At 49.3% G+C, this 56,063-nt stretch overlaps 3 protein-coding genes, 1 long non-coding RNA gene and 5 other non-coding genes across 17 annotated transcripts in view; 5 read left to right on the top strand and 4 right to left on the bottom strand.

Moving 5' to 3' along the window:
* LOC121012209 (lipopolysaccharide-binding protein-like) overlaps positions 1–7,240 on the top strand; it is a 22,333-nt gene extending 15,093 nt beyond the window's left edge. The window contains exons 11-15 of the mRNA XM_040447078.1: positions 2,189–2,256; positions 3,805–3,850; positions 4,750–4,813; positions 5,665–5,741; positions 6,880–7,240. Coding sequence (XP_040303012.1) covers positions 2,189–2,256; positions 3,805–3,850; positions 4,750–4,813; positions 5,665–5,741; positions 6,880–6,924 — 300 coding nt within the window. The 3' untranslated portion in view covers positions 6,925–7,240. The remainder of the gene's footprint in view (positions 1–2,188; positions 2,257–3,804; positions 3,851–4,749; positions 4,814–5,664; positions 5,742–6,879) is intronic.
* A 7,877-nt stretch (positions 7,241–15,117) lies between these two features.
* On the bottom strand, positions 15,118–22,762 carry LOC121012036 (uncharacterized). The gene is made up of 7 exons (XM_040446794.1): positions 22,752–22,762; positions 21,949–22,315; positions 21,450–21,494; positions 21,189–21,343; positions 18,045–18,115; positions 15,582–15,683; positions 15,118–15,463 (listed from the first exon to the last, which is right to left on the bottom strand). Exons 1-6 carry the CDS (start codon positions 22,760–22,762, stop codon positions 15,652–15,654), a joined length of 681 nt encoding a protein of 226 aa, XP_040302728.1. The 3' UTR covers positions 15,118–15,463; positions 15,582–15,651.
* LOC121012611 (small nucleolar RNA SNORA71) lies at positions 17,580–17,710 on the bottom strand. The gene has a single exon (XR_005782190.1). It is a non-coding gene; the product is annotated as a small nucleolar RNA SNORA71 (small nucleolar RNA).
* On the bottom strand, positions 19,323–19,455 carry LOC121012607 (small nucleolar RNA SNORA71). Its single transcript, XR_005782187.1, has one exon. It is a non-coding gene; the product is annotated as a small nucleolar RNA SNORA71 (small nucleolar RNA).
* On the bottom strand, positions 20,522–20,654 carry LOC121012609 (small nucleolar RNA SNORA71). Its single transcript, XR_005782188.1, has one exon. It is a non-coding gene; the product is annotated as a small nucleolar RNA SNORA71 (small nucleolar RNA).
* A 12,958-nt stretch (positions 22,763–35,720) lies between the features above and the next one.
* Positions 35,721–40,555, top strand: LOC121012208 (uncharacterized). 3 transcript variants are annotated; one of them, XR_005782017.1, is made up of 5 exons: positions 35,721–35,867; positions 36,500–36,654; positions 38,124–38,193; positions 39,984–40,091; positions 40,179–40,555. It is a non-coding gene; the product is annotated as an uncharacterized LOC121012208 (long non-coding RNA). The 3 variants fall into 3 exon arrangements; XR_005782018.1 differs by having other exon boundaries at positions 35,721–36,314; XR_005782016.1 differs by having other exon boundaries at positions 35,721–36,393.
* Positions 37,145–37,280, top strand: LOC121012612 (small nucleolar RNA SNORA71). Its single transcript, XR_005782191.1, has one exon. It is a non-coding gene; the product is annotated as a small nucleolar RNA SNORA71 (small nucleolar RNA).
* LOC121012610 (small nucleolar RNA SNORA71) lies at positions 39,112–39,245 on the top strand. The gene has a single exon (XR_005782189.1). It is a non-coding gene; the product is annotated as a small nucleolar RNA SNORA71 (small nucleolar RNA).
* Positions 40,556–52,624: 12,069 nt separating the features above from the next.
* The window catches only part of RALGAPB (Ral GTPase activating protein non-catalytic subunit beta), an 89,977-nt gene continuing 86,538 nt past the window's right edge, over positions 52,625–56,063 (top strand). For 3 of the 7 annotated variants that reach the window (XM_040447077.1, XM_040447076.1, XM_040447075.1), the window contains exon 1: positions 52,627–52,875. The gene's annotated coding sequence lies outside the window, so the exon portion shown is untranslated. Of the gene's footprint in view, positions 52,876–56,063 lie in introns of all 7 variants that reach the window. The other 4 variants (XM_040447073.1, XM_040447071.1, XM_040447074.1 and 1 more) reach the window with 2 other exon arrangements.

Raw genomic sequence — 56,063 nt, 5'->3', positions numbered from 1 at the left:
CTGGCTGAAGTCGGACGCTTAACCGACTGCGCCACCCAGGCGCCCCAGAATAAGATTTTTTTTAAGTTTACTTATTTTGAGAGAGAGAACACGTACTAGTGGGGAAGGGGCAGAGAGAGCAGGAGAGAGAGAGAACCCCAAGCAGTCTCCCCAACACCGGGCTCGATCTCATGAACCATGAGATCACGACCTGAGCCGAAATCAAGAGTTGGACACTTAACCGAATGAGCCACCCTGGTGCCCCAAAAAGAAGTTTTTAAGAAATGGTGCTGGGGCGCCTGGGTGGCGCAGTCGGTTAAGCGTCCGACTTCAGCCAGGTCACGATCTCGCGGTCCGTGAGTTCGAGCCCCGCGTCGGGCTCTGGGCTGATGGCTCAGAGCCTGGAGCCTGTTTCCGATTCTGTGTCTCCCTCTCTCTCTGCCCCTCGCCCGTTCATGCTCTGTCTCTCTCTGTCCCAAAAATAAATAAACATTGAAAAAAAAATTTTTTTTAAAAAGAAATGGTGCTGGGACAACTGGATATCCACGTGCAAAATGAAACCAGACCCCTTCCTTATACCTACACAAAAAATTAACTATAAGTGGACCCCAAACCCAAAGGTGGGAGCTAAAACTACAAAACTCTCAGGAAAAAAACACAGTGTTAAATCTTCTTGACCTTGGGTTAGGCAAAGGCTTCTGAGATGCAAATCAAAAGCATGAACAACAAAATTAAAAAATGGGTAAATTGGACGTCACCAAAATTAAAAACTTCTGTGCTTCAAAGGACATAATTCAAAAAAGTGAGAAAACCCACAGAAAGAGAGAAAGCAAAGCAATATGCAAAGCATATATATGGGAATGGATGTGCTTCCAGAATATATAAAGAACTCTTACAAGTCAGTCATAAAAACGACAAGCCAGGGACGCCTGGTTGAATCAGTCGGTTAAGCGTCCGACTTTGGCTCAGGTCATGATCTCACGGTTCGTGAGTTCGAGCCCCATGTCGAGCTCTGTGCTGACAGCTCAGAGCCTGGAGCCTGCTTCGGATTCTGTGTGTGTCTCTCTCTCTCTCTCTGCCCCTCCCCCGCTCATCCTCCACCCCCTCCCTCTATCTCTCTCTCTCAAAAATGAATAAACATTAAAAAAATTTAAATGACAATCCAATTTCAAAAGGGGCAAAACACTTCTGCTTCTGGGAAGGTGGGCTAGCTAGATGTGCATTTCCCCCACGCCTGCTGAGTACAACCAAAAACCTCACACATTACATATAAAATAAACAAGAAAACTCTGAAAGGCAGAGAGAAAAAGGTGGATGGGCCAGGGGCCTCAGGATCTAAGGAACGGCATGATGATGAGTGCCCTGGGTTTTCTTTTTGCCCTACAGAGTTCAATTTGGGGCAAGGTGGAAACACTCCCAGGCACAAGCAAAAAAGAGCCCCCAACAACATCCTCCTGTCTCTAGCCAAAGGACCAAAAACGGGACAGCCTCGTAAGACAGAAAACTTATAGACAATCCATAACTCGCTCAAGGCTATACCAACATGCCCAACACCCCTGCCGGGGTGTGTCAGTGGAACAGAGAAAAGGAGTGAATTAAAAGATAGGACGATAGAAATGAGCCAGTCCGAACCCGCAGACTGAACAGACGTAAGGAGTCTCAGGGCCCCGTGGGACTCCGACAAAAGATCTCACCTTCATGTCTTCAGAGTCTCAAAGTAAGAATGGCTGAGAATTCCCCAAATTTGGCAAGAGACATAAATCCAGAAGAGCGAACCACCCTAGATGTCGCCTGGTTCATCCCCACCCCTCGACGGACCAGGCCCCGGGGTCGGCTGGTGGTATCTTTAAATGTCCCTAGGGCTCAGGGACTCTCTGAACTTCTCTTAGTAACCTGCTTCAAAGCCCAGTCATACTTGTCGGTGGACGGTCTCCCTATTCGAATGTTCTGTGTCTGTAGCTCCGGCTTATTTCCCCTTTTTGATGCTTCCATTAAGACCTCTAAAACCCCAGCTCACCTTTCTTAAAATCGGCTGGGGAGCCACCAACATTCTGCATCCCCAGCCCACAATCCTCGGGTCACTCCTTTTCACCTACATGTTCCACATCCCGCCGTGGCTTCTATTTCTGAAGAATTCTCTCCTGGCCTGGGAGCCAACCTGACTTCTACATGGGCTGAGAGTCTGAGTTACCCCCCTTTGGTTTTCTAGACAACCAACATCTCCGCCACCATCAATGTGAGCTCCGGCAGGGTCGTTGGTTCGGTCACCACGGGCAGGTAAGAGGCCGTAGGATGAGGGGAGGAAATAGGGCAGGATGGGGAGAACCCGGCAGTGACTAGAGCATCTAGTCTGTTCGCTGATAGGACTGGCATTGACCCTTGGAAACAGAGATCTCCACGGGGGCTGGCCTATCCTGTAATCCGGGTGCCCCTTCGGAAAGGCATGTTGACATGGCATGCATGAAAGTCATGCTTCCCTGTCCCCTCTCAGGCGTCAGTGGAGGAGCCGGACTTCCGCAAAGGGATAACTTAGGAATCGTAATCTACCTGGAAGACGCGGGGCTCTGCAGGGACTTTGTATAAAAGATTGAGAAAAACTATCAGTAACCTGCACAGGAGAAAGGGAGATTCGGGATGCAGGGTTAAAGACGCCCCAGCCACTCCTTGCTGCTCCCCTGCCCAGACACCCAGTCAGTAGGCAAGTCCTTACCTAACCAGGGGGCCAGTGGGGGCGGGGGGGGGGGGAGATGCAGGCTTGCGGCAGGAGGGAGTATATCCCCAGCGAGGGCTGGCGCTTCCCCTGGCGGTGTCCTCCGTCTGGAGCCCTCACCTGTGTCCCGTGTGTCACTGGCTCTGGGTGCTGCTGCCTGCTGGGGAACAGGTGCAGCGGGTGCGTCAGAGGAACTGATTCCAGGCTTCGGGGCTAGATGCGTGTTGGCTGATAAAGTGCACTGACCCCATTAAGATGAACATCTTCTTTAGAGGCCTTTAAACAGAGAAGCCCATGGTGAACATGTGGGCCGTGCAGAGGTCCCAGAATTTGAGTTTATGCATAAACCTGGCTAGGGGTGGGGTCGCAGTATCCGAGCGGACAGCCAAGGGCTTGGGCTGTGGAGAGACGACAAAATGAGGGGGGACTTAAGAGGACCTCACACAGTGGTTTCATCAAGGAACTAGCAGAACGATTCTGCCCTATGAGAAGAAAGCAGAGATCAGCCCAGGGTAGTTAGAATCCCTGAACAAGAGAGCCCGGCCAGCAGCCAGGAGGTTCAATGGGGAAAGCCGGGGGGGGGGGGGGGGGGTGGCTGCTACAGCGACAGCAACCGAGGTCCCTGGAACAATATTGTCTGTTCCCAGACAAGAACAATGATAATTGTTTGCATAATTATCATGCAACGCGTGCTCATGGCAAGAAAAAGTTGGAAATTGCAAAGGTGTAAAAGAAAACCACCCCGAATCCCCCCTAACCCTGCCACGTAGTACTAGTTTCCCGCTTCCTTCCGTTTTTTGTGCCGTTTTACATAATCGGACGAGCAGAGCATTAGTTTTTGTATCCCGCTTGTTCCAGTTAGTGTTTGTATCGTCACAATTTATGTAAGTTGTTGCAGATGCTCTGCCAGCCTTATTTTTAACAACATCGCTTCTTCTTAAATCACCGGGCATGCTTGAAGGCCTTAAAAATGCGCCACACTGCAGAGAAACGCTGGGGTGCCCAGGCCCCGGGGAAACGGCCTTGCCCGTGGGCACTGGGTGCTCCCCTCGGGTAACGGCGAGGAAGTAGCGGTCACGGCTCGCGGTGACCCGTGCCTCTCTTTCTCCACGCAGTAAGCTGAAATTGGAACTGAAACACTCCAACGTCCGTTACTTCAATGTGAGTTGTTTTCCCCAGCACCTCTTCTGCGTGTTCTCCGAGCAGGGATTCGGCCCGGGGGGCGGGGGGGGGCCCCGGCCACAGAAAACGCATGGTGGAAACGGATGCCGTGTCTAAAAGTTAATCCTCCAAGAAGGGCGTTGCCTGAGGGCCAACGGAGGCAACAGGACGTGGACATCAAGAGCGTTGAAGGAAGATAGATCTGGGCGCTTGTACCAGATGTACCGCTGGGTTACTGCGTAACGTGGGGAAAATGACTTAACCTTTCTGGGCCTCAGTTTCCCTGACCGTAAAATGGGAATACTGATACCCACCCCAGCTACTTCGAACGGGAGCTATCACGTGACACGGGGCAATGAATTTAGTAAGACCCTTTGACAAAGTGCCTCACACAGAGTAAGCTCTCGGTATATATTCAGTGCCGTGGTATCATGATAATAGGAGCCCGGGTCCACAACACCTTACCCAAAGCCCTTAGAGCTGATGGGCTTCAGAGTTGAGAACTTTTGACAGGAAATCTGGGGCGTCCAGCATAGGTTAGCTAACTCTTTCAGGGGGATCTGGGGCAGCGCTCTATCACCAAACACATTAAAACTTCTGCAGCAAAATTTTAAAGTGTTTGCACAGAGTGGAGTAAGAACCACGAAATATCCCGATGGCAGTTCAGGTCCGGGGTTGCCATAAGATGAGCCTGTACATCCTGATGGCGAAGGAAGGTCAGAGAGTGGGGTTTAGGAGATCGGGAGTAAGGAGCTGTTTGTTCATCTGCAGCCAACCTGCTTTGGGAGTGGGGTGGCATGTCGGTGTTTCTGGAGGCGAGGGCCAGGCAGATGTCCTTCCCTCGGACTTGTTTTCATTCACATCTTGTTTGTTCCCTTTGCTCTGCGCCCCCCCCCCAGGTGGATCTGATGGAAGCCATCCTCAATTACTACGCGCTGCACACCCTGTACCCCTCTCTCAACGGTAAGCCTAGCTGCTACCGTGCAAACGTTGAATTCTACCCTTTCTGTAGGAGTCAGGGATCAGTCGGCCTGCCGCTTACCAGGCTGAGCCCCTCTTCTTCCAGGACCCCGCGCTCATGGAGCGCACGCTTTGTTGGGAAGGCAGACGTGTAACAGGCAGTGACAACCTGCGTGACAAATGCCTTGACAGAGGAAGCACAGGGTGCTGTGGGAGCTAGGAGGAGGCATTGAACATGACTTAGAGGTCGGTCCAAGCTTCCAGGAGGTGAGGGTCAAGTTGAGTCCCAAAGCACAGGGAGTTGGGTCAAGGGAGGAGGGGCATTCCAGGCAGCACCTGGAGAACATCTGGAGTTGGCACCCCGGGGTTCTGGGCCAGGATGGGTGACTGACTTGCTCGGTGACCTTGACCTTGATGGAAGCAGCGCTTGGCCCAGTAGCTGCCGGAGAACCAGCAGGCCTCCTTCTACGCCATGGCCTTCTCCAGCTGGCCTCACCACCTGCCTTTTACCACCACGAGGTCAGAGCAGGAAGTCATCCTGGAAAAGAGAGAGCGGCAGAGATGATGGTCCTCGGGGCCGAGTCCCTGGTTATAAGTACAGCATGTCCCATCCCGGGCCGCTCTGGCTGGTGGAGGCTGTCCACATCTGTCCCCTCCTGAGGAAGCCGCATTTGCCAGGCATTTTCATCTACATGCCCCGCTCCCCACAGAAAGCCGGCCCCGAATCCAGCAGCCTACCGCATTTCAAAGCAGCCCGCCCTGTCACCGGCCAGCGGCCAATGCAGTGAGCTGTGTCCCCACACGTCCTCAGCCTTCTCCGTCCAACCCGTGTCTCTCTGCTGTTTATCTTCCAGCAAAGCTTGAGGAGGGCTTCCCTCTGCCTCTGCCAAGGGACACCTACCTCAACAGTTTGGAGCTCCACGTCCACAAGGTCAGTGAGACGTGGGGTCTGGATGGGGAGCCCTAGGGCCTCCTGGGAGGGCTGCTTTCGGGGCTGGTAGACATTAGGGGGAGCCCCTGATTCCCGCTTACATCCTGGACCTAATGTTTATAGGAACAAATATATTTGTTTTAAATTTTGGAGGGCAGACGCAGGTTTGGATTATGTGGAATCTTGGCTTCGTGCAGAAAGGCTCAGTTGCCAATAATTCAGTTCAAACACCTTAACTGCACATCAGCAATGTGGAGGGCCCTATACCCACGTGTGACAAGAGGAAAGCGTGCACAGGGGTCAGATTAGACGCACCACTTCCGGGTTGATGAGCCAGAACCTCCTTGGTGGTGTGAGAGTCCCCACTGGGCCACCAGCCAGCCTTCCCTCCCACAGCAGCAAGGGATGTTCCCGGAGAAAAACTGACCAGGCCTTTTAGCGCAAGAAGCACGTCAGGGGCAGGGACAGGGACAGTGACAGTTTATAACTCCAGAGACACCCATGTCTTCAGTGTTCATAGCATGTTCTTACTCCAAGGTAATTCTAGACTACATCCTTATAAATTAATTATGCGAGGGGAGTAAACTGAGGCAGCACCCAGAGGCACGTTGTTCTCTTGGGAGAAAAAACTTCTGGGGGACGGACAGTGACATTCATGCGTGTCTTCCAGAACTCAGCGGATCGGGAAATGCAAATAAATTCCCAGGGGGGCAGGCAGCTGAGAGGGACAGTGTTTCTTTTTTTTTTAATTTTTTTTAATGTTTATTTATTTATGAGACAGAGAGAGACAGAGCGTGAACGGGGGAGGGTCAGAGAGAGGGAGACACAGAATCGGAAACAGGCTCCAGGCTCTGAGCTGTCAGCCCAGAGCCCGACACGGGGCTCGAACTCACGGACCGCGAGATCATGACCTGAGCCGAAGCCGGACGCCTAACCGACTGAGCCACCCAGGCGCCCCGGGACAGTGTTTCTAAAAACCTCCAAGACCTAAAGGCATGGCCTTTGCACTTGACCCGGTGTTTCGGTTCAAGTGAGAACGTGCCTCTAGACCCAGTGGGGGTTCCCCTTTCGGGAAGCCCCTCTCCTACGCTGCTCACAAAGTGAGCTTTCTTGTGGGTCCTGTTTGCCTCCTCTCCAGAACTTCTTGCTCTTGGGGGCCAACCTTGAAGAGGCCGAACACTGAAGAGGAGTAGCCATGGCCGGAGGGGACGACATCACAGCTGGGGCTGCCCCTGCCCCCGTGGGGGTCCGGAGGCTGCAGCCACACTGCCTCCACTCCCGTGAGGGCCCCCTCCACATGGACACTAGTCACCGGGGAGCCTGTGGCACCTGAACACACGCCTGAACAGGTGACCCCTTCCCCCCCCCTTTCTCCTCCTCCTCCTTCCCGTGTCCCTTCGTGGTTTCTTTACGGCTGCCCTTAGCCTTACTCTGGGCGGCTCGCCCCTGGCTACCTACCTGCCGGCCACCAGAATAAACTTCAGTAAAGGGGGAAAGCATGAGCACTGTCTAGTCGCCACACAGCTCAAAGCACCTCGCTCACCACGAAACATGAACTTAGTCCCCTGTGTCCTTTGGTGTCGTGGTTACAGGAGCAAGAGTCAGACAGAGGGGGCTCAGCGCTTCCTTGATGTGTGGTATTTATCGAAATGGGAACGGGGCGCCTGGGTGGCTCAGTCGGTCGAGCGTCCGACTTCGGCTCGGGTCATATCTCGCGGTTCATGGGTTCCAGCCCCACATCAGGCTCTGTGCTGACCGCTTGCTCAGAGCCTGGAGCCTACTTCAGATTCTGTGTCTCCTTCTCTCTCTGCTCCTCCCCAGCTCACGCTTTGTCTCACTCTGTTTCTCAAAAACAAATAAATGTAAAAAAAAAATTTTTTTTTTTAAAGATCCTTTAATACACTAGGAGTAGGATGACAGACTTCCAAATTTTAAATAAATCTGTCTTGAACCATCAACCAACAGCATAGCTCTGATGAAATCATAGAAGTGTTCTGTTTTTTACCTCGGAAGGCCCAGGAAATGAGCCAGCAAGTTCCGATGACCTTACCCAGGAAAATCCAGGGTGCCTAAGAGTGAAGATGGGAGATGGTCAGCAAGGATGGTGAACGATAGCGAACCAAAGTGAAATATTTGCCTTGAATGCTCAGTTAGTTACCAAAGGCTGATGTCCACCCTACTGTGTTCTGTGCTGATAAACTCCCTGTCCAGCTAGCCCCCACTGTCCCCTGAAGGCAGGCATTCCTGCCTCTCCAAGCCAGGCTCGGGCATAAGGTCTTTTGTCCAAGATCATTTCCTCTAGCATCTCCATTAGAAGTCTGGCACCATCTGTCATCTCTCATGGAGAAGGCAGCTTTGTGAGGGGTCATTGTCATGTGAAAAACCTGCAACCTACACCATCCCCTTCCAAGACAATGGGTGACTTTTCTGATCTGACCACTTCTGTGTCCCTAGACTCTGACTTCCAACCCCAGTCCTTCTGGGACAATTCAGCAGGAGTCCTCCCGAAAGCCTGTGGGTCACCCATCTTCCTTCTCCACCTCCATTCTGAGGGACCTTTCTGAAGCCGGAAAAACAGCTGGGCCCGTCCCTGGCGCTCCCTTGTCTGCGCGCACAGGACAGCCCATTCAGGATTTTCCTAACTGGCTGCCATCAGAACGCTTCATTTTCAGCGGAAATCTGTGATCAAAAATTGACCCATTCGTATTTTCAGAGCTCAACATGTCACCCTGATTGCCGGATGCCTCGGTTTGGTGGCATATTTTCTTAAAGAATCCTGTTGAAAGTTCTGCCCCTGGGTGGCGGTGGGGACAGCCTGCATTCAGAGGGGGTTAGGTATTAGGGAGCCCTCCCCAACCCAGCTCTTACGAACAACAAAGCTGACATTTTCGTCTCCTTCTGCCTGATTCCTGCTTCTCACCTGGTGTGACTCAAGAGAATTTAAAGTGACAAGATCAGGGGTGCCTGGGTGGCTCAGGCGGTTGGGCGGCCGACTTCGGCTCAGGTCACGATCTCGCGGTCCGTGAGTTCGAGCCCCGCGTTGGGCTCTGTGCTGACGGCTCAGAGCCTGGAGCCTGTTTCGGATTCTGTGTCTCCCTCTCTCTCTGACCCTCCCCTGTTCATGCTCTGTCTCTCTCTGTCTCAAAAATAAAGAAACATTAAAAAAAAATTTTTTTAATAAAAAAAATATTCAATGTAAGCTCAGGGAGAAAAACAGCTCGATAGTCCTCCCGTCGTCTAGTTTTCTAGAGTCTAGAGAAAACAACAGATGTTTACTTTGCTAATGATGGTAATTAACAGAAATGGCTAAGACAGTATTAGGCATAATTACAGGGAGATGCAAGATAACACAGGTAGTTTGCTTCAGGGAATTATTAATTTCCCAGGATGGTAAATTCACTACGATACATACATTGCTTTTTGTAGTATGTTCATAAGGTTAATTATATTTTGCAAATAAGCCCCCCACTTTTTAAAGTCTCTAAATAATAAAAATAATATAAAAGGTTATACTGTAAACGTCCACATTTTAGTAAGAATTTTTGGACTTGGGTTATAATACCTACCGTGTTTCAAAAACCAAAAACCGGTATTAAAAATTTTTGACAAAGTTGGCTCAATGAATTTATCCGTAAGGAGAAAGGTTTATAAATCTTTTACTGTACGGTTACATGGTTGGCACATTCACAAAACTAAAATTAGAATTTAGGGGGTTTTGGTTAAATTAACTATTCTGTACCCACTTTTTTTAATCCCTGTAAAATTGACCTAGTGTTCTATTAGTTTCAGGTGTACAAAATAATGCTTTGACACTTCTATACATTCCTCGGTGCTCATCATGGCCAGTGCACTTTTTTTTTTTTTTTTTTAATGTTTATTTTTGAGACAGAGAGAGACAGACCATGAACAGGGGAGGGTCAGAGAGAGAGGGAGACACAGAATCCAAAGCAGGCTCCAGGCTCTGAGCTGTCAGCACAGACCCTGACTCGGGGCTTGAACTCACAGACCGTGAGATCATGACCTGAGCCGAAGTCAGAGGCTCAACCGACTGAGCCACCCAGGCGCCCCGATGGCCAGTGCACTCTTAATCCCCTTCCCGGATTACACCATGTACCTCCCCACCCACCTGCCCTCTGGTAACCACTGGTTTGCTTTCTATAGTCAAGTTTGCTTTTCTTCTTTGCTCATTTTGGTTGTTTCTTAAATTCCATGAGTGAAATCATATGGTATCTGTCTGATTGACGTATTTCGCTTAGCATTATAGTCTCTAGCTCTATCCATGTCATTGCAAATGGCAAGACTCCATTCTTTTTTTATGGCTGATTAATATTCCACTTGTGTCCATCCGACATCTTCCTTACTCGTTCATCTGTCGATGGGACACTTGGGTCGCTTTCCTATCTTGGCTACTGTTAAGTAACGCCACAGTAAACACAGGGGTGCATATATTGTTTCAAGTTAGTATTTCCATTTTATTCGGGTAAATATCCAGTAGTGGAATTACCGAAGCAGGTGGCAGTTCTATTTTTAAATTTTGTTTTTAAACTTCCATACCGTTTTCCACAGTGCTTACATCAATTTACATTGCCATGAACAGTGCACAAGAGTTCCTTTTTCTCCACGTCGACAACTTATTTTTTGATACTAACCATTTTAATTCACATGAGGTGGTATCGCATCGTGGTTTTGATTTCCGTTTCCCTGGTTAGTGACGCAGAGCATCTTTTCGTGCATCTGTTGGCCATCTGTATGTTATATCTGGCATAGTCCGGATTCGTTTTAATAAAGCTCCTTATTTTTTTTTTAAAGTTAAGTTTCTAATAGGTATTTACTTTTTGCTGCGATTTTTAAAATACTGGCTCATAAGAACTTTTTCTTACATTTGAAAATTGTGTTCATATATTGTCCTCTGACAATTCTTCCCTTTCCCTTTCCCAAATTCAGGAAAAAATAGTGAAAACGTCCTTTAGTCCTAAACTGTCTTTGGGTTTCCTTGAATGGCCACCAGATTACACAAAGATTTGCCCCGATCACCTTAGAAGGGATAAAAGATATAATTACATCTTTTTTTTTTTTTTAACATTTATTTATTGTTAAGAGACAAAGAGAGACAGAGCATGAGCAGGGGAGGGGCAGAGAGAGAGAGGGAGACACAGAATCTGAAGCAGGCTCCAGGCTCTGAGCTGCCAGCCCAGAGCCCGATGCGGGGCTTGAACTCACAGTGAGATCAGACCTGAGCCGAAGTCGGATGCTTAACTGACTGAGCCACCCAGGTGCCCCAAGATATAATTAGATCTTATCCATTCTCTAAGTTTTAGTCAACTCAAAACTCGTGAGAGCTCTTTGTTTTCCAAATTTAGGATTAAAAAAAAAAAAAAAAAACACGCAAAACCAACAGAAGAAGTTCCATTTTCCTGAGTTATTTATGTATAGACCATGTTAATATGAAAACATTTGAATAATTTTGTACTTTTCGGCTTAAAAGAAACATGCTCCTGCCAAGCAAAAAGACGGGGACAAGAACGGTCTACAGAGTGATTTGAAAGTTTCGGCATCCCTGTCTATCAGTGACAGGGTACACACTTTAGGATATAAGCCTAGAGCTACTAGTCGATCAATGTCTTCGCAGCGTATATGTTCTCAGTCCAAGGTAATCCTTCACGACATCCTCAGAAATCGCTACCCCTCAAAAGAGGCTTTCACTCTCTTCCACTCTGACCACCTATATTCGTTACAATTGTTCAGTCTTACCGCCAGTAGAGGTAAATGGCTGTGGTCTTCAACGCTGGTGGGAAAAATGTAAAAGCCTGACCAATGATGTTTCTCGTGCATGGCCTGTCTACAGCTGAATTCTGAGAAAACTGTGTAGTCTGAAGCCAAAGCCTCACGGCCCCTATACACCCCTCCAAATGGATTGTATCAATGGTCTCCAGTAAGGAGGTAAGTGTTTGCATTATATATTCATTCAAGGACAGATCCAAGATTTCTTTTCAGAAAATCACAGCTTTGATAGGGACCGAGAAAAGTTCATGTTGTAACAGGCAAATAAATCCTTATTGAGCTCTGTCCCCTGTGGTCTTTATCAGACTATTAGTTTCCCATTTCTCCTCGAGGCAATTTCGTGTGATGTTTTCTCGAAATGTGCTCATCAAAATATAAATTTTTATATACAAAAAGTGATCTATATCATTCCCTAAATTTGGCTTTACTTTCTGCTCTAATTTTTATTCGCATTACTTCTATTTTCTTATTACATATTAAATCTCGGTCTTCTATTCCAAGCATCGAGGCTTAAATTTCTCCTTAGTAATTACTTGAGCTACAATTCACAAACTTCGGTATGTAAATTTTTATTATCATTCCGTTGTCACTATTTCTAATTCTGCTTACGGTATCATCTTTGATGAGGTATTTTCAATGTTTTTAAATTTCCCAAACATAGGGATTTTTTTCAGACCTGTTTTTGTTGTTATTGCCTTTCTATTGCAGTGCAAATGTAGTTCATAGGACACAGATTCTTTGGTATTTGTCACTTGTTTTATAACCCAGAATATGAACAGTATTTATAAAGGCTCTTTATATGCTTGAGAAAAGCATGTATACTCTAATTTGGAGATAAATGTTTTTAAGCCATCTATTAATTATTATGCAAATCTTCCGCTGTAAAAGGAACGGAACTATTTTTGATTGCCCACAAATTTCAGCATTAGAAGTGAAATAAGCCAGAGAAAGACAGATACCATGTTTTCACTCATGTGGAGCTTGAGAAGCTTAACAGAAGACCATGGGGGAAGGGAAAGGGGAAAAAAAAAATTGCAAACAAAGAGGGAGGGAGGCAAACCATAAAAGACTCTTAAATACAGAGAACTGAGGGTTGATTGGGGTGGGGGCGGGGAAAGGAAAGGGGAAAATGGGTGATGGGCATGGAGAAGGGCACTTGCCAGGATGAACGCTGGGTGTTGTCTGTAAGCGATGAACCACGGGAATCTACCCCCAAAACCAAGAGCACACTTCACACACTGTATGTTAGCCAATTTGACAATAAATTATATTTTTAAAAAAATGAGGGGCTACACCATCAAAGCCCCCAAGGCCCAAAAGTACGATCAATTTCGGTATGGTGCAGAGAAACCTTCAATAAATAATAGTAATAGCTATCAGTTACGAAGTATTTCCTAAAGGGACACGCTACTCAGGCTTTCACATGCATCGGTTTATTTAATCCCTACCTCACCCCACTCTTGTAAAGGTGTGGGTCTCATTTTACAAGAGGAGACCGAGGTCAGGTAGTGGAAACTTGCCTTATGCCACCCGGGGGGTGGGGGACAGACTCAGGTCTGTGTGACCCCAAAGCCAGTGACCTTACACTCCTGCAGGCGGCCGCCCCAACTTTGTCCGCCCACACTCAGAACTACCCTAAACATCCCGGCAGGGGATGTCGCACCACCGTGGGCTCCTAGAGTAACAGCCTTTCTGTAAAGGTGTCCAGCAACCCTCTTCGTTCACGTAATTAGCCCTGAACTCACCTTCTAGACCAGCGCTGTGCTGTCTGACTTCACGTTAAACAAAATTCAACCCGGTCAATTTGAAGATCTAGTCGGCTTTATTAAACAAGGAGTCGGGCAGCATCCCACCCAGCCTGGAGAGAAGAGAGGTAGGGCAGGAGCCATTTGCAAACGAATGCTTCCAGGCAAGGTTGCTTTCCCTGAGGGGGAACAGGAGGGGAGTCTAATCATGCAGATTATTTCATCTTCCTTTGGGGATGGAGAGAGCCCACGCAGTGGACTCACAGGCACCCATCAGAAAAATTTCTGACCGGTTAAGACTGCACTTCCGCGGCGAGCTGACGCTGCATTTCGATCAGGTATTAAGCCTGGGTTTGGGGACTTGGCCTACGTGACACCATTTTGGGCCTGTGAGTTTTCTTTTTAACACTTCTTGCAGTGACAGGAACAGTCCTATGCATCTGCGCGGCCCGACGCAGCAGCCGCTTGTGGCCACCAAACATCTGAAATACGGCTGGTGCAAGGGAAGATGTGAACTTCACGTTTTTATTTGTATCAATTTAAATAAACAGCCACGCATGGCTAGCGGCTCACCCTGAGGGACTGCAGTCCTATAAGCTCCGTGAGGCCTCCTGTGTGTTGTGTTCGGAGCAGTATCCCCAACCTATAGCAGTGCCCAACAGAAGCGCACGTTCCAGACATTAAGCATATAAACACCACATTGTAGAGACCTTCCAGGGATACCGTGAGAACCCAAACATATTCCCCATCGTATCCCCACTTTCAGCATGGGCTCTGGCTCATACGTAAACGCGTTTTTTTCTTTCTTGTGATGAATGAACCTTCACTCTAACCAGCTCTCATACTCCCAGTTCTTGACTGTACGATGGAAATCTCCCATTGCCTGATCCATCCGGTAAGCACACAATTCCCGGCAAGAATCATACCTCCCTGGCCTGAAGCCTGGCTCCTGGGTCACCTTGGTTGTTGACGCTCTTCCCAGATTTGTTCAGGCCCTAAAGACTGGGGATGGCTCACGCTTCACACGCCCCAAGCGCCGCGAGGCAGGCATGACCTGGCACCTGGCGTCCCCGTGCACACTTGTGAAGTCCGGGCCAGTGTTGTGCGGCTGCGTCTCCACAGCAGCCAACACTACCGACTTCAGGCAGCTGACCAGAAGTCAAAGGACGGTCCACGGAGAAGGCAGAAAAAAAGACACTTGACTTCTGGATGCCGCTGTTGGGAACTGGCCGGCAGAGTGAACACCTGAGGCGCGGAGAATGCCTGCCTCCCACAGGCGCCCGTCAAGGTATCAAACTCACTGAGGCAAGTCCTATTTCCAATGCAGAAAACAGGACAACGCAGCCTTTCATCATGGCCTTTGGGGCCTATTTCCTCACATAGACGCTTCCATCTTTAAAATGGGAATTAAAGGGGCGCCTGGGTGGCTCAGTCGGTTGAGCGTCTGACTTCGGCTCAGGTCATGATCTCACGGTCTGTGAGCTTGAGCCCCGCGACGGGCAGGCATTTATACTCATGAGCCAGGCCCCAGAACTCAGGCCACCCCAGCCTCCTCAATGGCATCACTGCCTGCCTCACTCCAGCCCACCCTGTCACCGTCCCCCCTTCCAAAGCCCTGGCCTGTTCTTCAACACCCTTGACTTTTTCATGGGCCCTCAATCTGAGCCAACTCTACCAGCACCTGGTCACCTCCTTGTCCTAACTGAACACCTCGGACAGTAGCCTGGGTGCCAAGCCTCAGGAGCCTCACAGGAAGAGGCTCACGGGTGAAAACACGACTGGAAGGCGATCCATTTCATGTCCAGCCTCAGCGGCACACAGCTTGTTAGATGACTTAAAAGGCAGACGCGGCAAGTCCGTAAGGTTTATTGAATGGGTAGGCAGAGGGGAAAGTGATGAGCAGCCGGAATGCAAGAGGAAAACGTTCGCTCATTCAAGTCATTCCAGACACAGCAGAGGGATGCGGGGCTGACCTCCCGTCTACGGCTTCTCGGGGCACGGCTGTCCCGACTCAGAGCCAGCTGGAGCGGACCCGGCCGCAGCCCCAGCACCTTCCCTCTGATGTCACACGCGGAGCCAAGGGCTGCTCCCAGGTGCTCTGAGTGGACAGCACGGGGTGCTCTGGGGATGCTTCGCATAGAGGACTCCCTCTCCGTTCTCTGCCCCTCTGGTGACTACTAATGGCACCGAGAGAACCTACAAGAAAGGACAAGTGAGACCGACGATGATGATGATGGTTTGGAGTTCCCACCCACATAAACGCAAACCAGCTTCCCCGCTGCCTGTGGGTCTCCGGCACTCGGCACTAACTCACCTCGGAGAAAAGTCTCAGCAAACACACATCCCACGTCATCCCAAGGGTCAATGACTCACGGCCTTGGGACTTACTTCAACAGCCTCCGGACCGAAGGCTGACCTAAGAGGGAGAAGAAGCATATAAGCATTTAATCTCCAGGCCACCTTCTCCCCAAGTGACATCACTGAGAAGGTCCGCATCAACCAGGCCTAAGCTCCCAGTTTACACGCGCCAAACTAGATTGTCACCAAGATAGAAAGGACGATAAAAGAAAAACATCTTAAAAATCCAGTTTTTATAAGAAATCGCTTTCTTTCTAGGAGTTCACGACCAGGGCAACTGACCACACAGAGTAATTCTCAGGGAGACAGCTCAGCGCTCACTGTTGGGAGCTTGGCACTGAGGAACCACTGCATCTTGACCAAAGGGACGGACCCTCATCCTCAGCAGCTCTCCCACACACGTTCACGACTCGTCTGCCCAGCCTGTCACAAGGCCCCAGCAGCTGCCATCCTGTTCTGCGAAGACCCACTTAACACGGCCCGGCCGTAAAAGGCAAATGCCAGCTAAACTTCCAACAAAGACTTGTTCTGGTGAGGTGCCCCGACCTTTGAAGGTCAACACTGCCGGGCCCATTTGAAGGACAAATGAAAACACGTCGTGTGAACACTTGAGAAGATTACACAAGTGACTCCCAACTCAACCTGCAGGACTCCACACCCAGGGGTTTGAATGACCAGGCCTGGAGTGGGGGGTAGGGGTGATATAAAATGTCTTCAGGATGGTCGCCATTGTCCCTTGAATCCTCAGCCTGGCTGAGAAGCCCAGGACCAGGAACTAGGCTGTGGGACAGGACAAGCCCCTGACGCAAAAGGGTGGAGAGCAGGTCTGAAAGGCAAGGGGACCTCAGGGTTATCAGAGGACTCCTGGGCACCGGGTGGTTCACATACACTATTCTGACTACCTCCACATCATCGTGAGACGGAACAAAAACATGTGGCCCGGCAGGATCCCACCTGCAAGCACGAGACCTGAATGCAAACGAAAGGGGTCTCAAACTAGACAGGAGCCCCCAGGCCAGAAGTCTGGGATGGGTACCTTGACCTCACCTCCAACCTCACCTCACTTCTTACCCGGAAGCCAAGACATGCCTCCCAGGGGCACCCATTGTATCTGAGTCTACAAAGCGAAGGCACCGTCGCAAGGTTTCTGCCTCCCCGAACACAGGGGCAGCGCACAGAATGAGACGCAGACGGTCAGCCTGCTGTTGACGAGGACTACAGAGTGCCCAGCCTGCAACATATACCCTCACTGACACGAATCAGGAAGCAAGCTAGGAAATCTGGAGTCTACAAATAGATTTCAAAGATCCACAGGACTCAGAACTTCTTCTTCAGTCAACCCCCGGGGTCACCCTTTGCAAAAGAACCCACAAAGCACAGATGAAGTCAGTGAAGGGAGACCTACAAAGAGGGTGATCCATCAACACATCCTTCTCCTGTCGGCGAGTGACAAGAGAACTCCTCGGGCTTCTGGCTGACCGTGACAAATGAGAACTATTTCTATTGACTCAGAATTGATAGAACTCCTCCTTGCCCCTACAGCAGGCCCCACCTTTGTTTTTCTTTCTCCATTTATTTAACGTTTCTGACAGCTCCTGGAGAAGCAATGCACACTGTGCTCAAGAGACAGTCGAGGAGCAAAGACAACAGACACACGAGCGCTGAATTCACACACTGCCTTGACTAACGTGTTCTTGCGGACTGGCCTCGGCTCCTGTAAATTCAAACAGCAGAGGCCACGATTTCCAATTCTTATGTGTGCCCTCGGGCGCTATGTGAATTTATTCCAGGGTGAAGTCCAAATTAAAAGGTAGGCTTGTTTCTGACAAGAAAATCCGTAACGTGGAAAGACAGAATGAGCCCCCACAGGTCAGGGGGCTAGCCCAGTTACCGCCTCACATGGGGGCCAGCAGAGGCCCCAGCTCAGAAGGGAAGGGCAGGGGGAAAAAGCTAGTGTGGGAAAGCTCCAGGGTTTGGAAAGGATGGCTGGACCCTTCAAACACGGGAACTTTTCTCGGTGACTCCTCTCCCTGCCCTACCAATGACCAAGGCACAGGCAGCCTGCAGTCACTTTCAGATACGGGAGCAGAAAAGGACAGAAAGAGAGCCCGGAAGGATGGCTCACAAAGCCAGACATGCATGCCTCAGAAACTGGACCAAGGTCTCTGGTGCCTAAATCTACAGGCTTTCCCTCACAGCACGGTGCTGACGCCAGGAAGGAAGCCCTTCACCAGCGCAGCTTTCTAGAGGCCTGTCCCCCCTCCCTCACTATGTGGGGGATTGCCTCCCAGCCAGGACACAACTGGGAACTCATGGATGCCCACTCTCATCTCGCTGCCTCATCCAGAACCCAGGGCACACGTGTGTGACTTTACAGATGCAAAAAGACACAATTCCAGAGAAGGCTCCAAAACCTTACCTCGGGGCATTTGTGGCCTCGCGCCTGGCTGGAAGACACCTCTCATGGAGCCTCTGGACATGCAGATCCACCTGCAAGAGACAAGGTGTGAATGAGCACTCTCAACAGGCCTGGGGGGGTGGTGCAGAGGGTACCTGGCACAGCGGCCAGCGGATTCCAGCACCCACAAACGTGGGCCATTGCTACCAGGACTTGGACAGCCACACTGCTGTCTCAAGAACAAGAACAACTTAACTCTAGGAAGGGACCTGGGGAACATGTGTGACAGAAGTAATGTCAGTGTTATCCTATGTACCCACGATCAATTTGTTGCTAAGCAATCTGTATCAAAAAGTTGTCAAGGCCAGGTTTTGTTTTTTTTTTTTTTTTTAATTTTTTTTCAACGTTTATTTATTTTTGGGACAGAGAGAGACAGAGCATGAACGGGCGAGGGGCAGAGAGAGAGGGAGACACAGAATCGGAAACAGGCTCCAGGCTCTGAGCCATCAGCCCAGAGCCCGACGCGGGGCTCGAACTCACGGACTGTGAGATCGTGACCTGGTTGAAGTCGGACGCTTAACCGACTGCGCCACCCAGGCGCCCCAAGGCCAGGTTTTGGAGAGCGAGCCACGCTGACCGGCAGCAATGAGCCTGGAGCAGGAGGGGTAACGGGTGGTGGGAGGGCCCCACGTCCTCCATCTAGTGCGTAAGGGCTGCCTACGTACACATTCTCAATGACGACGTCCTGCCCAGCTGGGCTACTACTCCCTTCCTTGCTCCTTAACCTAAGAGCAGAGGGAATGTTACCCCCAGTGGACCACAGGCCCAGCCTGTGGCCAGGACAAGAGAAACACTTCCAAGGAAAGCAGGATGCCTCAGCCTTGAGCAGGTACAGTCTCTCCCCACTGACAGTCCACAGTGGGAAAAGCCCATTGCCTCACCATGTAGCATCTCCATCTCCCTCACCTTGTCCTGTTTTGACCCAGTGCTACATGTCAGACACCAAGATGGAGGCACTGCCCTCAAGATCACAGCATAGGGGAATGACAAGCAAATCACCAACATCCAATGTGATCAGGGCTGAGCAACGGAGCGGAGAGTGTGGGAAGCGGTGCAATGAGAAGGCAGAGAATGCTTCCCAGGGAGAGCCCTGGGGGAAGAGGGACCCCTGTCAGCATTCCACCACCGGCCCATGAACAGAAACACGCTGAGGCAGGGCCCTACTCGGCAAAAGGGCACTCAGTGAGCCACCCAGCGCCAGGTACCAGAAAGCAATACAAATCAGTGGACAGAGAGATGTGTACGAAAGCTCCAGAGTTTGGAAGGGACAGGATGGGCCCTTCCAACACGGGGAAACGCTTTCGGCAATTCCTCTCCCTGCACTATCAATGACCAGGGCACGGGCCGCCCACGATCACTTTCGAATGCAGGAGCAGAGAAGGGCAGTGAGTGGGCCGAGAAGGGAGACCTCGGACAGCAGCCCAGGAACTGAGTTGAACTAGGAGCCCAGCAGACAGGCCAATGGCCAGATTTACAGCCTAAGATCACAGAAGCTTCCCCTTATTTGCACGGACGATTTACCGCTCCCTACCAAGAGGTGAGGAGACTAACTGCGCAGAAATACTGAGGATTCATGGTTCTGAAAGACTGGGTGTGGGTGATCACAGAAGAGCGCTCAGGTTCACTCAGCTGGGAACCGGAAAGGAGTCGAGGTTTGCCTCTAAAACGCAGCCCTCTCTCTGTCCATCCCGACACCGCTGCTTGCCTCTCAATGTCACAGCAGCCTTCATCAGGGGCTCTCAGGAGCAGAGGAGGGACCTGACCTGTACCTACCAGCCTGAGGGGACACAGACAGCTGGGAGCAGCGGGAAGAAGGCACTCTTTCCCACACCTCATCATCTGAACCCCTCCAGCCTCACAGCCCGCACAAGACCTGAGCTCTAGAGAATCCCACTTACCTGGGACCTCCCGATCCACGTTCTTCTCCCTGAGGTCGCCTTTCACAAACATGGAACAGCAGTCACGACCCACTCCTGCAAGAGACAAGAAGCCCGTGGCACTGCTTACACGCCCAGGAACCCACTTTCTTTACCAACAGGAAAACACTGGGGGAATCTGGGTCTTGGGAGGTAAGCACACTGAAAGCCTGCCTCCCTCCCTCCACCTTGTGCTCGGTCACCTAAGGTTGTCCCATTTGGGAACCTCTGAATATAGAAAGAACCTTGCGACTTTTCCTTTGCCTGCGTTACCAACGACCAAGAAAAAGGCAGCCTGTAATCACTTCAACGCAGGAGCAGAAAAGGACACCGGGCTGCTGAAATTAGAAACCAGTGTCAGAAGACCACAGCTGTGGCTCCGCCACCAACTCAGACACACAGACACAGGACCCACTCTCGTTCTCCCTTTTTAAAGCCTCACAGAAACTGTGCTGAGCCAGGCACAGAGCGTACAACAAGACAACAGGTGCCAAGAGGCACCTAAAAAAAGGTGGTGAGAAGTGTGGGAAAGCTCCAGGGTTTGGAAGGGACAGAGGGGACCCTCCAAACACGGGGAAGTGCTTTCTGCAAGTCCTCTCCCTGCACTATCGATGACCAGGACACAGACAGACCATGATCACTTTCGAATGCAGGTGCAGAAAAGGCAGAAAGTGAGCCAGGAAGAGAGAAGGCCCTATAAGCCCCCAGCTGCCCAGCCAAGCCCAGGACCCAGAGCGCCATCACCATCTCATGTAAAGACGCCATCTCCCGTCATCAAGAGGGGGCACGTGAAGACCAACTCGCGGCAAAAACGCCTACATTGTTTAGTCCCCCACAGATACAGACAGACGATCTACTACGGGCCACCAACCGTGGGCTCAAAGACAAAGAACACAGACAAGACTTCTGTCCTCCCAGAGCTCTGGCAGTTTCCCCACTTAAAACACAGCGGAGCTCAGAAGGCACCTCTAGCCAAGGTGATGCGCTCGCCACAGGCTGAGGCAGGATCTGAACCCAGACCTCTCTGGCCCCCAGACACACCCCCATCCACCACACCAGGCCTCCTCGGGGCTTTCTCAGAACCCGCAGGAGCTCCAGGACGCCCCCCACCCACCCAAACCCCCCACCGTGGTGTGGCAGGAAGGCAACGAGTCCCCTGCTCAAGGATCTCCTGAGCAGCAGCACTTACCCAGGCCTCACCCCCCGGACACCGCGGGGGCACATCCGGCGCTGCGGCTCAGGGTCCTGCAGCAAAGAAGGGGGCGCTGCCTGACGCACAGCCCCCAAAGCCGTCCAACGGAGACTTTCCATCTGCTTCCAACAGAGCCCCAGAGCCCGCAACGCCTACGCAGGGGACAGCACCGGGAAGGGGCTTTAGTGCAAAACAAAGACACCGGAATCGGCCTCTGCCGCTCTGGGGCCCCGCGAGCGCCCCCAATTGAAAACTCACGCAACCGCTCTGCACAACGGGGGTTTTAACGCTTTCTCTTAAAGGCTGTTGACAAGAAAACGGGTTAACGCTCACATGGTCACTTCGTGGGCAACCGATGAAGCGCTTTGGGGATTCGAGGCCCAGAGCCGGAGGTGGGTGTGTGCGTGAAAATCACGCGGCCCCGGGAGCTCTTCAGGCCCGGGGCCACACGGGGCTCCGCACCACTGGCGGCGGCACTCGGTCTGCGCGTCGCCGGACCCGCTTCTGGTAGTTGGCGGGACTCGAGTCTTCCCGGCGGAGGGGTTAGGGGGGCTGAGGGCGAGCGATCCGACCCGGGACACGCATCCTGAGAGGTCCGCACCGACCTCTCGGTGGAGGAGCTGGGCCCGAACCCAGGGGCGAGGCCTGGAACCGCGGCTGACCTCCGCCGGCTCTCCCCGACTCCTCGGGCCTCAAGTTTCCCCGAAAGGTGGTGGGGGGCAGACCACGCGCCCAGCGATCCCCACAGTGGACTCACCCCGGGCAGCCGCGACCTATGGCGCGGGACAGCGGCCGTAGATACAGCCGACAGTGCGGGAAGCTGCGGATGTCTGAGGATTGTGGGAGATGGAAACCGGCGGCGTGGACGGCTTGGGAGAACCGGCTGGGCGACCACAGCAGCAGGAAGCTCCTCTTCTGCCCCGCGCCGGCGGAAATGCAGCTGGAGCGCGGGTGGCGTCCTAGAGCGGCGTTTCCGGGAGGCGGATCTCGCGCAAACGGCCCTGCCGCGCCCCCTCGTGGCGCGGAGCTCAAATTCTGACTCCGTAGGGCTTGGAATCACTTCCAAGAGCAGCCTGAAATTTGGGAAATAACATTCACTCACTTGTTTTGCTTTTCTCTTTATTCTGTTTTTGCCACTGATTTGTCATTAACTTATAGAAATGGTTGCTTTTCCACGTGAGCAGCTGTTATTAGCAAGAGCTCATGCTGATTGCAGGGAGTTTGGACCATAGGGTTCTTGCCTGATTGACCGCTGTATTCATAGTACCTAGTTTAGTGGCTGGCACGGTTGAATAAATGAATGAATTCTGACCATATATTTGGACATTGTCAGAATAAAATATCGTTCTGATGTCCTGAAAGTAGAACGTGAGAGTAACAGGGAATAGTGGGCAAGTGCTTTGCTAAACTTAGTCCTAAAAATGAGTCTTTGAAGCAGTAGGGGTTTGATCAAATTTGCAGAGTGGCAGAGAAGATGGATAGAAGCCCCATGCTCCCGAAAGGACACTGCAGACAGGCATGAGACGGGGCTCATGGCTCCCAAATCTCACAAGCACTCACACTGCCAGCATCCTGGGCCACGTGTACCTCTCCAACCTGCCGCAACCCTGCCATTAACTCAGCCCACATGCCGAAGTGTAAACTTCCGTGTGCCTGAGGAGGGGGTTCCCCCCGGTCAGATCCCTGGTGCTAACCAGGTCAGCACAATGTGGAAATCCAGGCCTGACGGATGCAACCGAGGAGGGTGGTGGGGGGGGTCTCTGAAGGTGAAGCACAGAGCAAACGTCCAAAGCATGGTAGTTGCTACCCTTTAGTATTTCTGAGAAAGCTTCTGTCACTGTGAGGACACTGTGGGATTGTTCAGGAGGTTGAGAGAATGTGCTGTGTTTGAAAAGGCAGCACTCTCAGTAGAAATACAAGGCTATCCACATGTGTAATTTAAAATGTTCTAAGAGCCACGTTAAGAACGTACCAAAAAAAGGGTGAAACTAATTTTAGTAGTAGATTTCATTTAACCCAGTATAACCAAAATATTATTTCAGCAGGTAGTTTTAAATTTTAACGTACTTTTAAATGATTAATGATCACTGGGTGTTGTATGTAAGCGATGAATTCTGGGAACCCACTCCCAAAGCCAAGAGCACACTGCATACACTGTATGTTAGTTAACTTGACAATAAATTATATTTTGAAAAAATTATTGATGAGATATTTGCTATCTTTTCTTCTCTGTACAAAGTCTTTGGAATCTGGTGCATGTTTAACACTAACAGCACATTTGGACGAGCTGCATTTCCAGTGCTCCATAAGCCACCGTGGCTGCTGGCTGCTGTGCTCATCAGCTTTTGGATCAGCCCTTTTGAGCCAGAGGAGCGAAGAAGCAAGCAGGAGGCTGAGAGCATGTCCCTTCTACAGTCCCCAGCACCCCCATGAATCTGGGACATTCTAGACGGCGCAGGGCCTCCCGTGTGGCTCAGGTTGGGGGCCTTATTGTCCTGAGCTGGAGATTAAGGCAAGGGTGCCCTAAGAAGATTGTGAAAGAGCATAGCAATGATTCAATCCTAGATTACTCTCCTGTACGCTTTGCTCCCATGATGCCAGGGAAGGGATCTGGGGCAGTTTATTTGTGCATCCCCGGTGCCTGCAAGAGGCTAGGATTCCAAGAGGCGTGGCTGACGCTCATTAATCATTAGTGTAACAGGATGTTAAAATGGCCATTTCAGGGGCGCCTGGGTGGCGCAGTCGGTTCAGCGTCCGACTTCAGCCAGGTCACGATCTCGCGGTCCGGGAGTTCGAGCCCCGCGTTGGGCTCTGGGCTGATGGCTCGGAGCCTGGAGCCTGTTTCCGATTCTGTGTCTCCCTCTCTCTCTGCCCCTCCCCCATTCATGCTCTGTCTCTGTCTGTCCCATAAATAAAATAAAAACGTTGAAAAAAAAATGGCCATTTCAGCAAGACACCAAGGTGGCATCTATAGGTAGGCATGAGCTGCTGAACACCAACAAACTGCTGTTATGGTAAGCAAATTGTGGCCCAATGTTGGCAATTTTTGAAGGTTCCATCTAATAAAATGGCAGCTGCCTTCCAGAGAAAGTATTGGACCAGATCTAGAATTTACTGCTTGTGACTCCAAATTCTCTCTTCCAAGGTGACGGTAGTCACAGTATACATAGCCATTAAAAAGAGGGAGAATTATGAATTCTATTTCTTAAGATAGTCCCACCCCCTGTCCCCAAGAGGGAGAACAAGAGGAGTATCTGAGTACCAGGAGTTCCAGCAGAAACATCTGGGAGCTTGATACAGGTTACCTGAAGGCGGGGAGCACAGGTGAGCCCCGCCTACCCTACGCCTCAGGCCAAGGTGCATCATCTTCTTCCGCAGGTGTAGGATCTGGGGTAGTGAGGCAGGTAGAATAGGGACATGTCGGGTAACTTCCGGAGGAAGGACAAGGAACAGGGAACTGGCCTGGCACCTGTTGAATAACAGGATGCCCGTGGCCAGGATTAGCCACCGAGATGCGCAACTGCAGCATAAATCCCCAATTAACCTGCAACTGAAGAGAATGACCCGTCCACTGGGGGACGCTAGAGGACTCCTCCTAGATCTTGACTGCATACGAAGGTTCCCAAGAGAAAAATCAAGGCCAGCGCAAGGGATCAGGCTGGCGCATGTGTAATGGTATACAGAGGTCTTGGGACTATTTCCACAACCCTACAGGAATGTTCCACCTGTTGATTATAACTGCCTGTTAATCAGAATCCCACATCTACGCAGCGCCACTCAAATTCTCTGAGCGTGCCTGCACAACCTCGTCTTCGAGGGTGTACTTTTGCTTTACAATAAAGCTTCTCATTCATGTTTTACTCTGATTCTGCCTTGAATTCTTTCTTGCCGCAAAGTCAAGGACCTGGCACCGGCTGGTGGTTGAGGGCTCAGGACCCAAGAACTTCCCCAGTCTCCCGTGTCAGTAGGAATGTCCATCTGCTACCCAAGATGTCCCACCCAAGAGAGAGCCCACTAGGGTGAGGAGACCCCAAGGAGAGAGCCTGTTCATATCCCTAGGAGAATGAAGGGTGCAGGAGTGGGTTTCCCCAAAGAAGCCCTGGAATAAAGAGGCCAAGAGAGAAAGACTTACATTAAATATGTGCCCAACCTGGAGACTAGTCTCCCCCCACCTTAATCTTCATTCCATCTGTTCTGATCCTGGAGCTCTTGGGGATAGGGAAGTGGGTGGAGTCCTCCTGGTGAAGAGAAACACATTTGGATAAGGGAGAAGTTTCCTGGCCCCTCCCAACAAATAGCAGCCCACCCTATGCTTGGCCCCAGCTGGTGAGAGAAATCTTACCTATAAGTTATCATTGAAAATGTGGTTTGTATATTGGACTGGGCTTTTAAAATAATCGAATAAAAACTATGGTCCCTATTTTTTGTGATTGTAATACTTATTACCTAAGAACGATCAGAAAAGCTATGAGGCCTGCCTTATAGTTTTCCAGGGTCAGGGAAAAGATACTTCCATTTAGAAAGTCTAAAGAGGGGCACTTGGGTGGCTCAGTCGGTTGGGCGTCCGACTTCAGCTCAGGTCATGATCTCACAGTCCGTGAGTTTGAGCTCTGCATCGGGCTGTGTGCTGACAGCTCAGAGCCTGGAGCCTGTTTCAGATTCTGTGTCTCCCTCTCTCTCTTCCCCTCCCCCACTCACGCTCTGTCTCTGTCTCTCTCAAAAACAAATAAACATTAAAAAAAATTTTTTTAAGAAGAAAGTCTAAAGAGACAGGCAAAAAAAAAAAAAAGTATGATTGCATACCAGGAGTCTTGCTTTCAACAAACTGGTCACATTAATAAAGATATGGACTGTGGCTGGGAGGCCAACATTCCACCGTGCTGGAGTTTGTGACCTCACAGTGGCTGAGAGATCCCTGTGGTCTAGAGCCCCTTCCTTGGGGACGTGGAGCTGAAGCTTGTTGGGCAGATTGTTCCAAGGAGGTGGTGTCCAGGGTCCAGGCTGGAAGCCAAGAACCAGCCCTGTGAGACCTGCAGGAGCTCCAGGCCCTGTCCCCTTACTAAGAATGCCCACCATGCTGGAAACCTTACTGTACCTGGCCATTGTCCTCCTTTGCTTCTTACTGCTCCTCTGTTACTGTGTCTTTCGGGAGAAGTAGACTGGCTCCTGCAGGGTGGGACTGAGACCTGACAGAAGCCATATCCAGTCTAGCCCCTCAGCGCCTCTCAAGCAGGACAAGCTCTTCCTAAGCTGCTCGTGGCCTGAATCTTGGCCTGTTCTGGGGTCTCCAGTAGCCCCAGGCCCTCACCAGATGCTTCCCACCGTGGTTGGTTTCCACTCACATCTCAGCCTCTCCTGTCTAGGTCGGCTAGCTGCGTCCCTCCCAGCCTCTCTCCTACTAGTTTTGCTTCTGGTTCATTTTTGTCCTGGGCTGAGGACCACTGGTTCTGGAGAGGGACTCAGCACGGGCTCGGCGAAGTTATAATTGGCTCAGGACTCTGCCATGGAGGCAGGCATGAGAAGATGTGGCCCTCTCCGCCTCCAGAGGTTGGCAAGGCTGGCCCCTGGAGAACTGGAGTCCTAGCTAAAGACCGATACACTCAGCGATGACTTTAGACTTCCCTTCTATCCACGGTGGACAATCCTTGAAAACAAGCTTCTTGACGAATAAAGCTGGATGTTCCTAGCTAATTAACTCGGCTGAACAACAACTTGGAACCTTCCTTGCTAACTGAATCACTGAGATGTTTGAGGGTCATTACTTAAACGTTCCTGGCTTGTGAACTTCCTTGCTTGAATACTTGGGCATTCTAGGATAATATTTGACTTTGCCCCATTATCTCTCAGCATGGTAGCTGACCACATTCATTCTTCACTCTTAAAACCTTGGATTTTCCTGACCAAGAGCATCGGAGCTCCCCCCTCCCCCAATACCACCCCCGGGCTATTTCTCTGGGACTCCCAAGATAAAAACAGAAGAATGCTTCTATGATTCCACCATTATGTATGATATTGGCAAATGGATTGTGATATATATTGTATTTCTAGAATTCTAAGAAATTTTTAAAGTTATAAATGGATATAAGCGTTTATCACGTGATGGTGATGATTACAATGTTGATCCTAAAATGTATTAAACCATCTTCCTCTAACTCAACACTATTTTTTTCATGTTTATTTGTTTTTGAAAGAGAGAGAGAGAGAGACACAAAGCAAGCAGGGAAGGGGCAGAGAGAGAGGGAGACACAGAATTCGAAGCAGGTGCCAGGCTCTGAACTGTCAGCACACAGCCCAACGCGGGGCTTGAACTCACGAACCTCAAGATCATGACCTGAGTTGAAGTCAGACGCTTGACTGACTGAGCCACCCAGGCACCCCACTCAACATCTACTTTTAAAAATTTTTTTAAATGTTTTTTTTTTTAATTTTTGAGACAGAGAGAGACAGAGCATGAGCAGGGGAGTGGCAGAGAGAGAGGGAGACACAGAATCTGAAGCAGCTGTCAGCCCAGAGCCCGACACAGGGCTCGAACTCACAGACGGTGCGATGGTGACCTGAGCTAAAGTCAGACACTTAACCGACTGAGCCACCCAGGCGCCCCTCATCTTGACCACTTTAAAATATTCAGTTCAGTACTGTCAGGGACATTCACACTGTTGTGCAACCGGTCTCCAGAATTTTTATCTTGCATAACTGAAACCGTACCCTTTAACCAACGATTCCACATTCCTCCCTTCCCCAGCCCCTGACAGCTACCATTCTCCCTCTGTCTCTGAATTTGACTACCCTAAGTGCTTCATCTAAGTGGAATCACCTAGTATTTGTCCTTTTGTGTCTGGTTTATTTCACTTAGCATGATGTACTCAGGGTTCTTCCATACGGTGGCATAGGCCAGAATTTCTCTTTCTTTCTTTCTTTCTTTCTTTCTTTCTTTCTTTCCTTCTTTCTTTCTTTCTTTCTTTTAGTTTATTTATTTATTTTGAGAGACGGGGGTGGGGAGAGAAAGAGAGAATCCCAAGCAGGCTCTGTCTGCCCTGTCCATGCAGAGCCTGAAGCGGGGCTCCAACTCACGAACTGTGAGATCATGACCTGAGCCAAAATCATGGGTCAAACACGTTACCGACTGAGCCACCCAGCTGCCCCATATCTTATCTATTTAATTATTTTTTATTTTTTTAATGTTTATTTATTTTTGAGAGATAGACAGAGCGCAGGCAGGGGAGGGACGGGGCGGGCGGGGGGGGGGGGGGGGGACACAGAATCCGAAGCAGGCTCCAGGCTCTAAGCTGTCAACACAGAGCCCGATGCGGGGCTCGAACTCATGAACCGTGAGATCATGACCTGAACTGAAGTCGGAGGCTTAACCGACTGAGCTACCCAGGTGCCCCAATGTCTTACCTTCTTTCAAGTTTAAAACTAATAAAGTTTTAATAATAAAACTGAGGTTCAGAAAGATGAAGTGAATTGCTAATACAGCTAATATGCGGCAGGGAATAATTTTAACTGTGTCTGTTGTATTCATTTTCTAGAGCTGCCATAACAAAGCACCACCAACTGTGTGGCTTACAATGGCAGAAATTTATTCTCTCGTGTTTTTCCGGAGGCTAGAAGTCTGAAATCAACGGTCAGACGACATTCACAAGACAGGAGCACAGTTCCCGCCCTTCAGGGACATTGAGGCCAAGGCTAATTCCACCTGAAAGTTGCCAATATATTTTTAAAGATGTTTACGACTATTTTCATGAGCTGGACTGTAATTTACTTTCCTTCACTGACCTTGTCTAATTTGGAGGTTATGGTTGTTACACGAACTGAGAACAGCTCCTTCTTTTTCTATTATCTTGGAGACCGTGTAAGGCTGAAAAGCTGGGTATGATGTTTTCTTTCGGGAAATAGTGTTAACTAATGATTCAATATTTTATTATTTAAAAATTAAAAAAAATTTTCAGTTTATTTTGAGAGACGGAAAGCGAGAGAGAGAGCGTGCGCGTGCGCACACACACACACACACACACACACACACACACGAGTCAGGGGTGGGGGCAGAGAGAGAGGGAAAAAGTGAACTCCACGTGGGCTCCTGGAACCTACGAACCCACCAGATCATGACCTGAGTAGAAACCAAGAGTCAGTCGCTCAACCAACTGAGCCACCCAGCTGCCCTGCCTGATTCAACATTTTTAAAGTGTTACAAGATTATTCAGGTTTTCTATTTTTCCTTAAGACAATTTTGCTATATATTTTTCAGGAATGTGTTCATTTTACCTAAGTTTTGAATTTTATTTTTGTCTAATTTTTTACTCTCTGCTCTGACTGTCCTATGACCCCTTTTTTTTTTTTTCTTAAAGTCATGTTTTTATTGAGGCGAAATTCTTCTAGTAGAGAATTAACCACTGGAAGGTGAACAGTTCAGTGGCATTTAGTACATTCGCAGTGATGTGCAACCAGCATTTGTGAAAGCTGAAAGAAAATAGGGTCACATGTGTCCAGGGGTTTTATTTTTATTTTATTTTATTTTTTGAAATTTATTGTCAAATTGGTTTCCATACAACACCCAGTGCTCATCCCAAAAGGTGCCCTTCTCACTACCCATCACCCACCCTCCCCTCCCTCCCACCCCCCATCAACCCTCAGTTTGTTCTCAGTTTTTAAGAGTCTCTTATGCTTTGGCTCTCTCCCACTCTAACCTCTCTTTTTTTTTTTTCCTTCCCCTCCCCCATGGGTTTCTGTTAAGTTTCTCAGGATCCACATAAGAGTGAAACCATATGGTATCTGTCTTTCTCTGTATGGCTTATTTCACTTAGCATCACACTCTCCAGTTCCATCCACGTTGCTACAAAGAGCCATATTTCATTCTTTCTCATTGCCACGTAGTACTCCATTGTGTATATAAACCACAATTTCTTTATCCATTCATCAGTTGATGGACATTTAGGCTCTTTCCATAACTTGGCTATTGTTGAGAGTGCTGCTATAAACATAGGGGTACAAGTGCCCCTCTGCATCAGTACTCCTGTATCCCTTGGGTACATTCCTAGCAGTGCTACTGCTGGGTCATAGGTTAGGTCTATTTTTAATTTTTTGAGGAACCTCCACACTGTTTTCCAGAGTGGCTGCACCAATTTGCATTCCCACCAACAGTGCAAGAGGGTTTCTGTTTCTCCACATCCTCTCCAGCATCTATAGTCTCCTGATCTGTTCATTTTGGCCACTCTGACTGGCGTGAGGTGATATCTGAGTGTGGTTTTGATTTGTATTTCCCTGATGAGGAGCGATGTTGATCATCTTTTCATGTGCCTGTTGGCCATCTGGATATCTTCTTTTTTTTTTTTTTTTTTTTAAATTTTTTTTTCAACGTTTTTATTTATTTATTTTTGGGACAGAGAGAGACAGAGCATGAACGGGGGAGGGGCAGAGAGAGAGGGAGACACAGAATCGGAAACAGGCTCCAGGCTCCGAGCCATCAGCCCAGAGCCTGACGCGGGGCTCGAACTCACGGACATGCGAGATCGTGACCGGGCTGAAGTCGGACGCTTAACCGACTGCGCCACCCAGGCGCCCCTGGATGTCTTCTTTAGAGAAGTGTCTATTCATGTTTTCTGCCATTTCTTCACTGGATTATTTGTTTTTCGGGTGTGGAGTTTGGTGAGCTCTTTATATATTTTGGATACTAGCTCTTTGTCCGATATGTCATTTGCAAATATCTTTTCCCATTCCGTTGGTTGCCTTTTAGTTTTGTTGGTTGTTTCCTTTGCTGTGCAGAAGCTTTTTATCTTCATGAGGTCCCAATAGTTCATTTGTGCTTTTAATTCCCTTGCCTTTGGGGATGTGTCAAGTAAGAAATTGCTACGACTGAGGTCAGAGAGGTCGTTTCCTGCTTTCTCCTCTAGGGTTTTGATGGTTTCCTGTCTCACATTCAGGTCCTTTATCCATTTTGAGTTTATTTTTGTGAATGGTGTGAGAAAGTGGTCTAGTTTCAACCTTCTGCATGTTGCTGTCCAGTTCTCCCAGCACCATTTGTTAAAGAGACTGTCTTTTTTCCATTGGATGTTCTTTCCTGCTTTGTCAAAGATGAGGTGGCCATACGTTTGTGGTCTAGTTCTGGGGTTTCTGTTCTATTCCGTTGGTCTATGTGTCTATTTTTGTGCCAATACCATGCTGTCTTAATGATTACAGCTTTGTAGTAGAGGCTAAAGTCTGGGATTGTGATGCCTCCTGCTTTGGTCTTCTTCAAAATTACTTTGGCTATTCGGGGCCTTTTGTGGTTCCATATGAATTTTAGGATTGCTTGTTCTAGCTTCGAGAAGAATGCTGGTGCAATTTTGATTGGGATTGCATTGAATGTGTAGATAGCTTTGGGTAGTATTGACATTTTTAAAAAAAAATTTTTTTTAACGTTTATTTATTTTTTTGAGACAGAGACAGACAAAGCATGAACGGGGGAGGGTCAAAGAGAGGGAGACACAAAATCTGAAACAGGCTCCAGGCTCTGAGCTGTCAGCACAGAGCCTGACGCAGGGCTTGAACTCACGGACCGCGAGATCGTGACCTGAGCCGAAGTCGGCCGCTTAACCGACTGAGCCACCCAGGGGCCCCAATATTGACATTTTGACAATATTTATTCTTGCAATCCATGAGCACGGAATGTTTTTCCATTTCTTTATATCTTCTTCAATTTCCTTCATAAGCTTTCTATAGTTTTTAGCATAGAGATCTTTTACATCTTTCGTTAGATTTATCCCTAGGTATTTTTTGCTTCTTGGTGCAATTGTGAATGCGATCGGTTTCTTTATTTGTCTTTCTGTTGCTTCATTATTAGTGTATAAGAATGCAACTGATTTCTGTACATTGATTTTGTATCCCACAACTTTGCTAAATTCATGTATCAGTTCTTTTTTTTTTTTAATTTTTTTAACGTTTATTTTTGAGACAGAGAGAGACAGAGCATGAATGGGAGAGGGTCAGAGAGAGAGGGAGACACAGAATCCGAAACAGGCTCCAGGCTCTGAGCGGTCAGCACAGAGCCCGACGCGCGGCTCGAACTCACGGACCGGACCGCGAGATCATGACCTGAGCTGAAGTCGGGTGCTTAACCGACTGAGCCACCCAGGCGCCCCTCATGTATCAGTTCTAGCAGACTTTTGGTGGAGTCTATCGGATTTTCCATGTATAATATCATGCTATGACCCCTTTCTCATTCCTAAAATTGTTTGCCTCTGCTGCTCTATGTATGGTTATGTTCATTTTCTGCCATTTTATTTTCTGTTTTTGTAATTTCATTGATTTGCTCTATTTAGATCTTTCGAGTGTCCTTTTTTCTTATTATTTTTCTAACGCCTCCAGTGCTATGAGCAGACAGATGGAATTCTTCTTGTATTTTAGAATTAAGTGAGTCCCTCTTTCATAGCAAGAATGAGGATTTCTCTTTTCCTGTGTCAACATTTAAAGCTCATCTATTGGCATACCTGGGTGGCTCAGTCAGCTAAGCATCTCACTCTGGGTTTCAGCTCAGGTCATGATCTCATGGTTCGTGAGTTGAAGCCCTGCACCGGGCTCTGCGCTGACAGTGTGGAACCTGCTTAGGATTCTCTGTCCTCCCCCTCTCTGCCCCTCCTTTGTTCATGAGCATGCGCATTCTCTCTCTCTCTCTCTCTCTCTCTCTCTCTCTCTCTCAAAAAAATAAATAAACATGAAAAAAATAAAATTAATTGGGGCGCCTGGGTGGTTCAGTCGGTTGAGCATCCAACTTCGGCTCAGGTCATGATCTCACGGTTTGTGAGTTCGAGCCCCGCGTCGGGCTCTGTGCTGACAGCTCAGAGCCTGGAGCCTGCTTCAGATTCTGTGTCCCCCTCTCTCTCCGCCCCACCCCTGCTTGTGCCTGTCTCTCTCTGTCTTTCAAAAATGAATAAACATTAAAAAAGTGTCTTAAATAAATAAATAAATAAATATAATAAAAAATAAAGCTCATTTGTTACAGGCCATGCAGTGAGATGTCGAGGTAAGACCCCATCCAGTTCCTAACTGAAAGGGCAGGCCTACGCCGGCTGGCTCCATCTTGTTCTGTGTCCTTCACCTAGACCACGCCTCCTCCCTTTGAGTGACCTCCCGCTCACCCATTCAAGCTTCCTGATCAAAACACGCCCCTTCCCCAACCAATCGGCCGAGGCCACGCCCCTTCCCCAGCCAATCGGCTGCCCCTAGACCCCTATAAAATCTTTGTGCTTTTGAAACTCTCTCTCTCTCTCTCTCTCTCTCTCTCTCTCCCCCTGGTATCTCACCGCTGCGTCCGCGTCCGTGCGGGTAGGGGACTGAGCTGGAGCTAGCTCGAATAAAGGCTCTTTTGCTTTTGCATCGGACTCGGCTCCCTGGTGGTCTTTGGGGATCACGAATTCTGGGCACAACACTAACTACTTCGCATACTATTCCTCTGCCCCTTCCCCGACTTCAGCTTCAGATTCTTCTTCCTCCCTTTCCCCGAACTTCTTCCTGTTCTCCCTTTCTACGTGAGCCCTTCAATAACCTACCAAAGCATATCACTTCCAAGAAGCCACCTTTCTGGGAATTAATAGAGGGATAACTCTATTCATGGTTCCACAGCTGCTTTTGGATCCATACTTCCTCACATTCACCATGCAAAATCAAGGAAGAAAGTATGACCTACCCAGCTTGGGTCTCCAGTTTTTTGTCAGCGGAGGGCAGGACACCGTAAGTGACATTTACAACTCGACTGAATTCAACAGGAAGAGTGCCACAAGAAAACCAGGGAGAAAGAGTGACTAAGTCCAAACTCTGGATAGTCCAGCCACTTAATATCCAGATTCTCATGAAAATAGGCAATTTGTTGGTCCTAGTTTTTCCAAGAATACCTCTAAATGTAGGCATTGAAATGTAATGTTGTTGGCTGGTCATGGTCTGTATCACATGAGGAGAGCATTCGTTTAATCCAAGTATGCCGAAATATACTTTCCTGGTCAGGAATAGAAATGAAGTATTACCAAAAAAAGAGAAATTAAATATTACCAAACACATTTTTAAGCACCTATTAAATTGCTCTTAGATTGATTTCTGGGTTTGAATTGTGACTCTGATATCTTCTGTTTAGGAGAAGCAATTTGCCACGGGGCCCTGTGGCCATGCGAACAATGCAAGGCCGGTGACTCCTTTTTCCCCCAGGCCCTTTCTTAGAGCTGTGTTTTGCAGTGAGCAAACCTTGAAGGATGAGATAAAGTCTCCTCCCACACTAAAAGCAGGCTTACTTCTTTTTGCTCCAAGTGGCAAATCCCCCAAGCTCAGTGTTCCTCTTTTGTAACACTGTAACGCATTGTGTGTCCAGGCAGCCATCATGGGCCCTGCACCACTCCATGGGACCTCGGAGGCATGGGAACCAACAACATCGAGAAACTTAAAGCCCTCTCTGCTTTGCCACAGTAATAAGGTCCTCAGACTGCCTCAGGAATTTTCTGTCCTCTGCCAGCACCTACCAAACCACAGGCTAACCGGTTAGCTCACAAGTAGGGTTCATTCTCAGATCATGCACACTTCTTTTTTTTTTTTTTTAATTTTTTTTTTAAACGTTTTATTTATTTTTGGGACAGAGAGAGACAGAGCATGAACGGGGGAGGGGCAGAGAGAGAGGGAGACACAGAATCGGAAACAGGCTCCAGGCTCTGAGCCATCAGCCCAGAGCCCGACGCGGGGCTCGAACTCACGGACCGCGAGATCGTGACCTGGCTGAAGTCGGACACATAACCGACTGCGCCACCCAGGCGCCCCTCATGCACACTTCTTAACACGTTAACTGCGTGATCTTGTATACATGAATTAAGCTTTCTGAGCTTTTGTTTCCTCATCGGCAAAATTAATAATAGTAGGGTTTATCTTATATGATTGACGTGATTAAACGAATCAAAATGCCTGGAATATTGGGTGCATTCAACACTTAGTCATTATTAGTTGATATTATGGTTGTAGCTGTCATCTGTAGCGTTGATGGGATGGGGCATTGCAGTGACAGCATGCTATGAAAAACACTGTTACACCATTTCCTCCGGCAGGCCGTTGCTGTCGGCCCTGGCTAAGTAGGTCCCCACTATTATACCACCATGCCCACTTCCTTTGTAGCACTTGTCATGATTTTAAATTATTGCATTTGCTGATTCATTATCTCCACGAGAATATACCAGCAACAAAATATATCAGAACCCTGTCTTCTGCAATACATGTCCAGTGCTTAGCCCAGTCCCTAACATGAAGTAGCCGCTCAGTATATTTTTTCTGTGCGGATGGGAGTCTAGATGAACATCTAGATGGATGAATGGATGAGTGCGTAGGTGGAGGGATGGATGAGAAAGTTGGTGCCCTCTAACTATTTTCTCTTAGGGGTAAATGGATGGATGGATGCGGCGATGGGAAAGTGAAGGGTTGGATACTTGGCGGGTCAGATATTGACCTCCTATCCACCAGGGGGCGATAAGAGGCAGCGCGCGCGTTCAGCCCGGGAGATGGCTCTCTAGGGCGCAGCCCGCCGTCGAGCTGCATTTCCGCCGGCGCGGTCCGGGTATAGCAGTTTCCTGCGGCAGTGGCTGCTTCCCAAATAGTCCTGAACGATTCCGAGGCGTGCCGCACCGTCTCGCGCCGTCCCCTCTGACCCTGCCGGTGACAGGCCCGGCTCCCCGGGTGAGTCGCTCCGGGGCCGCGATGCACAGGAAACCCCTCCGCGGCCTCCCAAGGCCGGTGCATCATCCCCCCCCCCCCCCCGACAGGAGGAGAAACTGAGGCCCGAGGGGACGGGGAGAGCCGGCGGAGGTCAGCCCCGATTTCAGGCCCCGCTCCTGGGTCCGGGCCCAGCCCCTCCGCCGGCTGCGGACCTCTCGGGATGCGTGTCCCCGAGAATGGGACTCCTGGTCTGATCCCCCGCGCGCGGGGAAGACTCGTGTCCCGCCAACTACCAGAAGCGGGTCCGGCGACGTGCGGGCCGTGTGCCGCCGCCAGTGGTGCGGAGCCCCGTGTGGCCCCGGGCCTGAAGAGCTCCCGGGGCCGCGTGATTTTCACGCACACACCCACCTCCGGCTCTGGGCCTCGAATCCCCCAAAGCGCTTCATCGGTTGCCCACGAAGTGACCATGTGAGCGTTAGCCCGTTTTCTTGTCAACAAACAGCCTTTAAGAGAAAGCGTTAAAACCCCCGTTGTGCAGAGCGGTTGTGTGAGTTTTCAATTGGGGGCGCTCGTGGGGCCCCAGGGCGGCAGAGGCCGATTCCGGTGTCTTTGTTTTGCACTAAAGCCCCTTCCTGGTGCTGTCTCCTGCGTAGGCGTTGCGGGCTCTGGGGCTCTGTTGGAAGCAGATGGAAAGTCTCCGTTGGACGGCTTTGGGGGCTGTGCGTCAGGCAGCGCCCCCTTCTTTGCTGCAGGACCCTGAGCCGCAGCGCCGGATGTGCCCCCGCGGTGTCCGGGGGGTGAGGCCTGGGTAAGTGCTGCTGCTCAGGAGATCCTTGAGCAGGGGACTCGTTGCCTTCCTGCCACACCACGGTGGGGGGTTTGGGTGGGTGGGGGGCGTCCTGGAGCTCCTGCGGGTCCTGAGAAAGCCCCGAGGAGGCCTGGTGTGGTGGATGGGGGTGTGTCTGGGGGCCAGAGAGGTCTGGGTTCAGATCCTGCCTCAGCCTGTGGCGAGCGCATCACGTTGGCTAGAGGTGCCTTCTGAGCTCCGCTGTGTTTTAAGTGGGGAAACTGCCAGAGCTCTGGGAGGACAGAAGTCTCGTCTGTGTTCTTTGTCTTTGAGCCCACGGTTGGTGGCCCGTAGTAGATCGTCCGTCTGTATCTGTGGGGGACTAAACAATGTAGGCGTTTTTGCCGCGAGTTGGTCTTCACGTGCCCCCTCTTGATGACGGGAGATGGCGTCTTTACATGAGATGGTGATGGCGCTCAGGGTCCTGGGCTTGGCTGGGCAGCTCTCCTCTGCCTGGGAACATAGGCTACTGACATGGGCTGCCTGTGTCCAGGTCAGTGATAGTGCAGGGAAGGGAATTGCTAAAAGCGTTTCCCCATCTTGGGAACGTCCACTCCTGTCCCTTCCAAACCTGGGGCTTTCCTGCACTTCCTCTTTCCTACCCACTTTTAAATTTTTTTTTTCAACATTTATTTACTTTTGGGACAGAGAGAGACAGAGCATGAACGGGGGAGGGGCAGAGAGAGGGAGACACAGAATCGGAAACAGGCTCCAGGCTCCGAGCCATCAGCCCAGAGCCCGACGCGGGGCTCGAACTCACGGACCGCGAGATCGTGACCTAGCTGAAGCCGGACGCTTAACCGACTGCGTCACCCAGGCGCCCCTCCTACCCACTTTTAGATGTCACTTGGTGCCAATGTCGGGCTCACTGGTAATTCAGGCAGAGGATTCAGGGAAAGAGTTGTCCTGTGTTTGGAGGCTCCACGTCCACGCCTTCCAGGAGTTTTCCCACATCCCTTCTTCTCTGTAGACACCTTGGGCCCCCAGGGCCCTCGGGGCAGTTGTGTATACGTTAGGGTCACTGTTGGAGCTTTCACTTCTGCCCCTGCTGTTGGGAACCAGGCTATATGTGTCACTTGAGTTCTCCTCGAGGCCCAGCATAGTTGTTGTCAGACAGCCACGGCACTCCCATAAATCCGGCATTGACGTCCTTTCCAGCCTCTCACTGGTTAATTCTGCATTAATCGGCATTGGCCACCCTGTCATAGACCAAGCACTGTCTCCTCCTAGGATAGTAGGGTTAACTACTGTCTTCTCTATGAGGAAATAGCACGTCTGTTTAGGAAATAATAACAGCCGATCGTTGTCAAATGCTTACTTTACTATCTGCTAACTACTGTGCTGAGACCTTTCCTGATGCTTGCCCTGCCCTGCCCTGGTGTGAGCAGGGACATGTTGCGGGCCCATTCTTGGGTTCTTGTCTATTGCAGATGAGCCCACTGTGTGGAGAGACATCATGGGAGTTCTATCAGGAACATTCTAGACCCCAGTGTCCTTGAGGTAAGATCTCTGGTTTGTTCTCTGGAGTGTTGGTTCCTTGCATCTGGTACCATCATGTGGGGGTTCCTAGGGGCTTCCTAAGAAGGTATAGGGGAGCTGAGAAGTGAGAAGGTAATGTCCATGAGTCCTCAGATCTGTTCCCCACCTCAGCCCCAGGTAACCTAGATCACATCTGGTCCCTGACATGTCTTCAATGGCTGCTGCAGAGGAAAGGCCTCCAGAGTCTCACTGGGTGATGAGAGCTCTCTGGGGTATCTACCTTCCCTCCCTGGAGTGACGGCAGAAGCATGTTTTTAATGGGAAACGAGTGGACCCATGCATCAGAGTCTCCCGTCCCCTGGGTTTGAATCCCCTTCTGCTGCTCTCTAAGCCAGTGATCTATTCAGAACCTTATTTTCTTCATTTAAAACAAACTTATGGGGCGCCTGGGTGGCGCAGTCGGTTAAGCGTCCGACTTCAGCCAGGTCACGATCTCGCGGTCCGGGAGTTCGAGCCCCGCGTCAGGCTCTGGGCTGATGGCTCAGAGCCTGGAGCCTGTTTCCGATTCTGTGTCTCCCTCTCTCTCTGCCCCTCCCCCGTTCATGCTCTGTCTCTCTCTGTCCCAAAAATAAATAAACTTTAAAAAAATAAAAATAAAAAAAAAATAAAACAAACTTATGATAGTAGTGACTTCTGTGCTGCTTAAAACCACAGGATCCCTATCGTTTCCAACCCTAATATTTTCCCAGTGTTTGTGTCCAAAGTGACTTTTCTTTGATTCCACTTGGCAGGGAGGTTCTATGGGGCTTTTGCAAGAAAGAGTGGCCACTCACGGGGTCCTGTGCTTGGGTGGTTTTCCCAGATTCCACCTATTCCACAGGCCAGTAGCACCTGCTCCCCTTCCTAGGTCTCTCTCTCTCTCTCTCTACCCTTGCATGCACCTGCATTCAGAAGCGATCACGGGCTGTCTGTGCTCTGGTCATTGATAATGCAGGGAGAGGAATTGTTGAAAGCAGTTTCCCGTGTTTGGAGGGTCTACTCCCATCCCTTTCAAATGCTGGCGCTTTCGCACACTCCTGCTTCTCCCCCAGCTAGTGCTGTGTGGTCTCAGGCATTGAGGGCTGCTGTGTGAGAGTCAATGACGGGAGACTTGAGCTTGGCCTTTCTCAGCTTGGCCTCCTGTTACGGGAAAACGGGCTATGTCGGTGTCGAGATTTCAAAACTTTCTGGGGTTTAAGGAGCCAGGATGAATTCTGCATGATGACGTTACGCGATACTGGGTGGTTTATACTGATTGCCATAACGTTTTCAAAGGGAAGTCTCTTTTTGGATATGGTGGCCCTGTGCACACCTTTGAAGGGGTGGAACGTGATGGGAAATAGAAAGGTATTGGGTGGTGGGGGGAGCAACACGAGAAGGAGTTTGACGCAGGGATGAGCACAAGCACTTGGGAGACAGATGTGCAGGGATGTAATAGACAGTGGAGAGAGGCTGCGGTGGTGGCCTTCACTCCCAACATGGGGAATGGGGGCTCAGTGGGAGGAGCCTCTGAGCTTGAGCCCTCCAGCCACCTCTCTACCAATTACTATATCTGCTCTTGCCCTGCAAAGGCCCAATTGTTAAGAGATCGTTTTATTTTGACCCTTCTCTGGGAACATTGAGATTCATTTTTGAGCTGTGTTTGGTGTGAAACAAAACTGGCGGCTCGTCCCTGATGAATGGGGGCATTCTCACTGATAGCAGCTTGAAGACAGTTGAGAGATAACATTGGACACCAAACGCATGTTGTGACCCTCTGCTCTTCACCCTAGGGATGCTGCCTCGGATCTAGAGATTGTTGGAAGAATCCTTAAGGAGATGGAGCATTGGTCCTCTCAGGATGACCTGGGTCCCAGCTGCCCTGGAGGGACCTCTTCATGGTGAGTTAATGCCAAGGGGCTAAGTTGGCCTGTGTTAGTGATACAGAAGTTCCAAGCACTTGGTCTCATTGGACTTTTCTGCCTTAGATTATTTCGGAGTTGATCATGGACACTGGCAGAGTGAAGAATGATGTCGCCACGTGAACCATGGCCAGACCTTCTTATCCTGTTGCCTCAGCACAGCCTGGAGGGACTTTTCTCTCTGCGTGAGCAGGCCAGAGGGAAAGTCCTGGGACCCTGGAGACTTGAGGTCCAGAGCTAGAGACTTCAGCTGGCTCTGCCGCTCCCCCAGCAGGTGTCACACAGCACCTGGGACCAGGAAGACTGGTTCCCTTCCACCTGAGCCAGGTGTCCAGCAGGCTCCACGTGCCCCTGCCTATTCCTCCTGTAACTTTTTACAACCAAGAGTTTTCTGCACTGTGCATCCTTGTCCTCTCACCCACCCAATAAATCTTGAAACTGCCCTCCTCGTTTTGTTTTGCTTCTCTTTTAAAACCCATACAGGGGCGCCTGGGTGGCGCAGTCGGTTAAGCGTCCGACTTCAGCCAGGTCACGATCTCGCGGTCCGTGAGTTCGAGCCCTGCGTCAGGCTCTGGGCTGATGGCTCAGAGCCTGGAGCCTGTTTCCGATTCTGTGTCTCCCTCTCTCTCTCTCTGCCCCTCCCCTGTTCATGCTCTGTCTCTCTCTGTCCCAAAAATAAATAAACGTTGAAAAAAAAAAATTTTAAAACCCATACCTCCAGGGGCGCCTGGGTGGCTCCGTCGGTTGAGCATCCGGCTTTGGCTCAGGTCATGATATCGTGGTTCTTGAGTTCGAGCTCTGCGTCAGGCTCTGTGCTGACAGCTCAGAGCCTGGAGCCTGCTTCAGATTCTGTGTCTCCCTCTGTCTCTGCCCCTCCCCTGCTCGTACTCTATCTCTCTACCTCTCAAAAATAAAATTAAAAAATTTTTAAAAATAATAAATTCATACCTCCATGTGCCAGCAAGGTAGGTATACAGAAAGTGGGTCACAAGCAGATCTTCCATTTTTTACTCACTGAAATGTTCCATTTAATGCACTCCTAAGTCTCAACTTCGGGGTTAGGAGTTGGGATGTAGGAATTGAAGTAGGGGTTGAACAATCCCAAGTGCTTCTGGGGGGGCTCAGGTTTGGGAGAAAAGGGAAATGTTAGAGTCATTGGCTGAAGGACGTCTGGGCCAGGGCTTTGGAAAAGAGGATGACAGTGAAGTGGACATAGAGACAGAGGAGGCAGGAGTGCTCTGAGCTCTGGGGAGGAGGGTTCCCCGGGGGAATTTCAGGGGATGGTTCTAAGCAGGGGTAGGCATGGCGTGGATGAGGAACACCGTCCCTTGGAGAACTCTGGGGCTGGGGTAGGCAAAAGCCAGGTGTCGGGATTTCTGTTACTGTTCCCACAAAGCAGGTTTGGCCTTTGAGAGTTCTGTTCGGTGAAGTAATGGCAGTGGTGTGCTAAGCACTCCTGCGCCTCACCACCTGTGGGTAGGTCCACACAGAGGAGCTCTCCCAAAGGTAGAGAGGGAGGGGCTGATTGTCCATTCCTTCCATGGAAATTGAAATCACTTTGATGGGGGCTGAGGTCAAACCCAGGTGGTCAGGCCTACCTTTGTGAATTCAAGGCCTTGATGGCCTCAGTCAACAGGAGGCATTCTTGGGGGCTAAAGGATCTACTCTCCCCACCAGTTTGGGCAGAGATCCTTATTTCTGCCTCGCCCCTCTCCTCAATTCCTACCCAAGGGCCTGTCATCACCCATTATTTCTCTTGAAGAGCCCCCTCCTTCCTACTCCCCTTCTTTCTGGGCCAGTGTCCTCCACCCGTTCCCCTGGCCCTCTAGTGAAAAATGAATGCACTTTCCCCAGCTGGGCCAAAGTTCCCTCCTTTTCAGTGACGTCTAGCTGTTGGTTGTGGCCTTGATCTCTGTAGACGTCTTTCCGTGATACTGACTGGCCCTTCGTTGCCAACTAGTTTCCTGTCAGGTTCGGTAGCAGATTCCTGTCCGCGTTCAGTAGCAGACCCTTCTTTATTCTGTTTGTTTTCTTAACTCCCTACACCCCCACCCCCACCCCCTGCCCTGCACCTCTGTCCTATGGCCTGGGGGATCTCTGCTGCCATTGTAGGAGGGGGCAGTGACGGAGTGTTTGGGAAGGAGGGAAGAGGTGACGTCGCCTTGGTTGCTGAAATGGTCAAGGGAGAGGAGTCTTGGGACTCTAGAGGCATGATCACTGACTGGCTTGGCCCAGGTCACCAAAATTTCCTCCCCAGTAAGCCCCACGGGTCAGGCTGTGGAAGGCCCACTCATCCTTTGCACCCTAGTACCACGACGGGATGTGGGGTCAGGGAGCTAGCACGCTGGAAGCACGTACTGCTGTGTCGGGCACAGGATACGCTCAGAGCACAGCTCTTCTCGAAAAATAACTCGTTGACTTTCAAACTGTAAATCACCCTCACCCCCGGCCCTCTGCCCTCCCCCGCCCTCTGCAACCCTTGCCCCACCTGACCCTCAGCCCTAGCGGAGACTGCCCATCCTCCAGGGTACATGAGGGACCCTCCTCACTGCCCATGGCATGCCTGTCCACCCTCCTGTCACACGCCACACTGCACCAGCACCGTAAGGCCCCAGCCATGCGACTACTGAAGGTTCCCGAACGTGCTCCCCTTTTCCCGGCCTGCCTGCTTGGGATGCACCCCCCGTTTCAGATGCTGGCCTGACTCAGCTTGCGTCACTTCTTTCAAGAAGCCTTCCTTGGCTAAACCTCCAGCCAGAGTGGATTGTCTGCCCCGCCTTTCATTCATACCAAGTGTCCACCGTGGGAGGCACGATTCTCGGAACTGGGCTACGAGAGAAGGCAAAAAAGCAACCCCCTGCCTTCATGGTCCTTTCATTTCAGAGGACTGAGACCATAAACAACGTCCTAAACTGTGTAGTTTGCTGGAGAAGGGCTGAGCAAAAGAATAATACAGCAGGGAAACGAACAGGAAGTCTGGGGCAAGAGGAAGAGCATCATTTGAAACTGAGTGGACGGGGAAGGCCTCACCCGGGAGGTGTCATTTGAGTCTAGGGAGGGCCTCTCACCTCTGGGTGTTCATAGCAGCCTGCCTGCCTCCCTCACAGCATGGATGGGGTGTCAGGAAACTTTGGGGTACCAGGCCCAGGAACCAGCCAATGAGGCCGCTGCAGTGCCGTACCTGATCATGAGTGGCTGCAATGGAGGCTGTGCCTGTCTTGAGGGCAGGCTCTACACCTGCCAACTCTAGCCCTGTCGCCCTCCCACCCACAGCTCAGTGGATTAGGGAAGCACCAACAGGAAGTGCTAACCCGTGACCTTGGTTTATAGTACTAAGAACAGGTTTTCCTCTGGGGAAATGTGATGAGTATGTGAAGAGCCAGAGTAGTCGGTTGCAGAAACAGGAAGAGGCAGGAATTGAGTCCCTTTAACCACAGAATCCAAAAGTGCAGAGCACTAAGCTCCCGTTGCGAGGGAGGGAGCCATTTCTAGAACGCTTATGGGGAAGAACGATACTCCAATCTCCAAACCACGTTAATGTTCCAGAAGGCTCGGGGTTCAGCTGTCCCTGAATTTTTGCAAGGCATGGCCAAGTGACCAAGACTCCTGTCTTCCTATTTTTCTTACCAGAGACCTTACATTGACCACCACTGTGCCTTTGCCAGGGGAGCCAGACGAGTCTCTGCACCTAACAGCCTCAAGGGTGTTACTTACCAGTTCAGTGCCTGACATACACAAGCAGCTCAATCAGCAATCAAGGATGTGGAATGAGGCCAATCGTGGTCTTGACCGTGTGCACCAGAAAGGGCTCATGGAGACCTCTCTGTCCCCGTGATTACAAACACCGTGTCACCAGGATACCTAACTACACCCGCATTAGGAAGCAGCCTGATGAAATCATTTAGAGCCTGTTGAATTAGCGCGTTGTCCCTCAATCGCCGTGGGGGCCTGGAGCCTGTTATTTTGCCTCCTGGGGCCTCAGTTTCTGGTTCTGTGATTTGACCCTGTGCACCTACCCCCAATAGTTAGGGTTAAATAAGATGATGCATGTTGAATGCATAGCACAGTACCTGCCTCATAGTGTGCGCTCGATAAATATCAGCTATTTTTATTTGATGAGTACGTCTTGCATGTTGCTAGTTAGCATGAAGAACAAATATGTCATTATGATAGACTCATCTGTCAACGTGACACCATAAATACTGTCCTCTTTGCTCATTTGCAGATATCCCTGTAGGACTTGGTGGTAATCACCACCCCCACTGATTGAACTTGGATTGCATGCCACGCGCTGTACTAAGTAAGCCCGTCTATATAATTATCTCATTTTATCTTCGCAACAGCCCAGTGAGGTAGATTTAATTACCTTCCATTTTATAAGGGAGGAAACCAAGGCTCAGAGAAACGAAGGGACCTGTCTTACTTCTAGTGAGTGGCTCAGCTCGTTTCGCATTGGCATAGTAAGTAGTGAAAAATGTTGCAGGCCGATTTCATAAATAGCATGCGCATCTGAGGTTGTCAGATGCTTGTTTGTACTGGAAAACTGGAAATTAGGGTACTTTACTATTCTGTCCATCTGCTTCACGTTGCCTGGTTTCCAGCTTTCCTAAAATACTCCCCATCTAATTCAACAATCTTTAGTCTTGAACTTGTGAACCTGACGTGGAGAGAGACAATAGGCATATTTCAGCCAACACCAAAATATCAACTGTAACTGTCTCCTTCTTTACTGTTGCGTCTGAAACAGAGTCATCATCCTAGGTCTCCCGAGCTTAAGGAAACCTTCACCGAGTGTTACCAAAGTGGCCCAAGAACCAGGATTAGGGTCAGGAAGAGCCATGATCCCATCAGAAAATAGGTGCTTGGTCACAGAGGCCCTGATGAAGCAGCTGGTGGGAGTTATATAGCTGAATCAAGCCGGGAGCACAGAAGCTGGAAGAATCAAGTTCACTTGTCCATTCAAAAAAAATACTTGTCAGGCTGCTGTGCTGAGAATAGGGACACAGTGAGGAATAAGAAATTTCTTCCCTCAAGAGGATCACATACATAAGATAGTGAGTTCTATTCCTTCACACCTCAGGTATCTATGGCCAGTCACCGTGTGCTGAGTCTCGCTGTAAGCTGGACATACAGCTCTGATCTAAAGCAGAGGAGGGGCCTCCTGGAGCTTATAGTCTAGAACAGCACTATCCAATAGAAACGTAGTGCATCCTATATAAGTAATTTAAAATTTTCCTAGTGGCCACTTAAATAAAAAGAAGATGAAATACATTTTAGTAATATAGTTTATTTAACCCACTACATTAGAAAATACTGTCATTGGAGGGGCACCTGGGTGGCTCAGTCGGTTAAGCGTCTGACTTCAGCTCAGGTCATGAGCTCATGGTCAGTGAGTTCGAGCCCCACATCGGGGTCTGTGCTGATGGTGCAGAGCCTGCTTGAGATTCTCTCTCTCTCTCTCTCTCTCTCTCGCCCTCTCCCTCTGCCCTCCCCACTCGCTCTCAACATAAATAAACTTAAAAAAAAAGAAAATATTGTCATTTCAATATATAACCAATATAAAAAACTACTAATGAGATATTTTACACTTTTTCCCCAAACTAAGTCTTTGAAATCTGCATATTTTTTTCAATATATGAAGTTTATTGTCAAATTGGTTTCCATACAACACCCATTGCTCATCCCAAAAGGTGCCCTCCTCAATACCCATCACCCACCCTCCCCTCCCTCCCACCCCCCAAAAATCTGCATATTTTATGCCTGTGGCACATCTTGGTTTAGGTGAAGTGCCTTTTGAATGTTTAGTAGTGGTTAGCGGCTACCTTAATGGACAACATAGGTCTAGGTGATGAGGGGCTCAAGGCTAATTCCATGTAAGAAGAGTGTTCTGAGGATGCCTCCTTTACAGGAAGGCGGCTGCATCTTGTTGACTCTTAAAGAAGCTTCTGTAGCCTAGGTCCCCCATTCTCTGGTGGGGAGAGGTCAGAGAAGGTTTCCTGGAGGAAGTAGAATTGACTGGGCAAAGGAGGGGTGGTCCATGTATACAAGCAATGTGGGGGATATGGGGGCTCAGAGATGGCCGGTGTGGACGGCGGGCAGCACTGAGGCCTGGGGCAGCAGCCTGCTGTGAGTGTGAAAGTACGGGGTTTGTGCCACACACACACAGTTCAACCCAGCCAGGGGACTCGGGTGACAAGCTTCACCCTCTCTGGGCCTCTGTTACCTCCCTTGAAAGGATGTGGTCAAGATGTACGAGAACACTTTATATAGCAGACGCCCTGATTCATTATTAAATTGTTGACCTCCGTTAATATTTATTACAGGTTCTTCTGCGCATATGGAGATGGCCAAGTTTTGCGTTTGTTTCCTTGTCTCGGGAACTTTGGGGTTGAAGGCACCACAGTAGTTTTTAGAGAAAGACACACCCCTCCCCTTATTTTCCCCCTGACTTTATTTTTACCAGAAGTTGGACAACACAAGTAACAGATTTGAGTTTTAAAAATAAATCTTTTGGGGGCACCTGAGTGGCTCAGTTGGTTAAGTATCTGACTCTTGGTTTCGGGCCAGGTCATGATCTCAAGGTTCGTGAGTTTGAGCCCCGCATCGGGCTCTGTGCTAGCTGTGTGGGGCCTGCTTGGGATTCTCTCTCTCTCTCTCTCTCTCTCTCTCTGCCCCTCCCCTGCCTGTGCTCTCCCTCTCTCTGTCAAAATAAATATATAAACTTAAAAGAATTTTTAAATAAAAAATGAATCTTTTCTTCCGGAATAATCTTAGATTTACAAAAAAGTTAAAAACCTGGTAGATAGTTCCCTTATGCCCTTCCCCCAGCTTCCCCCATAGGCACCTTATGCAGCCACAGTATATTTGTTAAAATTAAGAAGTTAATGTTGGCACACTACCATTAACTGAACTCCGGACTGTTTTTGGATTTCACCAGCTTTGCCTCTAATGTGCATTTTCTGTGCCAGGATCTGAGCTAGAGCACCACATTACCTGTGGTCATCATGGTAATCATGGGTTGTCGTCTCCTCTAATCTGAAACAGATTCTCCATCTTTCCTTGTTTGCCCTGACCTTGACTGCTTTGAAGAGTGTTAGCATTTTGTAGAATGGCTCTCAGTTTGGGTTTTTCTGATGTTTTCTCATGACTAGAATTTCGGGGAAGAATATCACAGAGGTGAAGTTCCTCTCTGAACATGTATCAGGGGTATATGATATCTACATGACATCACCAGCGATATTAACCCTGATCACTTGGTTAAGGGGTGACTGCCAGACTTCACTGTAAAGTTACCATTATTCCCTTTCCAAAGATTCTGGTCTTTGCAATACAGGCTTGATTGTAATACGTAGTTTAGAGAACATGTTTAGAAATCTTTGCCCAACAGTGAGAGAGCATATATTTTTCTCAAGCACATTTGGAGCATTTACAAATATTGACCATGTTTTATGCTGCAGAGCAAGTCTCACATACCAGTGCATTGGAATCATATAGACTACAATATGTGACTATAACATAAAGACATAAAACAAACTTGAGAGAATACTTAGACTTGAATGAAATGAAAATCCTAATCCTATATATCAAAAGTTGTGGAATGCAGCTAAAACCGTACATGAGAAATATAGCCTTGAATGCTTTTGTTGGGAAGTTCCTACCAGTAAGAGAGCTTGTGACCCATCATATGGGAGACTTACCTGTATTGACCTATGTAGACGGGAGTTCAGAGGGTCCAGAACTCTCCAGCGTTCTGGTCTTTGGCATTCCTTCATAACCATGAGGGAATCAGAACACCAGATTTATTCCCTGGCAGCATTTTTTTTAATGTTTATTTATTTTTGAGATAGAGACAGAGCCTGAGCAGGGGAGGGGGAGAGAGAGAGAGAGAGAGAGAGAGAGAGAGAGAGAGAATCCGAAGCAGGCTCCAGGCTCTGAGTTGTCAGCACAGAGCCTGATGTGGGGCTCAAACTCACAGACTGTGAGATCATGACCTGAGCTGAAGTCAGAAGCTGAACCATGACTGAGCCACCCAGACGCCACCCCCCACACCCCCACCGGAACCTGTTAGTATTGAAGCAATATAACTTACTTTGTAGTTTTCTAATACATTTATTTAATGCTCGGTATGTTAGTACTCGTGTTGGTGGAGATAGGCACAACAATTCCTACCAGAGGGGGTAGGTAACTGCCCTGAGAGCCACCTGAGGAAGGGACCACAGAGTGCAAAGAGTAAAGGATCCCTGCTGCCCATCTCCCCCATCACCCTGGCTGCAGTAGGTCCGAGTGGTATCATGGCCTGAACAGAGAAGTGTGAACCAACGCTTGGACCCACATCATGCAACTCAAGCCCAGTCATCTTCAGTGGACTGTTGGTAGCTCAGAATCCTAAACTCATCTTGGTTTCAGTGTGACTGAGAATCACCAAAATCAGCCTGCCAACACACTTTGGCAGCCCAATTTCACACAAGCTGGTGAAAGGAATTCTGCACCAGTTAGCAAGAGTGAGTTCGTTGCCAGACTGTCCTCCTGGAACCAGAACTGGCCATGAGGCTCCAGAATGATTCCATATATGTAAGTCCTGGAGCTCTTCAAGGCGTCTGGTCAATCTCACACATAAGTGAAAGGAGGAGGTAGTAAGAAAGACGGTTGAAGAGCTCTTCAAAGAGAGGAAATAAAGAATAAGACAGGGGATGGACCTAGTCTGGGAGTGCATCGCCCTGCCTGGATGGCACCCTGGCTCTGGCCGGTCCCAACCACTGGAGTGAGGCTTAGAAAACTTGAAGGTAGAAATTTCTAGCTAACAGGACCCACATGGGACCTGGTCTGGATTGGAGCACCCTACCAAGATGACATTATGCCTTGGAGGGGTGCATGGAAAAATTCGAGGAATACTGATCAAAGTGCAGTACTCCTTGAGGCACAGGGTCTGGGGCAGGGAACCTCTTTTATTTTTAAGTTTATTTATCTATTTTGAAACAGAGAGACAGAGAGAGAGAGAGAGAGAGAGAGAGAGAGAGAGAGAGAGAGAGAGAGAATGAGCAGGGGAGGGGCAGAGAGAGAGGGAGAGAGATCCCAAGCAGGCTCTGCACTGTCAGCGTGGAGCCCAATGTGGGGCTTGAACCCATGAACTATAAGACCATGACCTGAGCTGAAATCAAGAGTCAGTCCCTTAACCAACTGAGCCACGCAGGTGCCCCTGGGACAGGGGACCTCTTACCTAGGTGTAATGATGATACCTTGGTATCACTGGATATTATTCACTAAGACTTAACAGTAGAGCAAGAAAGTGGTTAGATGCTGAGCCAGTGCATTTTCCATCCACTATCCATCCACTGTCCCCACACCCACCTACATATCCATCCAACAAATGTTTATCGAGCACCAACACTGTGCCAGTATTGTTTTAAGTTCAGGGGAAATAGAAGGGAATCTTCCCAATCATTATCTACCCCAAGCTAATTCTATATATTTTAAAAAGGAAGAAAAAGAAAAAAAAATGGCTACAGATGAGATACCTCTTATACATCTGTTAACAACTTTTCTCAATTATGACCCTTGAAAGTGTTTTAATTGTCATGAACGCATACAATTTACTCCCCAAACTTAGTGGTTTAAAATAATGACAATATTTATTTTGCCCCTGAATCTGCGCTTGGAGCTGGGCTCAGTAGGTTTAGCTTCTCTCTGCTCTGCTTAGTGTCAGGTAGGTTGATGTGAAACCTGGGGACTGGAATCATCTGAAGGCTTCCTCACTCACATATCTGGCCATTTGATGTTGCCAGATATGCGATGATGGAACATTTCCACACGGTCCTTTCGTGTGACCTGGGCTTGCTACCAACATAGTAACTGGGTTCCAAGGACGAGCATTTGAAAAGGGGGTAAACTGGGGCGCCTGGGTGGCTCAGTCGGTTGAGCGTCTGACTTCAGCTCAGGTCATGATCTCACGGTCCGTGAGTTCGAGCCCCGCGTCGGGCTCTGGGCTGATGGCTCAGAGCCTGGAGCCTGTTTCCGATTCTGTGTCTCCCTCTCTCTCTGCCCCTCCCCCTTCATGCTCTGTCTCTCTCTGTCCCAAAAATAAAATAAACATTGAAAAAAAAAACACGATAAATAAGAACACAATACAAAATTATATTTTGACATAACAGTTTCAGATGAAGACATCCCCCCAATTTATTCTACTCTTCTAGTTAGAAATTAGGATGCGGAACAAGTGTGAATTAGAGAAACCATAAAGTTTCCCTCTGTATAGCGTTTCATGTTTCTTCAGTCTATTGTGTGTGCATACTTTCCTGACATGTTTCAAAGTATTCTCACGTTTAGTCTTTTCCCCCCGCCTCAGGTGTTTGTGCGTGTGTGCACGCTACAACTTTACGTTGATTTAAGTGAAGCCCTCAAACATTTAAAAAACTGGTAAAGAAAAAGGTGTAGAAATATGTTACTTTTGAGGAATGACTCTCTTACATCTTTTCTCCACCACCCCCTGCCTAATATTATATCTTATCTTCCTGACCAATACAATGGTCCTTACCCTTTGTATTTTATGTAAAAGCCCTACTCTTAACTTGAAATTATTTATTGCTTATGTAATTTTTGTTTGCATTATTCCTTTAATCTATTTTTCTGTTAAAATATTTAGGTATCTTGGGTTGGAATTGAACATATTTTTTCCCATTAAAATTAATGGAAATAGGCCCGCCTGGGTGGCTCAGTTGGTAAAGCGGCCGACTTCGGCTCAGGTCATGATCTCGCGGTTCATGAGTTCAAGCCCCACGTCAGGCTCTGTGCTGATGGCTCAGAGCCTGGAGCCTGCTTCAGATTCTGTGTCTCCCTCTCTCTGACCCTCCCCCATTCATGCTCTGTCTCTCTCTGTCTCAAAAATAAAATACAAATGTTAAAAAAAATTAATGGAAATATATATTCTTTCACTCAACAGCTTTCACTTAGAGGTATTCAATATTTATTATACTAGAAATGTGTTTGGTTGAAAGTAACATAAAACTCAACAAACTGTGGTCTAAATAAGATTTTCCCCCTCTCATAAGCAGGAAGGGAGTCCAGTGTTTGTGCGGCTGCTTGAGTATATCCTCAAGAACCAGGCTTCTTTTATCTTTCTGTTCCACCTTCCTTAGCACAGTCCTCCTCGTGGTCTCAAGATGACTGCTGCACCTCCAGGTGTCGTGCCTCAATTCCATGAATGAAGTCAGGGGAAGGGGAAGGTCACAGGTGTCTCCAAAGACTTCCTTTTTATTCTGGAAGAGAGGATCTCCCTTCAGACTTCTGTCTACATCTTATCGGCCAGAACTTGGTTTCGTTGCCACTCCTAGCTGCAAGGGAGGTTGGGAACTCTATGCTTTGCTTTCCAGCCTCTGTAGTTTAGAAAGGCAAGGGATAAGTGGTTGGGATATTGAATGAACCTCTTAAGATATTTGTCACGCTGTGTTTAATTGAAGTGTATTGCTTTGATCAACAAAGTGTCCTGGATACAGCCCCATTCCTATCCTGGAACATTCTTTCTCCTTGTTCCTCTTGCCTCTAACAACTTTCCTGGCGTGGGGGTGGGAGGGGGGGGGCAAGGTCTTGAGGAAACACTTCTCTTTCATCCTTTTTATTAGAATATCAGTTCCCTTGTGCTTCCTCCGTGGTCTCTTCTAACAGAAGGTAAGGAGGAGTCAGCATTTTCTCTGCTCTCTTCGGCTCTTTTCAGACAACCATGCGTTCAGTACTACTCAACATCCTGATCCTGTCTTCTTTGAATATCAAGGACAGTCTCAAGGCCAGGGCCTCCCTTCTCTCTCAGCCCAAGTTTCCCCCTTTACACTCCCAAGGCACTTGAGCTGTACCTCTCTAAGGCTACTTATTACTTTCTTCGTTGAAGCTGAAACCAAAATACTGAAAGTGGAACTGTTTACAAAATGTGTGGTGCACTGTAGGTGCTCAAACCGGTATCTCCTGCTATTATTATTACTATTTATGTCTTATCCCCTATATCAGACTCAGCTCCTTAACGAGAGGCTCTGAATCTGATGTCTGATTCATTTTAGTAATCTGCACCTGGCCTGGAATTGAGGGCATTTCTCATAATTAATGCTATGCCCAGGTAATAAAGGGGCAGCGAGGAAAGGGCAACATTTCAAAGAAAGGGTGCTGTAATGGTAGGATGTGAGAAACTCCTAGAACCTGGGTGGGAACCGGAATCTTGCAGAGAAGCCCCTTCCTCTGTCCGCACAGAAAACACGCAAAGTCCGGATTGATGCACAGGGACGCAGGTGCAGCGCCCCCTCCGCGGCATCGGGATAAGGTAGGCGCAGCCGTCACTTCACTCCTCCCACTCCACTTGCTCCGGAAAGGGAGGAGGGAATATGCCCCGCGCGGCCATCTGGGATAGCTGCGCACGCGCAGCTTCCGGCTCCGTGTCTTGGGAATTATTTGACGCCGCCGCTTCGGACCGGCAGAAGGCTCTGATCAGGCGCGCCGCGCACGCGCGGTGGCCCGCTCGGTTCGGGGAGTTATTTGACGCTGCCGCCCCTGGCAGTCGGAAGTTGCCAGAGCAGAGCCCAGCCGGCCGGCCCGACCGGCCTTCGTCGTCCCCGGGCGCCCTCGGAGAGCCGCTGACGGGTGGACTGACCGACCGCCTAAGGACAGCCGGCCAGGGCAGCGAAAGCGCCGGCACTATGGCGCGGGTGGCGTGAGGCGGAAGGCCGAGTGCGGCCGGCGGCGGCGGCGCCCGCCCCAGCGATGCGGGCCCCGCCCGTCGCCTCAGGTAACCGAGCGGCCCTCCCCGTCGCGGCCGGACCCTCCCCTCCCCTCCCCTCCGGGCGGTCCTGGGACGGCGAAATCTGTTTCTCGGGCCCGGGTGCACTGAGGGCCCTGCCTTCGGAAGCACGTCTCTGCCTTTTTCGGGGGACCCGCGGGGTCCGGCGGAGCCTGGCCCTGACTCCGGGGCGAGCCGGCGGTTTCTGTCGGGTCTGTTCAAACCGGGTCTAGCCTTTGGGAGCTGCCCGGGTCGGGCGATGCGCTCTCCTGGCAACCTGGGGGAGGGGGCGGGTCTGGAGCGGAGCTAGACAACTCCGGCGAGGAATTTGGTCCAGCAGAAGGGTTGCTCGAGTTGCTGCCGCCCTGTGGAGGCGATGCTGCCCGCTGCACAGTGACAGTCGGATGAGGAAGAGTTAATAACGAGAATAAACAGCTTACCCTGGTTAAGCGCTCGCTGTACGCCAGGCCTTGTGCCAGGCCATTACGTTCACCACGTCTAACTTCACAAGAACCCTGTAAGGTAGGGTTCTTATCCCCATTTTACTGACGATGCAACTGAGGCTCTGAATGGTTTGGTGACTTACCTGTCCAAGGTCACATAGCTGGTGATTTGGACCCCGGCATCCTGACTCCAGATTCAAGTTCTTAACAATTAGGTCAGTGGCTCTCCAACTTTGCTGCACGTGAAAGTCACCTGGGGCAGCCTTTAAAGATTCCTGATGCTTAGGCAGCACATCCAGGCCATTAAATCAGAATTGGGGGGTGGGGGGGGTGGTGGACGTGGGGGGACCTAGACGTCAGTATTTTTTAAGGAGCCACGTGTGATTCCAGTGTGTAGCAAACTTTGGGAACTGCTGGGATGGGCAGTCCTGCATCTCAGAAGACATTGCACTGTGTCTCCAGTTTCACTGTGTAGGAGAGTCATCTGGGAGTTTGTTAAAAATGCAAGTTCCACTTGCAGGGATCCATCTTATCCTTAGGCCCAGTGACGACTCCACTTTGTGAAAGCCAGTTGGGGGTGGAAGGTGACTTTCTTTGCAGGGTTTCTGAGTTGCTGTACCTTTAAAGTGTATACATCTCATGCAAAGCTGTTAGTTTGTAGTTTTCCTGGGCGTACAGTACTCACAGGTCTAGTGTCTCTAACTTCTGGGTCATCTTTGCACAGGCTGTTCTTCTGCCTAGGCTATCTTCCATGCTTTGTCCCCTCTCCAGCACTTCTCTCTCATACACACGTGCACATAGCTTTTCCTTCCGGTTTTAGTAACTTAGTATATTTTCATTGCAGAATGCCTGAGCTGCTATGGCCTAGCATATTTACAGATTTTAAAGAAAGGCAGGGTAGTAATTCAGATTGTATTTGTTCTTGGCTGGTCCTTAAGCCATGTAAACTTTATAAAAGGGAGTGAGTGAATATGTGTGTGAAGGTCATTATGAAAGGGTTTGAGGACAATTTTTTTAATAGCAGTTAAATATGGTGAAGTATGTGGACTGAATGAAAATATACACATTGTGTATAATGATATTCTATACAGGATAAGGATTGTTGTAGAAAGATTCTCTTGGTTGAACTTTGTACTCTTCTGTCAATTTTTAGGCTGTGGCTAATATGGAAACTGATGGGACAATTCTTGTTAAATTCAGATACTAAAGCAACTTGCCCTTGGTTCTCTCTGATCAGATATGGACAGAGTATCCAGTTCTGGCTTTAACACAAGGAAGAAACTCAGTCTTTAAGCCTGAGGTTTAACTCTGTAGTTGATATCCAAAGTAAAGGTGAAAAATTCCACATGATCAGTTAAACACCAAAAGTGACTTGAATCAAGGTAACCTGAGACTTAGAAATGGATTCTGTTTGAGATCCTCACCAGTGTGAGCAGGTGTGTTCTCTGACATGTGTAAAAATGTTTTGGATAGAATACATGATTTTCTTTGATAGAAGATGATTAAAGTTTAAGGTACTTAGAGTTTAATTTTAAGTTTTTGTAGGTGAAGAAAGTAGGTAATTTGCCCGAGATTTCATGGTTGGGTTCTAGTACATCAAGGACCAGAATTCAGCTTCTTTCCTCTGGACGTAGTGTTTCCTTCCACCCCCATCCTCCACGGTGAAAGGATGTCTTATTTGTTATTGGTGTGTGTGTGTGTGTGTGTGTGTGTGTGTGTGTGTGTGTGTGTGTACACATGTATGTTGGGGATGGGGGAAGTGACTGTAGTCTGCTATGTTTGAGATCCTCATTTAGATGTATAGTGAATGCTTGGCGTGTAACATGTACTTTGCTGTATATACTGAGGATACCAAGATAAATACGACGCAGCTCCTGTCCTCAAGGAATCTGTAGTCTAGTTAGAGTTGTAATAAAAAGAATAGTATCTGGGACGCCTGGGTGGCTCAGTCGGTTGAGCGTCCGACTTGGGCTTGGGTCATGATCTGGCGGCTTGTGAGTTCGAGCCCTGCGTCGGGCTCTGTGCTGACAGCTTGGAGCCTGGAGCCTGCTTTGAATTCTGTGTCTCCCTCTGTCTCTGCCCCTAGCCCACTTGCATTCTGTCTCTGCCTCTCTCAAAAATAAATAAACATTAAAAAAAATTTTTAAAAAATAGTATCTAAGGCAGCTCTGTCAAGTAGAATTTTCTGCAATGTTGGAACTTTTTGGTTTTTGTTTTTTAGTATTTATTTATTATGAGAAAGAGAGAGAGAGTGAGCAGTGAAGGGGCAGAGAGAGAGAGAGAGAGAGACAGAATCCCAAGCAGGCTCCGCACTGTCAGCATGGAGCCCAGTACGGGGCTCAAACTTGTGAACCATGAGATCATGACCCGAGCCAAAATCAAGAGTTGGATGTTTAACCAACTGAGCCACCCAGGCACCCTGATAGAACTGTTCTATATCTGCACTGTCCAGTGTAGTAGCCACTAGCCACATGGGACTTTTGAGCACTTGAAATGTGGCTAGTGTAGATAAGGAACTGATTTCTAATTTAATTTAAATTTAAGTGGTTACATGTGGGTATGGCTACTGTATTGGGCAGAGCAGGTCTGAGGTATGAAGGATGAGACCTGTGGTGGTACCGGTGGGGGCAAGCAGGGGATTCATAGTATTCATACTTCTTTTCTTTTCTTTCTCTTCTTTCTTTTTTCTTTTCTTTTCTTTCTTTCTTTCTTTCTTTCTTTCTTTCTTTCTTTCTTTCTTTCTTTCTTTCTTTC

This window comes from Herpailurus yagouaroundi, unplaced genomic scaffold (assembly GCF_014898765.1).
Source record: "Herpailurus yagouaroundi ecotype Mexico unplaced genomic scaffold, PumYag 196, whole genome shotgun sequence".
Lineage (NCBI taxonomy): Eukaryota > Metazoa > Chordata > Mammalia > Carnivora > Felidae > Herpailurus > Herpailurus yagouaroundi.
The sequence above is the reverse complement of the archived record's forward strand: the minus strand, read 5'-3'. Positions and strand labels throughout refer to the sequence as shown.

What these genes read in the sequence shown, in the direction of transcription:
- LOC121012036 (XM_040446794.1), bottom strand. An exon ending in ATAGGTCGCGGCTGCCCGGG is followed by an intron (nt 21,495 to 21,948) that starts GTGAGTCCACTG and finishes TCTTGTCAACAG; the next exon opens with CCTTTAAGAGAAAGCGTTAA. An exon ending in GAGGCCACAAATGCCCCGAG is followed by an intron (nt 15,684 to 18,044) that starts GTAAGGTTTTGG and finishes TCTCCCTCTTAG; the next exon opens with GTCAGCCTTCGGTCCGGAGG.